General features: G+C 32.4%; 2 protein-coding genes and 1 long non-coding RNA gene across 3 annotated transcripts; all 3 read left to right on the top strand.

The window, feature by feature from the left end:
• The first annotated feature begins 18053 nt into the window (after positions 1 to 18053).
• Positions 18054 to 19933, top strand: LOC107891414 (phospholipase A1-Igamma3, chloroplastic). Its single transcript, XM_016816217.2, has one exon. The coding sequence runs from the start codon at positions 18324 to 18326 to the stop codon at positions 19809 to 19811; it is 1488 nt and encodes a 495-aa protein (XP_016671706.2). The 5' UTR covers positions 18054 to 18323; the 3' UTR covers positions 19812 to 19933.
• Positions 19934 to 42007: 22074 nt separating this feature from the next.
• Positions 42008 to 42782, top strand: LOC121220886 (uncharacterized). The gene is made up of 2 exons (XR_005918108.1): positions 42008 to 42093; positions 42342 to 42782. It is a non-coding gene; the product is annotated as an uncharacterized lncRNA (long non-coding RNA).
• Positions 42783 to 44983: 2201 nt separating this feature from the next.
• LOC107891415 (protein RETICULATA-RELATED 4, chloroplastic) lies at positions 44984 to 49769 on the top strand. The gene is made up of 8 exons (XM_016816219.2): positions 44984 to 45675; positions 45904 to 45972; positions 46306 to 46437; positions 46521 to 46574; positions 46674 to 46718; positions 46904 to 47043; positions 49096 to 49221; positions 49304 to 49769. The coding sequence occupies exons 1-8, from the start codon at positions 45130 to 45132 to the stop codon at positions 49371 to 49373; spliced, it is 1182 nt and encodes a 393-aa protein (XP_016671708.1). The 5' UTR covers positions 44984 to 45129; the 3' UTR covers positions 49374 to 49769.
• Positions 49770 to 53742: the final 3973 nt, after the last annotated feature.

Below are 53742 nucleotides of genomic sequence, written 5' to 3'. Positions count from 1 at the left end.
CATACTTCAAGGCAAATGAAGAGCAACGTAGCCAAAAGTGTGATCCGATCTCTTTAAAAATTTATCGCAGCATTAGTTGTTAGAATAAGAATCAAATCTTGAATTTAGTTTGCAAGATAAGAGGAGGAAAATAAGTAAAGCCTTTCTGCTATTATACATCAAAAAATAAAAAGAAATCCTAAAATATGATACCAAATAGGGCCACAGTTTCCACTCAGTATCCTATCAATCTACAATTCCTTGAAAACAAAGTAGTTCTTATGAGAATATACCTACAACTTCAGATTCATGAAGGATAAGTCAGAGGATTAGATTGGCATGTTGGACAACATTTAGCGGTCAAATTCGGATATCTCATACTGGAAATCTATAGAAATAATGGGACAGGCGCGCATTCTTCAATCCCTAGACAATTCTTGTTTTATATATACTTCGTAAGTTGCATGTAAAATGCAACAGCTCTGATGTCAATATGGCATGAGAGGAGGTAGCAGAGATACACACTAGAGGTGCTCATGGGCCGGGCGGCCCGGCCCAGCCCGACGGCCCGTCCGAAATATGGGAGGGTTTGGATAAAAATATAGGCCCAAAATATGGGCTTGGACAAAAAAAATGAGGCCCGATTAAAAAACGGGCCCGGCCTCGGGCACCACTTTTTTGGCCCGGGCCCGGGCCCGGCCCGAATATAATAAATATTTTTATTTTTTTTATTTTAAAATACTTTTTTAAAATTTTTTTAATTTTAAAATATGTTTAAAATTTTTTTAAAATTTTTTTTAAAATTTTTTTAATTTTAAAATATTTTTAAAATAATTTTTTTAATTTTTAAAATAAATTTTTGGTATTTATTTAAAAAACGGGCCGGGCCGGGCCGGGCTTATGAATTTATTCCCGGGCCAGGCCTGGGCAAAATTCTAGGCCCATATTTCGGGCCGGGCCGGGCCCGGGCCTAGGACCCGGGCCAAAATTTGTTCTGGGCCCGGCCCATGAGCAGCTCTAATACACACACCTTTAAGCCCCTACGGTAATCAAGATCAGTAAACCAAGATTCATCAACATCAGGAGTTCGACGTTTCCCATTGTACGTAGGTGACTGCGGCAATAATAGATGTCAAGACCACACGTTTTATGGAAGAGGAGTTAGCACATGAGTTAAGCACATTCAATGTTCCCTTCACAGCCGGATCAAGTAATTCTGCCTGATAAAAGAAAGGATGAGTTAAAACACTTAATAATCATCAAAGACAGATATAAAAGATCACTCCGTTAATGCAAAAGCCAAATGGTCCGAGTCTTTTAAATGTGAAGCACTAAATAAGTTGCTTCCTTTCCACTTAGTATCCATATGGCTCAGATCAAGACCACTAGTAGTAGGTAAAGACAATGTTTAAGAACTTTAAATGTCAAAATGATGATCTAATGAAATCCCCTTACTATTTAGCCCGCAAAAACCGCTTCGACAGTGGAATTTGTCATCGAATTGATGACTTGTTATCATCATCAAAAGCATGTTCAAAAGATTCAAAAATAAAGAAAGCAGTTCATTCCTCATCAAGAATGCCTGAAGAAAGTAACATAAAAATAATAATAATAATAATAATAAAAGGAACACGGATCTCTTAGAACCAAGTTGTTTCATTTATGTTGTCCAAACACAGGATGCATTTTAAGGGTTCCTTTGCATTTTCCTTTTTCTTTTTAAATGAAAAAAATCCAACAAAAGTGACAAGTTCTCACTGTGGTCTATGAAAACAAAAGTGGAAACAAAAAGAGTTATGTTAGATAAATAATGCAAGATCAACCTCGGGATCTTTGACATCATGATTAAAGGGAGATGCTGTGTGAAAAACACCTTCACAACCTTCAACAGCGGAATCATAGGAACCTTCTTCCAATAGGTTTGCTTTAAACAACTTCAGCCTGTCCTCAGCTCCCTCAAGAGCAAGTAAGTGTTGTGTCTTTCTTGGATCATTATTGAGGAATAATAACTAATTGCAATTATCGTAGTTTAGGCAACATCTAGGTAACACTTAGAAGGACAAGAGTAATGCAAAAAAAAATAAAAGCTCCATGATCACGCATGCAATGCCGAAAACAAGGGGACGTTTAAATCCAAATTAATGGCTTCGATCATGAAACAAGGACAAGAATGAATTGATATATATATATATATAAAGAACTGACCAGGGTCACGAACGGAGGCTTTGACAGTGTAACCACGAAGGAGAAGCTGCTTAACAAGGCATGACGCAATGTAACCAGAGGCACCTGTTACACACACAATTTTCCCTTCCCCACTGCCCATTTCTTTTTTTATTTGTTTTGTGTGTGTGTGGCTGAGGTTTGCACTTGCAATTTTCTTATTTCTCTGTTTCCGTTCTTCTCTTCGACAGTTACCTTTTCGTTGTGTTTCTCTATATTTAACAAGGCATAACTCATATCATTCATATACCTTAGCCCATTTATCACTGCAAGAGGCCTGGTTCAAGCAATAATTAAACTGTAATGAAGAATAAATTAGTGGATTTTTTTAGATTGGCCCTGCTTATTCTTTTTCAATATTTTACACGTACAAAATGAAAGTAACCTTTATGCCGACTTTTGTACACTAATTTGGTTTGACAAACTCATTAAGTTAATTTGGTCTTACAAACACAAAATAAATGTCATATAACTCGCTTATGCAAACTTCAGTCACTTCCCCCTTGTACAATTTTACATCTATAACTTCACCAAAGCGATAATTCGTCAAAACTTGAGCTTCTCGAACATAAATACACACAACATTAAAATTCTTACGATCTATTTCATCAAGTACAGGTGTTGGGTCATTCTTCGCATGACTCAAACATGTAATCTCAACTAATCATCTTCATTCCACTATCGCCTATTTGGGTAACTACGCGGTGCTCCCCAAATATCCAACTAAGATGTGACTTGTGCCATACACCCATAACTAAGAGAGGGTACTATAAATACTCATCCTAGCCATAGGAAGATTTTGTCTCTCTATTATACCTTTTCCATTACAAGAACAAGATACCTCTACATACAATTCTCCGCACATCCCCCACCTTGTGAACTATCGTCATATCCTCCTCCCTTATTTGTCATCAACAATTGGTGTTGCCAATGTGGACCAGCATGACTTTTCCCAGTGACAATATCTCTACAACCTCCGCCCATGAGCAAGATATCCTTTCAGCATGTTTTACGTTGATGTTTATGAGGGTTTGTTCCCTCAACAACTGTTGAAACCACTTTTTGTTGAAATTTGAAAAATAGGGATCGACTTTTAAAATGAAAACGGGAATCGTCACCGATCTTTTATTATAGTGCGATCGGATCACCTTGAAAATAATTTTAGGTCTGCGAATTCTGAGAAAACAGGTTCAGGAGTCGGTTACGCACGAGGAAGGGTTAGCACCCTCGTGACGCCCAAAATTGGTACCGAATTGATCGTTTAATATCTTAATGTCGAAATTTTGAAAAGATTTTAAAATACGATCTTTGAAGTTTTAAATTTGAGTAAATAAAAATGAATAATAAGATGGACTCATTTTGGAGAAATAAATTGCCACACCCAGTGAGTTAGGGCGCAACAATTCGACCTTTGGAATTAAATGTGTACCCCTTTTTAGAAAATCATGTGATTTAAAAAGGAGAATCAATTATTTAAGCCAATCGGGAAATTCGAACCCAGTGAGTTAGGGCTTGATCTCTCGAAGTTCCTAAACAACCGATATTACCCCTATTTGAAAACGAGATAACAAAATGTTGTATCCAGTAAGTTAGGATCAAGCATTTTGAAACCTTAAGAATTTTATTCAAATAATTGGATGGTTTCAATAAAATAAGCACATAGCTTTTTAAAATCATTGAAAGAAATTGTGACCCACTGAGTTAGGGTACAAATTCCCCAAAATTAAGAATGCTAGGCCTTTTTTAGGTAAAATTGAAAAGTTTTAAATGAAATGTATGATGTACATGATATAATAATTGAAACTTAAACTACAAGAATAGCCAATTAAACAATAAATTAACATAAATAAAGTGAAAACCATAACCATTCTCACATGACACATAAACTTAAAACAAACTTTACATGGAACAAACAACAATATTGCAAAACAATGTTTTGAAAATGAATCTACATCCAACAATAAACATTCATTCATTCTACCTAAATAACACCACATGAACATAATATACAAAGAAAAAATAAGTGTTATGCGAATAAGAAGATAGAGAAATGAACGAAGAAAAACTACATGATAATAGCACAAATTCGAAATACGTATGTAAATCCATTAAATGGGCTTGAAGATGGTGATTTGTTTTCCTTCTAAAAGAATACTTGGTAATCTATATACGTAAGAAAATATCATTATTATAAAAAGGGGTATTACCACATAATATTTGATATACCAAAGATTTAGAAGGTAAATACAAAACATTAAAATATGTAAATTATATCCAATCTATAAATATATATTGATAAGTGGTAAATCAAATATAAACATACTAAAATTTAAAGAACACATGGCGAGTACAAAGCTAAGGTATGATAGCTTTAAATAATATAATATAATTTAATTAATAATATTATGTTTAAAATTTATAATAATAATAAGTCTAAGAACATAACTATGCCGAAAATAATATTTGAATATGTTAAAAAAATAAAAAATCAACCGAAATAAGAATGAACTAAATCGTTAATCGACTCCACTTTAAGGGACCAAAACGGCAAATACACGCAGAGATAAATAATCCAAGCCAAATTTGGGAAACGACGCCGTTTATATATGGGTCAAAATGAAAACAAGACCAAACATGCAGTTTAAAATAAAAAGATTACACAAAATCCAGTTGAAACGACACGAAAAGAAGGGGGATTGTGTGCGCAAATAGACCAAACGCCCATAGTGCGCGGATCCTTCCCTGGATCGGGTCACCGCACGGGTCGCTGGCCATTAAACGGCACCATTTGGGTGAATGATATAAATAAAAAAAACTAAGCAAAGTTCATTCGGTCTGAAAAGCAAAGAAAAAAAGAAAACCAGAAGGGCATAAACCCTAAACAATATCCTTCCCATTCCGCCGCTTTGAAAGCCAGAACACTCCCCCCTCTCGTTCCGATTCGGATAAAGTAGGGGATGGCTCCAATGGTGCGCAAAGGTAAGGTTCTTCTTAGAACTGTCCATGGGCCGGGCCGGGCCGGGCCCGAAAATTTTTTTCGACCCGACTCTTAGGCCCGGGCCCGGCCCGGCCCGAAATATGGGCCTAAAATTTTGCCCAGGCCCGGCCCGAGAAAAAAAGAGTAAGCCCGAGTCCGGCCCGGCCCTGCTCGATTTTTAATAAACACAAAAATATATTTTAAAAATAAAAAATACAAATAAAAATATTTTTAAAGTATTTTAAAATTAAAAAATAAAAATAAAAAATATATATTTATTATATTCGGGCCGGGCCGGGCTCGGGCCAAAAAAGTTGAGCCCGATCCCGGCCCATTTTTTAAACGGGCCTCGCTTTTTTGCCCAAGCCCATATTTCGGGCCTATATTTTTACCCGAACCCTCCCATATTTCGGGCCGGGGCCGTACCTGCTTGGAGAAGGTGCGCATGGACCTGGTGCGGAGGCGCAGCACTCGCGGCTGAGGGGCGTGGTGGTGCACGCGCGAAAAGGGGCCGACTTGCTTGCGGCGCAAATTGTTCCAGAAACCCTAGATGTTTCAAACAAATGGGCCACTAGAGTTTGGGCCTGTTGTATTGGGTTAGGGTTTAGGCTAGTATTTGGGTTTATACTGGGTCTTAAAACTTTAGGCTAATTGGATCTGTTTGGATTTGGGCTTATTGATGTAAAGGACTGGACTTTTACTTTTAATTTGGTTTTATTTTATTTGTTTATTTAGTTTATTTCACTAATGGGCCAGGCAAATTGGGCCTATTACAGCTGCCCCTCTTTGCTCATTGTCGGGTAACGAGAATAGGGCTAAGACTAAAGAGGAACAATTTTGCCCGGTCGTACTGGACCTTGGTGCTCCTCTTCTTCCATCTTGTAATATGCCTACATCTTGCTAAACTACCCTATCAGGTCAACACCTCTAACTAATGGAGACTAAAAGGGAGCGTAAGGGATACCTTACCAAGCAACATACCTCTCTAATAAAAAAAAAATTAATTACATAAATGATCCTGATTCAAAAACAATTACCTAAATAACCTGAAATAAACAGTAAAATTAGGTTATGGGGATTAGATGACCAACACCCATGTATCTTTTTTCAAACCGTACCGTACTAATATATATTTATACCAATATTAAAAAAAATTGAGTTGCTAGCACATTAATGGCCGGTACCCCTTTATCTGATTAAAAAAATTATTTTTTTGGTGTTAGGTGCCGGCCAACAAAGTCCCAAACTCACCCAATAAAAGGGGATGGGAATATTGCAACATTAATCCCTCCTTGTTTTCTCATTTTTTTTATTTCCCAAGTTTGATTACATATTTTATATTTTAAAATAATATTAGACTACTTATCATGGTGTTAATTACTATTGCATCACTCACATTATTATTAAATTTAAAAATTAATTTAAATTTAATACCTACAATTAAACTAGATTTTTTTTTGAAAAAATTATAACCTGCTTTAATGATTTTCATCTTTTATAATAATTCAAATAAACCTCGCTAAATTATTTTTTCTTTTATTTAAAAAAATAACGTGTAATATATTTAAAAATTTTAATTTTAAATAGATTTAAAAATTTTAAATTTAGAAACAATGTGTAATATATTTATAAAATTAATTTAATCTATAAGGCGTTATTTTTATATTTTAAAATTTAATTTTATAAATTAGTTTAATCTATAAGGTAAGTTTTTTATAAATATATTATATATTGTGCATATTAAATTTAATCTAATAATAATGTGCATATTAATTTAATTGTGCATATTAAATTTAAATTAATTTTTAAATTTAATAATTATGTGAGTGATGCAATAATAATTAACAATATGATAAATAGTCCAACATTATTTTAAAAATATAAAATATGTAATTAAACTTGAGAAATAAAAAAAAGATGGGAAAATAAGGAGGGGTTAATGTTGCAATATTCTCATCCCCTTTGGTTGGGTGAGTTTGAGACTTTGTTGACCGGGCACTTGATACCTCAAAAAAGTAATTTTTTAATCAGATAAAAGGGTGCCGACCATCAATGTGCTAACACTCCAAAATTTTTTTTAAAATATTGATATAAATATATGCCAGTGTGATACAGTTTGAAAAAAATAAGAATATCTAGTGTTCAAAACCCAAAAAATTATTTTTTTAATAGAAAAATAATAATACCAACCTTCTAATTTTCATAATCTAATTTTACTAGTGATTTCATTTAAGCGAATGTTTTGAATTAAAATCATTTAGATAATTAATTATTATTTTAAAGTTATTTGGGTAAAATAGCCACCAACAAAAATACCTTACCCTTCATCAAGTCACATCACAACTTACCTAAAAATACTTGAGGTTGAGAGGCTTGAATGAATATCCACCAATACTTAAGGGACACCTAACTCCTTGGGATTACGTGGAAGCTCCCATTAAATACATTTAGATCACTCAACCTTACAACTCTTGGTTGACTTGGTCAACCATCCACTGCCTTCAAGCCCACTTCTTTGTATCAACACATGACTTCAACTTCGACTTTTAAACATAAAGAATAAGATTTTCAATCATTCGTGGAGGTATTTGAGCTTAATAACTTACACCTATTTACTATCTAAACCTTATAAGCTAAGTTGGTACTTCTTATTCTACTTCACTCATATCTTTAGATTTTGAGATGACAACCAATAGAAGGTTGACATGTATCACAAAAAGGTCAAAATATTTTTTCGGAAATTAAATAATTAGGTAATTTATTTTTTAATTTTCTATTTTGCATGGACAATCTTTTGTCTAGATTCATTTTGAATCTTTGTAGTATTTTTATATTTTTATAATTCAATAACAACTATATTTTTTTAAAAAAAATAAAATCTTGTATTTTATAATTTTTTATGTTCTTATATTTTTTTTCTTATACTTTAGGATTTTTATTTTTTTATTTCACGTGCACAAAGATCCTGAACAAATAGTTATTCAAGTTCATTCTGAACGTGTATTTCTCTAGTAATTTTTTATTTTTTATAATTTCAAACAATAATGATATAATTTTAAAAAAAATAAATTTAGAGTTAAAATAAAATTTTATTTCATTACTTAAGTAATAAATTTAAAATACTCTAGATTTTAAAATTATTATAAATAATTTAAGTGATAAAGTTGGAACTTATTTTTAAAAATATTTTATATTATTATTTTTTAAGTTAAAAAATATATAAAATTACTAGAAAAATTCACGTTGATAAAGAAATTGGTTCATATTCATTGTACCCTTTGAAATAAATAAAAAAATCTTAAAATTAAAGAGAAATGCTAAAAATATATATATAAAAAAATAAGATACACAAAATTTACAAAATACAAGAGTTTACTTTTTTTTAATGTTGTTATTTTTAAAATTATAAAAATATAAAAAAATATTAAAAAACATTCCTAACGAACCTGGATAATTGATTGTCCAAGCGGAAATGAATATGGATAATTATAAGCCTAAGTTCATTATGCTTGCAAAATAAATAAAAATCTTAATTTTTAATTTTAAAATTTTTGAGAAAATATTTCGTTATTAACTTTTTTTTCGCACACATCCCATTATGATGATATGATTGTCGATTCATTACATTAAAACTATTCGATATGGGACTTCTCACTTCTCCTATATAAGTAATTTCTAGGACAGTGAGAAAGGAATCGACTCTCCAACATAATTACCTACACTATGCGAAATTACTCTTAATTTCAACATTCACTAGCTTCAATCTTTGGATTCTCCGACCATCACTTTCTCTTCGGGATCTCCTCCTTATTCTTCCCACGCATCAACACTTGTATATATATTAACCTAACAAATATAGCGTGAAATTCACGTGTTTTGAAAAAAAAAGGACGCTGTGAGTCAAACCACGTGAAAGTAAGAGAAATGCAAATTCTTTTTCTTATGATCACATCGGCCTCCACTTGTTTTTAAAATAATAAAGAAAGAAAACGAAAACATTGCAGAAAAATTAATCGTTTTCATTGAAGGAGCGGATGAGGGGAGATCCACATATATTGCGCTCTACCTTTTTGATTTCAACCATGTCTTTTGTATTACTTATATTCGTTTGATGTTCCCTCGCTCTCACCCTCCCAGTCCCTCTCCGCCTCTTTTCATTTCCACCTCAATAATTAATTCCTCCACTAGACTTGTTCATAAGTCGAGTTATTCGTTTAAGTTCGAAAGCTTGTCCGAAATTTAAAAAAGTTTGAGTAAAAATATTAGGCTCAAAAAATGGACTTAAGCAAAAAAAAAAAATTAAGCCCGTTTAAAATATGATTTAGGCTTGGACTTGAACATTCAAGGCTCAAGCCCGTTTTTAAGTTCACAATGTTTTATGAGATATGTTATTTTATATACTATGTAATTTATAACACATAAAAATTAAATTTATAGTAGCATATAATACTACTACTATGATGTAAATATTAAAAATTATTAAGGTGACTATATATAAAATTTTAATAAATAAAATTATATAAAATTGTTAAATACTAAATTAAAAATAATATAAATATATATTTTTAAAATTTTTAATAAATAATATGGTCGGGTGTAAAATGGGCTTGCGTTAGCCATTTACAAATATGGACAGGCTTGGGCAAAGTTTTAGGCCCATATTTCGGGCCAAGTCGAGTTTAGATAAACATAAAAAGTATTAATATCATGCATAGGCTAGACTCAAACCCGACACATGAACACCTTTAATTGTGAGTACCGCACTGGGATAATATAATTTTTGCCACTCAATTTGGTATCTAGGTTTATTTTGGTATTTAAACTTTTTTGTTTACTCTAGTCCTTGAACGTGGTAACTAGATCATTTTGATCATTATATTTGGATTCTATCAAGATTTGATGATATGACTAATGTTACTCGAATAGAACTAGATCAAACTGATCGATATAATGGTTCGAACAAAAATATTGAACCAATCAACTAGAAAACTGCTTGAAATTGATAAAAATAGAAAACCAAGACAAAAACCGGCAGTTGAACCGGTATAATAAAGTTTCTTATTATTATTTTTAGACTTTTATGATTTTTTAATCATTTATCTAATTGTTGTTGGTCCGACGATTGAATCGGTTGAACTAATTGAATCAAGAATCGGTGATTAGACCTGTTCAACCATTAGTTCGGTTATTAAAACATTGAATGTGACACTATAAGCTAAGCTTATACCACATCATCACCAAAAAATCATATAAATTTTTAAATTTTCAAGTAATAATGTGGCACAATATTAGATACCACATCATCTAACTTTTATAATATTCAAGTTCAAGGGCTAAAAAGTATATTATCCCTTTTATAAATTATTAAAAATTCTATCACACACGTATGCTTGTAGAAACCATGTAATTAGAAAACAAATATGTGTTTAAAAATAATATACAATAAATAATGGAATGTATGATTTGAAACTAATTGACAATAAAACATGAAATATTTCAATCTTAGAATGCAAAAAAATTAGATTAACTTGTGAGTAAAACGAAATTTAAACACATAAATGTATCAGATTAAGTATACTAAATGAATACAACACATGAAATTTGTATGATATTAAAATGAAAAAAATAGATTAAATTGTGAATAAAATGAAATTTAAACAGACAAATACATCAAATTAAGAATACTAAATGAATAAAACACGTGAAATATGTACAATATTAAAATGAAAAAAGAGATTAAATTGTGAGCAAAATAAAATTTAGACACATAAAAGCATAAGACTAATAATATTAAATGAATATAACTATTTATCATGTTGCTGTTACATAATTTAATTTTTTTAAATATATTAATTATTATAAAAATTATTGATTATACTTAGAAAAATTTTCTAAACAAGTAACAAAATTTAAAAAAAAATTATCAACAATAAGATTACTAACAAATAAGAAGAAGAAAATTGAAGCTTCTTCTCCTTTTTTCTACTGTTTTGGAAATTTTCCTTTCATTGGCAGTTTTTTTTCTGCCTTTTTTTAACTCTGTTTTTTATTGTGGACTGTTTTTGCCTACTTAAATAAAATATTTATTTTTCCTATTGAGAAAAAAATAAGAAGAAGAAAATTAAATAATATATACAATTTTATCTAGTTGCATTAATATTCTAAATTTGTTAGGTTATTCCTTCTAAAACATTTAATGTATACTTCTTATTACCATCTGTTAGAGTTGAGCAAGAAAAATCGAAAATTGACCCGAACTGAGGTGTTTGGGCGATTTATAGGATGCAAGTTTAAAAACCGCAATTACCTGAAACTGAACCAAATTATATTTTTAATTTAATATTTAATTAATCTTAGTTTTTATGATATAAAAATATTTGATATTTAAATTAATAAAAATAATTTAAAAGTTCTTGAAAATTTATTGTTTTTTTACAACTATTATGAAAAGGACTTTGAAAAATTATCAAATAATATTCAAACGCCATGAAACAAAGCTCATTTTGTTAAAATAAGTCTAAAAATCCAAAACCAAAAATTAATATGCAAATACCGAAAATTGAACCAACCCGAACTAAATTATGGTGGACAATTAGAAAAAAATCAGTTGAATCGAACCGATATCACCCCTATCATCTCTTAGTCTTTGATCAGTTTCTTCATTATCTAAATTGTAATCTGAATGTCTCATTAAGATTATTATGATATTTTTCTTATTCCATGTAAAGTATGAATCATCCAAATTCCACCTACAAATGAAGTTATGAAGTATGCAACATTCTAGCATAGTTTATCCTTGTTTTTTTAGACTACACTGATCAAGCGGTGTAGTTAATATGACAAATTTTTTTTAAATGCAGCTGTACTTTCAACCACATTTCAAAGCTTTGAGTATTTCAAATAAAAAAGTTAATGAGTCTTCTTTGGTGCTTATGTCTAATTTCATTCTCTCATATGATATCGTACTCCACAATATAGTGCAAGAAAATATTTTGCAATTGCATAACTAGCATCTACTACATAATGTTTTATTGCAAAAATAACATGTAAGAATTTGAATAATTTGTAAGAAAAATAAAATAAATAACAACAAGGTGATGATTAAAAGATTAGTGAATTATCAAATGTGAATTTTAACCTATTTTGTGATCTCCCCCAAACAACATCTCTTAAGAGTCTAAAATTTGAGTTACAAATCAACTTCGTAATCCCTCTATCATAATAACTTTTATAAACCTAATTTATAGTTAACTTATGTTAGGGTGTTCAATAACAAATCAACTTTATAGCCCTTTTTATAGTCTTTTGATTACTATTATTCCACAAAAATTAGGTAAAAAATAACACAGGATTAAATATAGTCTTTATAAAAAAAGTTTTATAAAACGTTTAATAATTTTTATAACACTTATGCTAAAATATTATAGTTTTTATAAACTTAATTTGCTATTAGGTTAAAATTATGTGAAATATTTGGACTTATGTGTCGACTAGTAAATATTTTTATTCAATAATAAATATATAATTATATTTTAAAAATTACATCCTTAATTATACTCAACTCGATAGGATTTACTAATTACAATGGTTATTTGAGAGAGTTGTGTGAAAGCGTGCTTTCCTCCAACAGTCATTTTCCCAACAGTTTTTTTAAATGTTGGCAACAATAAAAATCTTTAAAGGCCAACGGTAATTTTTTTATATAAATACCAGGCAATTTTTCATTCTTTTCACTCAAATCTAACTCTCTCAATTCTCTCTAAACTCTTAATTCTCTCAACTCTCTCAATTCTCTCAATTTTCTCAAGTTTTGTTCGAAATTTTTCAATACACTTGTTTAAAAGTACTGTAGTTTTATTTAATTATTTTGTACATTCATTTCAATTAAATTTCACGAATGAAAAACTCTCTGATTTGTTTCAATGATAAGCATATTTCCACCGCTCAAGCGATAATTGTAAGGAGAAATTTTAAATTTTGTTACTTTCAATTAAGTTAAATTTAAAGTTTTTTTAATTTTTAAAATATTTTATTTTATCGATATAGATAGGTGGATGATCATGTTTTGGAGGGATTCATACATAATTTGTCAAAGAGCCCAGACACTAAAATTCGTGTTTATTTGCAAGACACGAGATTCTTACGTGCATCTCGTATGCTCGGAGGCTGCAAATTGGATCCTACATTTATCAGCGCGTTGGTGGAAAGATGGAGACTCGAGACACATTCCATCTTCCATGCGATAAGTGTACAATTACACTCGAGGACATTGCTTTACAACTCGATTTACCAGTGAATGGACCAGTCGTTACGGGGTTAACAGTTGTTCCTGGTAAAGAAGGCCTTTGCGAGTCATTTTTGGGGAATGTGTCGAAAAAGTTTCAAGGTGGCTGAATAGATATGAAGTGGTTGGAAAATAATTTCAAAAAACTTCTTAAGGACGAGACCAACGTCGTCAAAGAGCAATACACCTGAGCATTCATCCTGAAGTTAATCGAGGGCATTCTAATGCCCGATAAATCTTAACATTTGTACACATAAGGTGGCTATTACACCTAATCGACTTCAAAAAATACGGACGACTAAGTTAGGGATTAACCGTGTTGGTCATGTTGTATCGAGAATTGTGTCGGGCGACGAAATGGGATTGGATGTCAATTGGCGGTTGCCTATTCCTGTTATAGTCATGGGCATAATGGTGGCTACCATTTCTACATCCCCGAGCGAATGACCGTTATACGTTCCCATTGGTGATAAGTTAAAATTCATTTGATAATAATATGTAGCTAATATAGTAAATGTTGTTTATTTATTATATGTTTAAATTAACATTTTGCTTGAATAGGTGGAATCATGGGCCAAGTTATGTAGGGCTACCGGAGCAGCTTGAAGATGGCTACTATTAGATCAATGCACGGAAGTCGAGGTTAGTTATTGATTTTTTTCAAACCTATAAAAATTACGCAATGATTTGAAATTTAAAATTTTGTACATAACAAAATTTATAATTACGCACTACAGTTTGAATTAATGTCAAAGACCAATACAGATATCATAGAATGCGTCATACCCAAATTTTTTATCATTCAAAGTATGTGGGACACGAAGGTGTCATTGATAGCTAAGGCGACGGTGGAGATGCACAAACTAGATCGAGAGATGCGGCAATTTGGGTGGAGGCAAAAAATTCTTTTGCCACCGCAAGACATAAAAGCACTCCACAAGCTTGATCTTTGGGGGAAGACTAACAAAAATTGGTGAGATTACCACAAGGAGTACATCGACATTTTGGATCGTAAGATGAAATTCTTACCTATTTGCGAACCCTTTTTCTTATTGGACACGTCGACCTGTTTAGAGTACATGCCATATCTACTGTCGGAGGAGGTAACTTCGTTCGAAAAGGCCACAACGACCGCCCTAACAAATGTCACTGATGTTCGTACCACATCCCGATCGATTCCCTTCATATATTCTTATTCCTTTCACTAACCCCATATTTTATTCACAAGCACCACACTATGCACCACCGCAACACCCTACATCTACACCTCCTATAGGTACATATTTTGGGGCACCTCCATCTCCAGCATATTACACCCCGATGCGAGCGTCAATGCAGACACATGTACCAACACCAATGGCGACACCAATGTCACCATCAATTTCAGTATCAATGCTGACATATCTAGGTTTTGCGACATCATACGGTTATTCTCCATTAGTGTCACAAACATCAATTGAGCCATTATTTTATCGAGGTGGGTCATCGTCGCAACCACATTCTAGTGGAATGGAGGACACACGTTGAGAAGCTAGCATGACACCACACTCAAGCACAGAGGAAGACGATGGAGACAAAAACGAAGACAGGGGTGGAGATAAAGATAAAGATGAGGGTCGAGATGAAGATGAGTACGAGGGTCGAGGTGAAGATGAAGAAGATGAGGACAATAATCATTACCAAGAGGAGGAGCTAGTACCCTAACTTATACGTAGAAATCCTACTCGCAACTGTTTGCCACTGCCTTGTGGCACATATTCAGCTCGACAACACCGATGATATATTTCTTATTTACTTTTTATGATGTAAATATAAATTATATCAATAAAAAAGGATCATTTTTTTTATATTTCTATTGCAACTCATAACTGTCTTTGTTAAGTTCTAATTTAATTTGGACGTAATTTTCCATATATAATATTTGATATGAAATATGCAACGGTTTGAAAGTCAGTGGTGTCGAAAAATGATGTTTTAAGACCTCGTTTTTGTAAATCAGAGCTGTAAAAGTTTTTACTCAATAATTACATAGTTATATAGTAGGCGACTTGAACTTTGGGTAGGTACTTTTATCGAATTAGTGATTAATTAAGGTATAGAGACTAAATAGTAAAAATAGTAAAAGTTCAATCTCTAGAGAAATTGTAATTGATACTTGAAGTAACACTTAAAGTAGCAAATTTTCTATTATATGAATGTTAGCAAATAGTGACAAATACAAATGAAATACAAAAAAAAATGAATGAACCTATTTTGTAGAAAAAAATAGAAGCATTGTAATCAATTTCTGTACAAAACAATATGTTAGCGACGTTGATGCCTCAATGTATCCTTCAATATCGAACATGTTGCCTTCATTTTCCCTGAGTTTCTTACCATTTACACTAAAATTCTGCCAAAAGTGCTTTGACCTCGAGAATCCTGGATAAGATTTGAAGCACGTTTTGAATATATTTGATGAAAATGTTGGTCGTATGACACATTTTCGACCATGGGGATATTTTCCTTTGTAATATCACCCCTCCCTCTTGCCTATAAAAGGGGGCTCCCCTTCCATACTCCATGATCCCTAAAACATCATCTCTCCAAGCCTCTATCCCTCCACTTTATAATATTTCTCTCTCAATTTTCTTCCCCACTTGAGTGTTAAAAATTTCATCGCTAATAAAATTTTCAGTTTGAGGTATTCTTGAGTCATTGGTGATGCGATATCCCTCCGAAGTGCACACATTTCATATATCCTGCTGAAATGAGACCATTACCTCCAAAACCTATCTGTGGAAGTTGAGTTTCGAGGTTATTTTATTTTATATGGTCACGGGTGAAAGTCTATGTAAAGGTCTCAATCGATGACCGTTACGCAGTCATGGATCGGAGTATTACAAGGGAGCCAGTTGACGGTTGTTACGCGGGCACGAGGTCAAACATTTCAAATACCCAGAGATATTGCCTTATAAATACCATACAAAAGTTTGAGATAAATTTATCCATTTCCATGCGATCAGTATCTTTAACCTTCTTTTTTATCTAAAGATCAGCACCGCTGTAGACACAAGAGGACTCTTAGACGGGCAGTGGCTATGACGTTGGAGTAAAGGTGATACTCTTTTTGGGGCGACAACGGTTGTCGTTATTAAACAACCCATTAATAACTACAACCGCTGCTGTGCCGACCTGAGTTTGACCTCTACGTCGATAGAACATTCGCTTTCCGCCTAAGAGCCCTCTTATGTCCACCTCGATGTCAGCCTTCGAATAAAAATGAAATGTTAAAGATACCAACTGCCTAGAAATAGAGAAAAAAATTATGTTGATTATACCGAAAATCCCTCCATATTTTTCCTATGATTATAGCCTCAATCTTATGTATGATATATATAAGGCATCATTTGTTGGTATCCAAAAAGCTTGAACTCGTGACCGCATAATGATTGTCAATTAGTCCCCAATTATAGTCAAACCCGTGATCGCATCAGGGTTGCCGACTGAGACCTCTACTTAGACTTCGACCTGTGACCGTATCAAGTATTGCCACCTTGAAACCTGACTTTCATAGGATGAGTTCTGAGGCAATGATCCTATCCTGGCATGACATATGAAATGTATGTGTTCTGAGACGAGTTATCGCATTCCCAGCCTTTCAAATCTACCTATAAACTTTCATCCTAACCCTAACAAAATTTAAAAAAAAAAACCGAAGAGAGTGTGAAGTTAGATGCACTTTGTACACAGTTAACAAAAAAAACGCATCCAACTAAATATACTTTCCTACCATTTTTACAGAAAATGTGAAAATGCGTCTAGCTCTGATTAAAAAAAGTACATATACATCTAAATTAAGCCTAAAACTAATTCTAGTTAATTATAGAAATGAGGGAACAAAAGAGGCTTGTGGGGTTTGGCTGTGGGTGCGATTTTTCCCACAATGATAAACCTTTTCAATTTTAACGCAACCATGATTATTACAATTTGGGGCCATACGGAAAAGTGGAAAGGACATCTACACTGCCACTAAGGGGACTTTTTGCTCATGTTATTATGGTTTTCTAATAATTATAAAACTTTTCTATTTAATTATAAAAATATAATATCATTTTTAATATTAAATAAATAATAAAATATAAGCTGGGATGGTTATTTATTTTATCTTGTTGAAGTTGAAAGTTGAATCTTAGCTCTCAAAAATAGAATATATTTTATAACAAGTCTTATCTAAGAGAACCTAAAATACTTATTAATATGATGTCTTTATATTAAAATATTATTATCTGATAATGCTTTGCCTTTGGGTTCACAGCTTCCTTTTACCTGTCTGTCTAAACATGTGGAATACATGATATATAAAACCTTAGCATTAACGCTCTATCCTTGAGCATTAGCCCCATCTGTTCAGTGTGAAGAACATGAAATTTTATTTATTTGCGCGGCTAAACATCAATTAACATTTCTCATTAATAAGAAGCGCCATACTGGTAGTGGTAAGTGCATGTTGGGTGGAGACTGGTGGCATGCTTCAGCTAGTGGAATCGTGCATCGATTTCACATCAAACACGATTTTAATTCTTCTCTTTTTAAGATTTGTATTGCCCTTATACTATAGTCATCCCTTATCTTCTCCTTGAAAGTTGAGATTTTTCATCACCAATAATTTTCCTAGACAGCCACCCAGGGCTACATAAATATCGGTGAACACATCCTTTTCTCCTTTAGACATGTCACCCTCTACGGCCCCCGCCCTGGCACACAAAATACTCATACACCAACCCCATTTTCTCTTGCAGAGTCTCCCAACTGAATATATTCCACCACTTTTGGTAGCACTCATATAATTTTCACCCCAAAAGAGAAGAATCTAGTCTCATGGCTTCCCTGCATCTCCTCTCTCTAAACCACCCCAAATTCACCCTACATACTGCTTCTTTTCAATTAGGTCCCTTAAGAAAATACAAGTTGAATCAGAAAAGCAACAATCTTAGCTTCCAAAAGAGCATCAAATGTTCAACATCCTTATCAAGTTTAAGCCCAGAGGTAGAGGAGGAATGTTTGGTTTTAGAAGAAGAGGACAAGCGGCCACTTTCCGAAATCTGGAAGGAAATTCAAGGGTGCCACGACTGGGATGGGCTGCTGGACCCCATGAACTCCCATCTCCGCCGCGAAATCATCCGCTACGGTGAATTTGCTCAAGCATGCTACGACTCTTTCGACTTCGATCCTCACTCCAAGTACTGCGGTTCATGCAAATATCAAGGAGCCCGTTTCTTCGAAAAGCTTGGGATGGCCGACCGTGGCTACCAAATCAGCAGGTACCTTTACGCCACCTCCGACATTAACCTCCCAAACTTCTACCAGAAATCAAAGCTAAGCAGTGTGTGGAGCACCCATGCAAACTGGATGGGATACGTCGCCGTATGCACCGATGAAGACGAGATCAAACGGCTAGGAAGACGCGATATTGTTGTTTCTTGGAGAGGAACTGTTACGTATCTTGAATGGATTTATGATCTCAAGGACATCCTTCACTCACCAAATTTCACCAACGACCCTTCCATTAAAATGGAGTTAGGGTTTTATGACTTGTACACCAAGAAAGAGGACACTTGCAACTTTTGCTCCTTCTCGGCTCGTGAACAAGTTTTAGCTGAAATTAAAAGGCTTCTCGACTACTACGATGGTGAAGAGATTAGTATTACAATTACAGGGCATAGTCTTGGGGCAGCTTTGGCTATAATAACAGCTTATGATATTGCAGAGTTGGGAGTTAACATTGTAAATGATGGAAGGGTTACCCATAAAATACCGATTACAGTGTACTCTTTTGGCGGCCCTCGAGTGGGCAATCTTAAGTTCAAGGAACGGTGTGAAAAGCTAGGAGTTAAGGTACTTAGAGTGATAAATATTCACGATAAAGTACCGACAGTTCCGGGGATATTCGCCAATGAAAAGCTTCAATTTCAAAAGTATTTGGAAGAGACGGTATCTTTTCCATGGAGTTACGCACATGTCGGCGTTGAACTGACATTGGATCACACCCATAGCCCGTTTCTGAAACCCGCAAGCGACCTCGGTTGTGCACACAATCTCGAGGCTCATTTACACTTGCTTGACGGATACCATGGCAAGAGGGACATTGCGCTTGTTAACAAGGACAGCAACTTCTTGAAGAAAGAGTACGGGGTGCCACCGCACTGGCGCCAGGACGAGAACAAAGGGATGGTAAAAAACAACGACGGCCGTTGGGTTTTGCCGGAGCGGGCGAGAGTGGAGGCTGATCCACATGACATCTCCTACCACCTTAACAAAATACTAAAGATTGCTACCGGTTCTTCTCAACTCAAACAAGCACAATAATAAAGCTATCTTAACTAGTAATTAAATACCTAATTACCTTTCTCATTGTTAGTTGTTTTTCGTTTTTCTTTCTTTCTATAACTAATTTTTAATCTTATATGAATTACACCCAAGTTTACGTATTTAATTGATTGTAAACTAATACACATTATTTAAATTGTTAAACATAATTATAATTTATTAATTTATTTAAGAATTCAAATGCTATAATAATAAATTCAGTAATATACACATTAATATGCATATTAATTTATTAATATAAACATAATATAAAGTAATTTTTTATCTAATAAATATATATAAATCATAGAATAAGAGTTATTATAAATAATAAAAAAAGTTAAAATGGTAATATAACGAATAAAAAATAATATATATATATATATATATATTATGAGTTTAAAAGTTTATCAAGACTTCACATGCATTACATATTTCACTAATTATATATATATTTAATGATATCTTTTTATTCCATGAAATATAAAAGAATTAAAATATTTTATGATAAGATATTACTTGTCTTAATCTAATTGGTCAGTGTTAGTTTATCTAATCTATTTTTTATATTTATAACATTAGTTGATATAATTTTTAGTTGTTATTAATAATTAAGTAATATTACAGGAATATTATATAAAAAAATAATATATATAATCTATTCTAATTCAACTCAGTTGTATAATTTAAATGAATATCTTTTTATTTCATGAAATATAAAATAATTCAAATGCTTCATTATAATATATTTAATCGGTAAGTGATGATTTATCTAATCTATTTTTTTATATTTGTTAGATTAATTTATATGATTTTTAGTTGTTATTAGTAATTAATTAATTAACTAATATTAGAATAATGCTTTGAATAGGGTTTTTTTAGGGGCCGAAATAAATTTTTAATTTTTAATAATCTATATTTTATAATTTTTAAAGGATTAAAATTAAATTTTCATAATTTTAGGCGGCCAAAGTGCAAGTTTACTTGTATTAATTTAAAATTTTAAAATTTTCTAAATGGTCAAAATAATAATTTTTCATTTTAGAGGGGGTCAGGGCCCCTGCCAGCCCCTTAGATTCGCCTCTGCTTTGAATCCAATACTCTATTGTATAAAAATAAAAAATTATAATTGTTATAATTTTATTTGTTAACATTCAACTCAATTATATAGTTTGAATGAATAAAATATTTGTTATATGTCGAATCCTTTTTATTGAAATTGACTTTTTTATTTTAGAAAATGAAAATGGAGTCGCCACCAATCTTTTTTAGTTAGGTGTGATCAGATCACCTCAAGGCTTTGTCATTTTAATAAAATGTTAGATTTATTAAAATCATTTTCGGTCTACAAAAATCCAGGAAATGGGTTCGGGAGTCGGTTACGTACGAGGAAGGACTAGCACCCTCATAATGCTCAAAGTTGGTACCAATTTGATTACTTGATGTCTTAGTGTCGAGAGTTGAAAATTTGAAGAGAAATTGAAATACAATCCCTCTTTGCACGATGTTCTTTTTAATTAAAATCACTTAGTTAAATTAAAACTTATGTAAAAGGCCTTCTTATTTCGAGATAACCAAAACGAAAAGGTCATGTCCCGTAAGTTAGGGCACGACATCTCGAATCCTCGAAAATAAAATTGCTCATTATTTAATTATTATTTAAATCTCATGTGTTTTTAGTTTTAAAAAGGATGTTTGGTTATTTAGGTTCAAAGAGAAAATCAAACCCCATAAGTTACTTTTCGAATCTCTAAATAAAGAACGTTGCCTCGGTTTTAAAATTTCCCCTTTTATGCATCGAGTAAAAATGAATGCAACATTTAAAGCGATGTGCATTTAATTTATTTGGGCATAGTATGAAAATGGACGAATATATTTAAACATGATACATGACATAGGGATAGCAAAATAATTTAAACTAGCCATGTGGGTAAAACATCTATATTAGAATGATAAATAATAAATAAATACCATAATAATAATGTAACTATAATAATAAAAATATTAATAGCAATAGTATCACTATCATAATATCAAAGTAAATAAATAAATGAAAATATGTAATAACCACCTAAAAATGCACAAAAAGGAATATAAACAACATAAATTTTAAGTGCTAAAATAAAAAAAGTAATTAAAGGGGTAAAATTAAATAAATGAATGATTAAATTGAAATTTAAAGTAATAGGGACCAAATGGGTGATTATCCCAAACCCAGTACATGTGCTGTTTCCAGGAGTAACTAATGGTCAGAGGACCAAAATGAAAATAAAATAAAATTAAATGGTAAATTTAAAAGAGAAAAGAAAAATTAAATCAAGACTATATCAAACATGCTCAAAAGCGGGAGGACCTGGGCAACAATTATCCCACCCCTTTAAGGACCTTTCGATTCTCGGTCCTCCTCTGACGTGGCCCTTCGGCGAATTCCCAAGGATTCGACGGCCTTTCAAGCCAGAGGGGACATCGACAAGGGCGACAAAGGTAAAAAAAGTGATTCGTATTTTATTTATTATTTTTTTATATGTATACGCTAAAAAAATACCTTTTTAAGACCTAAAATTTTTTATATCTTTTTGCTCTTCTCTTCTCTTTATTACAATTTGTTTATTCGCCTTTTATAGCTGATTGATTACAAATATTTGTTTTTGTTTTTATTTTTCTGGTTCTGGTTCTGTTTTTTGTTTTTGTGTTTTTCTTTCTTCTTTGCAAGTTGCGATGGTAGTCAACAACGATAGGAGTCACACTCCTGCCATTTTGGTGAAACGATGGCAAGGGAGAAAGTCCTCGGGCGACGCATCCGCTGACGTGGCCAGGAGCAGTGGCTTATAGGGGATCTAGGGTTTTTTTATTTTCTGAAAAAAGTTTAGGTTGTGGGCTTGAGCTTGTGTAATATTGGGTTTGGGTTTGTAATATGAGTTAAGGTAAATTGGGCTTTATTTATTTTGTTTTTGTTAGGGTTTATTTATATGTATTGGGCCGGGCAAAATTGGGCTATTACATTATATTTATCGTATCATTTGATATGATGTCCAAGCTATAAGGTGTCTTATTCGTTACTAGAGCAACTACGATTAATCTACAACCAATTTATACCATTAAATGATTAATTCCAATTAATACATACATACATACCATTAATGTTAACCCGATATCAAATTAGGACTAAATTGTAACATTTACAAAATTTTAAGTTGACGTCACGACGACAAGGGTTTCCTCATCACAACGTATCATACTGACTAGGTCTCGTCTCAATGACCCATGCTCGATGTCGCGTCGTGGCATGGTGACCTGATCTCGTCGCGACGACATACGCTTAACGTTGCGACGTGACAAGCTATTTCTACAAAATGTTAATGAATAGTAACCTGCAATTTCCAACCAATCGCAATACATACGCTTCATAATTTCAGGAAAAATATGCAATCCTCAAGGCTCAATTCAAGAACTACAACACCTTTCTCAACAATGTACCAATGCTATATCACCCATAAGTTAACCAACTAGTATAATTCATTCAAAACCTTACATACATACCTATTCACCAAAGTCATTGACAATTGCAGCATATCATACCATTTTATACCATATTTTGAATCCATTTACATATTATATTAACCAAGTTTATACATCAACCTTCTAAATCAAAAGTGTAGATAGACATAGTTTTGTACCAAAATTTGACTCAACCTAGGTACATGCCATACTTAAAACAAAATGGGATTTATACAAGTTTTACTGAGGTGAGGATTGCTTTTGAGATGCTACTTTACCTGCGCACTGACCGTTATCGTGCATGCACGTAAAAACAAACAATTTTAAAGGTATGGTTTTAACTGTAAGTAGACAGTGTCAGTTGCAATATTTGTAGTGTCCAATGAAACACCGAAGTATACCAAAGGGTCAAACCAAAAGGAGTCGATGATTAAGCAATTCCTAAACTATAAACATACAAGTAAAGGAGTCTAGCTAATGTAGGTACTATATTTCGTCAAGCCATTCACTAGTTGAATTACACTAATTAATTACCTAAAACTATAACGAAAGGCTAAATTGTAAATAAAACAAAATGTAAAAACTAGCTAATGTGAAGTGTGTTGTGCCCCCTCTCTTTCCAGCCAAACTTTGGCCTTTTTTTAGCAGGCATCAAACCATATATTTGTTGACCAAAATACCCCTCAACGTGTGTTTTTAATCGGTATTGAAGTTGGACAATGATTGCCCCTGTAATCATTTTTTGTCTCCTCTCATCAAGGGTATCGCGATACCCACATCAGTCTTGACTTGGGGGAATCCTTAGGAGTTGGGTATTGCAATACCCATAGTTAGTATCGCGATACCACTATAGTTGGTCTCGATCCTCTTCAATTCAGCACTGCTAAGGTATCACAACTTTCAGGCTTTGATATTGCGATACCCCCTTCTAGGTGATGTTTTCACTCACGTTCGGGCCTCCGATGACTCTCTACAACACTCAATCAATTGTTAGGTCTCCTATGCCACATTTGGCCATTTCGAGTATCAAAAGTGGCACAAAACGCACTATTTCACTTATTGAGGAAAAGAATGAAAACGAAGTAAAAACACGACAAAAACATATAAATTTCTAAGAAAAAAGCTCTTTAAGCGTAACGGGAAGCCTAATTTGACATATCAAATTACAAAGGATCACGCATAGAGAAAACAAATCATACGCTGAGCAATTACACTCAATGGTATTTCTATGATTCAAGCCAAAGTAAGAAAATGAAAGCTAATGCATACATTCCATACAATCTCAATTTATAACCTAATCTCATGCAATTTCATACTAAAACACTTTTATTAATGTATAGACAAGTATATCATCAACTTGCAACCAAATCATATACATAATCATACTAAAATTTCATGAATACATAACTTGCATATATCAATCTTCATAACAATTCACTATATATGTACCTAATTTACCTTATCACATTTATATCACATAGTACCAATACATTTCATATTGTCTTATATAGGCATATGTATATTCAATTTCATAACAGTAATTAACCATTTTTAAGCCTATTATCTCATTCATATTCAATCGGCCCCCAAGGCTCGTTCTCAAATTGTCTGTACAATCATTCGTATGCTATCATATTTCACAACTCAATATAATTTCATTTTATATATCATTTAACCAATTCAAGTCTTTATAACCCTATTAATCAGACACAGACTTGGAACAAATACACGGATTTGTAACCCTGGGTTGCCCGACAATGATGACACCATACATGTACATACTACCATCCCGGGTTGCCTGAAAACGATGACTCTATGTGTACAATATACAACCCGTTGTTGCTTAGTGACGATGGTTCTCAATCAACAATCTGACCCTATGTCATGCCAACTATATCCAACTCGGTCCAAATAGCTAATAGGGTAACCAAATTTCTAATTCAATATAAACAGTTCAAATTATACTTTATCGTATCCAATTAATCATCAATTAATCATATAATTTAGCATGCTACATCTTAATTTCATACCAATTACCATATATCAATCAAATCATACAATTTTATATTCTATTTAATTTAGTCTCTGTCTCGATAATCAATCTCAACCAAAGCAATTCAATTTAAAAAGACAATAAAAACTCACTTCAATAATATGAAATGCAAAACAACATGAATATCCAATACTTAAATCGGTCTTGAATCATAGAAATACAAACTGGATTTCTAAGTTACTTGTCGATGACTTTCGATTTTCTTTTCCCTCTCGATGGTTCCGTATCAACATTAGCTAAATAAAATAAAAAAAACATATAATACTATTAAATTATATTCAAATCAAAACCAATTAAATACCAAACATATTTTACAATTTATTCAAATTAGTCCCTAAACTGGAGACAACATATCTTTCAATCTAAAGCTTTGAATTGAAATCTAATTTCACAATTAATCATTAAGGAGCTCCTATTTTCTATTCCTACTAGAAATTCATGATAGTTTTACATTTTATTCAATTTGGTCCCTAATATATAAAACTAACAATTAAGCTTTACAATTTAGTCCTTTTCTTAATCTAAGCTTAACTTCTAGCAATTTTACATCAATTCCATCTAATTCTCAACAATGATATCTTTCTAAAACTCTAATATTTTTGCAAATAACTACACGAGCTAGCTAAATCAAACTCTCATGATTCAATTTTCATAAAAATCAAAGTAAAATCGGTTAAGGACCTGCTTGAATTAAGGGTCGAATACTTAAAAAAAAAACTAGCTATGGCATCCTCCTCCTTGGTTTCTTTGTTTCGGCCAGTTGTAGAAGATGATTTTTCATCTCTCCTTCCACTAATTTTCCTTTTATACTAAGGTTAATTTGCTAATTAACTTAATTAATCATGTCTTCACCTTAATTAATCACAATTTTCTTAATTAATTAATTAATTAATTAACATCATTATCATCCACTAATTCTCACTTAGGCATGGTCTAATTGTTGTTTTGAACCTTTGGCTAACTGCAATTTAAGTCCCCAAGGCAATTCCTAAATAAAAATCTATGGCGATTTGAGTTTACAATTTAATTGACTATCTAAAATTTAATTCATCTATATAATAACTCCGTAAATATCCTTATTTAATATTTACAGACTCTGTTTGCAGAAATGGGATCCCAAAACTGTAATTTTTGACACCACTAAAAATCAGGTTGTTACATTATCGACTAATATTGCAATTAAATAAAATTATTATTTTTAGTTATAAAATAAATTATTCACATTTGTCCTTGTAAACCTCTTTTTATACTAATTTTTTTGTGTTTTTGTCATGTAATAATAGAATTAATATTGGTTTAAATAAAAAATAGTTTAAAATAATAAGATAATATTGATTATTGATTAAATTGAATAATTTGGATCATAATGAAAGTGTAATTGAAGATAGATTACTTGGACACTTATTATGAGTTTGAACAAAGGCAAAAGAACAACTATGTATTCAAAATGTATATAAAAAGATTAAATTCCAAAAAAAAAAAAAGTTTAAAATTTTTTTGAGAATTGAAAGTATAGTTTAATTTAATTTGTATGTGTAACTAATAATAGATAACTAAATTAAACTTTTAAATCTTATTCAAAACTTATGTAATTTGATGATAATATTTTTCTAATTTGATAATAGCTTAGTTTCACTATTGAAATGAAATCATCTAATCATTCAAGAATCATTTACGTTTTGTCCTTCAACAATGCTCACTTGCTAGAATTAGAGACTGTTTTAGTACATGTTTACAAATAAATCATCTTTCAAATAACGATAAATAAATTGAGAATCATCATTTAGTTACTGAAGATTACTTCTTTTTTCAAGTAAAAATGAATTATCTCCAGCAGTCTATTCATATGTAAGTAATGATAAGAGCAAATTAATTTGATTAATAAACAAATAAGTATTTAGTTGAATAAAAAAATTGGATAAATTAAGATTTGAAATTGAGATTCATGATTTTTCCTTATCTCTTAGTCAAGATTTTTTCCATTCAAATACAGTTTAAATATTTCACCATCTACCACTTCTCTTTTTTCCTTTTTACTCTAGTTTGGTGGGTGCATACTCTAAATTCTCAAGTCCTTCTGATTACAACATCACACAATGGTCACTCACTCATTCAGCCATTTTATGATGATAATGCATGAAAGGGAAAGTAGGACCTAATTTTAGTGTAGGCGTGAGAAGTGACTGTAATAAGCTTTTCATGTACAATGCTCCACCAATCAATATATACTTTGTTGCTCTGGTCCTTACCTTCATTTGTTGTTTTCTATCGCTAGGTAGCTCGTAATGTGCCAAAATTTTAATTCTTGGTGTCTTTCATAAAGGCGCATCATCTATGCGTGGTAGTCTCCATCGGCATAATTAGACTGTACCTTATATTCGAGCATGCTTTTGCCCCTATTGCTGAATTTTAATGAATGAGTAGAGCTTTGAAAGGGAATATGCTTTTGCGTATCTGTTTTAACTACGTATCCTTAAATTTCAATAAATCGGTACCATATTATAAAATAAAAAAAATTCTTTCGTGATATTTTTTTGGCTCTATTTTAAGTATTAAATTGTTAACTTACAGACATATGAAAAGAAAGCACGACAATCATAAACTTAAATAAAACCCAAAAAACTTAATAATAAATAATTTATGAAAGAGCTGTTGTAATCCACAAGTGATCTGAAAGTTGAATGTTGGGACGACTTTTAACTAAAGAAAACTCTTCAAATATAAACTCTTGTTTGTGTTCCTCCCAACTCTCTCCTTTCCTTCTAAACTTTATACAAGGCTTTCTTAGGCCAAAACCATGAGCTAGAGTGAAACGACCAAAAATGCCCTCGCTGAAAACAAATTACAAAACAATATAAAATGCTGATTAGGAGAAGGTTGCGTCACAAGAAAGCTAAGTTGCGCTCTTTCTGGCTTGCCTCATGTTTCTTCAATTTTTCATCTTTTCTTTGTTGTGGTCTTCTGAGTCCACTTTTCTTCTCTCGACTCAATATAATTTCCTACGAAAGTGTGACAGCTCATACTCGACCCGATCGTCCGGTCTAAATTATAAGGTGTCACGTTCATTGTCCGAGCAACTACAATTAACAATCCGGTTCACCACATTAAACATTTAATTATAAGTAAAACAAGTATATAAAATGATACATAATCATTTTCGGGTCTTATACGAGCTTACAAAAGCTCTTTTGCTAACCCGAGGTCAAAATAGGACCAAATTGTAAGGATTTCAAAGTTTTGAGTTTACGTCGCGACATAGGCAAGCCTAACCTTGAGGGTTGTTTGAGAGTGCAGCCGTCCAAGGCCCAGGGTTGGAAGGGGCCCAAAAAAATATTTTTTTCAACTTTTAATGTGGGAAAAAATTTCAGACTAAAATAAATTAATTAAATGCCTAGGACTTTTAACTTTTCACCATAAATGCTTCATCTCATAGGGCCCCAAAAATTTTTCAGTTTTTATTGTATTATATTTTATATTTTTAAAAGAGACCCAATTTATTGTTTTGTCTAAGGCCCTAAAAATGTCAAGAACGGGCCTGGACATAGGGAGTTTCTTGTCACAACACAACTCTCTATCTTGTGCTCATCGTGACCTCGAATAAACATTGTCGTGACATGATTCTTTGGTGTTAAGTTAGCTTTATTTGATATTTTTATGTAACAAATAAAAATGTTTTTAAATTAAAGTTTGTTTTTAGAACAAAGAATTAATAAAGTTCAAAGTATAAATATTATTTCAAGACTTCTAAACATCTTAGAAAATGTTTTGAACACTTAGAATATTTTGGACAAAGTTCAAAATCAATTTTAAATACTTGAACTTGATTGAAACAATCTTAAATCAATTGAAAAACTGCTCCTACAAAAAAGTACCGGTATTTTTCAAAATGTATCGGTACCAATATGATTTTTATCGATACCAAAATTGCTCTCTAACTTGAATAAAAAAAATTGAACAAAAACAATAAGTATCGATACTTTTAAAATTATATTGATACCACTTTTGCATTATGTTTTTATGATCTTTCAAAAATTTACAAAAAGTATTGATACTCATTAAAAATATACCAATACCTTCTATCAAGTATCGATAAATCATCTTTGATATCGTTGGAAACTAACTTTAACTGTAATTGAATCAGGAATTAAATGCTACTAGTATCGATACTCGTAGAAAAAGCATCAATACTTTTTGTTGTAAGTGAATTTAATGATCGGTATTTTATCCCCAACGGCTCTATTTATTTTCTTAACAACTACAACACCTGGAAATGAATTGGAGGGTATAAATATCAACTTCTAAAGGTCCTACAACAATAAGAGAGAATATTCAAGCTTAAAGATCAATCAAAACAACATTTGTGCCAAATATTTCAATACTTTTCTTTCATACACTTGTGAGCTTTATTTCCATTCTATTTCCTCAAGTATTTTTCATTGTAATTGAGCTTAATTTACAAGCACGCCAATCTTGTAAGGATTATTTCTTTGCTTGTTTCTTTGTATTTCTTTAAGAGAGTTTGTGTCTTAAGATTTGGGTAGAAACCTTAAGAAAGTTTGTAAGGTCAAACTTGGTCTACAAAGGTTATCAAATTAGTGAATTTGGGAAAATCCTTAGTAGTGGAAAACTAAGGTAGTGAAGTAGGCAATTGGGGTCGAACCACTCTAATTTTTTGTGTCAAAGTTTTCTATCCTCTCTCTCTAGCTTTCACAAATTTTTTAAAAACCAATTCACCCCCTCTTGGCAATTTCGGTTTGATTATTTGAGCTAACATTTGGTTACACCTCATCGCAATGTTGAGAGTAGGTCATCGCGACGTGACTCACTATTTTCGGAAAGGATCAGTTTGAAACAAGTTTAAAAGACTTGTAATAACATATAGCACTACAATTCACAACCAAAACTCATTTGTGTAAACTTGTACAGTCACTTTATAACACTCCTTCAACAAGGAAAAAACAAATTATTATAACAGGCTCGCCAAGCATATGCTGGTGTTAACCCGTTGGATACCCAATATAGCTGGCCATATCCGATACTTAATACAGCTTACGAGCTCTCTGTTAGTAGTATCAACTCGCGTCAAAGAAAATTAAAGGTAGTTTATTGTTGTTGTCTTTTATTATCGCTTTTTATTCTAATCTAACATTCATTTCTTCTTTCTATTCGTAAATTCCACCCCTGGAATTGAAAGTTACAAAAACTATTTCAAAACTTACTTATCAATTTTTATTTTTTATTTTTTATTTTATTTCAGTATGATTAGCATCTTCCCAGATCTCAATTTGATGGCTATTAAAACATAAAACATTATCCCACATTGCGGGATTATATCAGCATACAAGCATTCATTCATCCGCCATAGGTCATTTAACTATAAAATTTTTTAAATTGATCACCCAATCAATCGAGATTCGTTTTTGAGTTCATTTCCGTTAATTGTACTAATGATGTGGAAGCTGACAACTGGTATAATAATAAATTGAGCCTTCGACTTTTACATATTATATCGATTAATTAGTCATAATTTTAAAAAATTAAATCTTAAAATTTAAAAATGGTCTCAATTTGATCTTAATTATAAAAAAATAAAAAAAGTAATAAATTTAATATATAAATAATGACCTACGGTGTACTTTACTCTTATAAAATATCAATCAAATATTAATGCATGAAAGAAAATTATGCAATATGAAATGAAGCCACTTTTAGGGTGAAGTTTGATTTATGGTTGTTTTCCCCCTAAATGGGTGTAACATGTTTTCTATGGGTTGGTTCAAAAATGTGTTCTCTACATGTGGCGTGGAACTACGAAAAGCAACTCTCTTTGTTTTTTTTTTATTAGGAAAAACTAGCTTGCTTTTTTTTTTTTTGTTGTTAATCTCATATGTAATATAATAATCATGTTGTAGCATATAAAGGGTTTTTTCTTAAAATATTATTTACTAAAATAGTATGAAAGGTACAATTATTTGGGGTGTTACATGCCATGTGTGACACTACTCTAAAACACATCAAAGAGAAGAAAAAAGTTGGTGTGGCACAAACAGTGGACAAACCCAACTGCATTGGGATATTTGTTAGTTAGGTCCCTCAGTTTTTGAAACTTTGATTTAATTTAGTTTACATCTTATATGGTTTTGTTCATTATTAATGACTTTGAATGTATATGGTCAAGATTCAATTTATTCTAAAATAATTTTATGTGTCCATTTACACGTCTCTTAATTTTACAATAATTTTCTAAAATTCCATCTTCCATAATTAAAATTCATATTAACATACAAATTGAAAATTAATTAAAATTACTAAGTGAATGAAATTTTTAATAGAAGTATTAGATTATTTTATCCAAAATATTCGGACTAATTATTTTATTTTTAAATGGAAAAAACAAAATACTAATTTTTACTAAAATGGGTGAAAATTAGTATACAGTGGAAGCTGCAATTCAATAATTTTAGTAACAATTGCGACTTCATGATTATCTATCTATAACTTAACACCTCAAATATTTGCAATCCATAAATATATTTATAAACTCATCACCTGAAATATGCAGAAATCAGTCTACCCGTACAAAAACCGTGGTTTATTTTCAGAAATCTTTGCTCATTCAAACTGTGGAATTAAGGAAGATTATTCCTTGCCCTTGTTGCCCTCTTTCTAGAATTTCCAACTTACACTTTGAACTCCTTGAATTCAACGGAATGAATGTCTGTTTTGCGTAAAAGAAATTTTGTTTTTGTTTTTTTAATCTCACTCCCAACCAAAACACCTCTTTCAATTCTTATATTTTAATTCAAAATCAAAACGGTGTACACCAAACACCTGGTGTGTGTGTGTGTTTTTTTTTTATTTAAAATAAGTGGGTAGAAAATAGAACGAAGAGTGTTTGACCCCTTGGGTTGTACGAAGTTACCCAATATGCAAATCGTAAATGAATTCCATTTCCATGCTTTTATCTTATTAAACTAATCACCCTTTACGTATATTACTAACAACTTTGAATATGTAAAACCTTCTTTCTTATTCTCATTTGCATTCTTCAAACTGATCAAAAAACACTAAAGAAAGCAGTGCTTTGGGTCACATGTTTCCTTCACACCTTCGTTTGAAAATTCTTGCAGTATGGCCAGGTCAACACACACACCAACGGCTGCCCAAGTCAAATAAAACAACAATATTATATATATACACATATATAAGCAAGCAGAACTGATACGAGTCACAAAAGCCCAAATTTTTGAAGGCGAGGCTCAATAAGCAAATTCCCAGCCCAATCAAGAAATCCATCCATACTTAGTTGAAAATCGGCCAAATTGTCAAAGTGGCCCAAGTTGTAAAGTTTTATTTTTATTTATTTATTTATTTATTTTACTTAGTTTAAATTTTTATATTCAGTCCAAGAGTCCCAAATAAAAGACCCTTGGCCGAATTTCCATATTAAAATAATTAGGAGTTTTTTTTTAGTTTTAGTTTTAGTGTTCTAATTAAATTAGGAAAACATTTGAAAGGCCTATTTATATGGCTTGGCCAGCCACCCTACATTACATTACAATTACATTGAAAATTTCAGATTTGATTTGAGTGAAAATTCTCTTTGAGTTCTTCAAGGATTTTCTCTTGAGTTTTCTTTAGAAGTTGTTTTAACAATCTTTTTGATTGTGGGAGCCATCTTCAACCTTCTTCTTGCCATTGATATTCTTTGGAGGGGAGATTAGAGCCGTTTGAAGGGAGTTATGAGATCTTTCGAGATTTCAAGGCTTCTTAGGACTTATCTTTTAATTTCTTACTGTCAATTCTTTCTTTATTTCTACTTGTGCTGAATCATTATCTAATCTATTTTCTGTTCTTATTGTGTTTTCAGCCTTTTTCTATCTTAAGGAATCAGCCCAAAAATCCCCAATTTCTAGGGTTTTTCCATACTCTTTTTGGGTGAAATTAGATTGTCGAAATTTGGGGAAAACTATCTTGGTGTTCAATTGGGCAGAATCACAATCTCCTTGAGGGTTTCAAGAACCCTAACACTTATTTCTATTGTCAATTTGATTCTTTGCTGATTTGGAGATTTTATTTCAGATCTGAAAATTCAAAAATCTAATCTTTTAATTTTCTGTTTCGTTTCAGATCTAATTGTTTAGGGTTTTCGTAGGAGTTTCTCGTGATTTGGCAACTCGATCTTGGTCCGCGCGCAACCCCGTATCATTTGGTATCAGATTTTGGGCGTTTTGGGTGTTCTTGGTTGATTTCTAAACTGATCTCAATATTTTAAAGCAAAAACAGCAGTTTTACCCAGAAAAATCTTTCAAAAAAATTTTATTTGAGTGGGTAAACGTTGTCAAATTGATCTGAAATTTTACATACATATTTGTGGCACTGTGATTGAATATAAAAAATTTATTCCTGCAAAAAAATCAGTCAAAAAAGTCAAAAAATTGAAAAAAAGACGAAATCCAATAAAAATTTAAAAAAAATTCAGCGGGTTGAGTTTGGTGCCCAAACTTTCCAGATCAAAAATTAAATATTTAAGGACATTCGAGATTTAATTTTGTGATTTTTTGAGATCGGGAACACCTCAAACGAAGTTGTCAAGTTACTCCACAGTTTTTCGGGTTTTCTGTTTTCAGCAATTTTTATTGATTCTTAGCTGTAGGTTTTCATTTGTTTGCTTTTTATTATCCTTTTAAAATATCTAACACCTTCTTGTTTCTTGTGTTAGTAGGATTTAAACGTGTGCACAATCCTTCCTCGGTGCAACACGAATCACTTGGTGTCTCGTCAGTTTTTGGCATCCTAGTGCAAATTAGGATTCTTTGGTAGTTTGGTTCACACTCTCTAATTGGTTGATATAAACTCTGATAAAGAACTCACAAGATTGAATTCGACCTCATTGAGAATTTGATTTTTCTTTTTGAGTGATTAATGGTGAGGTTTGCTAACTTTTATTTTTGAGTGTTGAGTGTTTATTTTTTACAGGTTTTGAAGATGTCTAAAGGTGATAATAATGATGCACTTATGAAAGTCCAACAACAGTTAGACAGACATACTGCTGCAATCACACAAATAAATGCTACACTTCAAGCATTGAATACTCCTTTGAATGAGGTACGAGTGAATCAAAAACATCAATATCGAGATCCAATTAAGGAAGATAGGGATAACCAGCCCCATAGGTGCAACCCTCAACGTGTCCCTAGAATGGATGATGATTGTCATGATCATGGACAATCATCTTTGGCAAAACCAAAGAGCGAGCAGCAACGAGAACATCTCTTTCATACTCGCTGCCACGTACAAGGTAAGCTTTGTAGAGTTATTATTGATGGTGAAAGTTGCTCGAACATAGCCAGCACGACGATGGTGGAAAAGCTTTGCTTAACCACTACCAAGCATCCACAACCTTATCAACTACAAGAGCTTAGCAACGAAGGCCAATTTAGGGTCACTCAACAAGTGCGCATCGCCTTTTCTATCGGTAAGTATCAAGACGAAGTTGTGTGCGACGTAATGCCTATTCAAGCCTGCCATTTGTTGCTAGGAGAACCGTGGCAACTGGATCGAAAAGTCACTCACGATGGTCGTACCAATAGGTATTCTTTCAAGCATCAAGGAAAGAAACTCACCTTAGTGCCGCTCACTCTGGAACAAGTCCATGAGGACCAAATCAAACTGAAAAATTCTGTTAAAACAAGTGAGAAAAAAGAAAAAGAGAATGAAAAAGAGCAAAAAGAGATTGAGAGTGAAAAGGAATGTGAAACAGAAAAGAAAATTGAAAAAGAAGTTGAAGAAAGAAGAGAAAATGAGTTAGAAAAAGAAACAAAAGAAAAAGACGAGGAAAGGCTAGTGAGGAATGTTTCCACTAACCAAGATATGAATTTTCTTGTGTTGCTACTTTTCAGGTTCCCGAAAGATCGAAAGATAACTTTCAACTTCAATACCTCTCAAATGAAATACGCTTTCATACGATCAACTTAGGCAAAGATGAAATCACACTACATGATCCCGAAGGTAAGCGAGGTAAGGAAATTTTAGAAACCGAGTCCAGTGCAGATTTGAAAATTATTAATAAAACTTTTGGTGACTTAGTTCTTAAAAGATCCCCTCATTTTGATCCGATTAATTGTTACTCTTCGATTGTGGTTGATAAAGTCATTACAAAAAGAAGCGTGATTTGTTATTCTCTTGATTTACCTTGTGTAAAATCCTCAAATTTGTCCAAATCTGTTTTGGAGAATAAGGTAACGAAATTTTCCAAATTTGTTTTCAATTTATATTCGTGCCTTAAACAGTTTATGTGGTTGTACATGAAGTTTGAGTTCCATTTGACAAAGGTTAACTCAACAACGGAGATTCGACTACACTATGCCCCCGATGAGCGAAGGTTTGTTTTAAATGAAAAAGGTAAAATCGACCCTTATTCTTCTGCTTATCGAGGTAAGATGCTTGAAACCTTTGAAACACTTTTGTACTCCTCGGATAGTGATAAAGATCGTGTTGATGAACACTTAGATCGAAACGTGCTTGACTGTCCTATTTTATTTATTGATGATCTATCTGTTTTGATGGTTGATAAAAAGATTCTTGTTTTTGATAATGCATGTGTGAGTGAATCTATAGACCGTCGATTAATGCATGGTATGATTATGCAACTCTGTGAACCATGTGAATCTTTTCAAATACCTACTTGTGACGATTATGTTTACCATTTGATTTATTACTCGCAATTTATTCATGGTTTGTGGGAACAATGTGAGACGACTGAATGCCTTAAAACATGTCCATCTTTGTTTCAAATATTTGACGAGGCAGTGGTGAGTAAATTAGATTGTTTGCATGGTAATCTGAATCTGTCCATTCACATGCGTTATACCTGTTCTATTATGCTTATAATTGGACTACAAGCTTGTTTGTGTTGCTATTTACTATTTCATGGCTATTCTTTTCAGTGGACTCAATTGCCATTACTCCCGTTCGATAGAGGAAAGTCGAGTTCATTTGATTTTTCAGATTCGAGGACGAATCTTTTTGAGGAATGGGGGAATGATACGAGTCACAAAAGCCCAAATTCTTGAAGGCGAGGCCCAATAAGCAAATTCCCAGCCCAATCAAGAAATCCATCCATACTTAGTTGAAAATCAGGCCAAATTGTCAAAGTGGCCCAAGTTGTAAAGTTTTATTTTTATTTATTTATTTATTTATTTTACTTAGTTTAAATTTTTATATTCAGTCCAAGAGTCCCAAATAAAAGACCCTTGGCCGAATTTCCATATTAAAATAATTAGGAGTTTTTTTTTTTTAGTTTTAGTTTTAGTGTTCTAATTAAATTAGGAAAACATTTGAAAGGCCTATTTATATGGCTTGGCCAGCCACCCTACATTACATTACAATTACATTGAAAATTTCAGATTTGATTTGAGTGAAAATTCTCTTTGAGTTCTTCAAGGATTTTCTCTTGAGTTTTCTTTAGAAGTTGTTTTAACAATCTTTTTGATTGTGGGAGCCATCTTCAACCTTCTTGCCATTGATATTCTTTGGAGGGGAGATTAGAGCCGTTTGAAGGGAGTTGTGAGATCTTTCGAGATTTCAAGGCTTCTTAGGACTTATCTTTTAATTTCTTACTGTCAATTCTTTCTTTATTTCTACTTGTGCTGAATCATTATCTAATCTATTTTCTGTTCTTATGTGTTTTCAGCCTTTTTCTATCTTAAGGAATCAGCCCAAAAATCCCCAATTTCTAGGGTTTTTCCATACTCTTTTTGGGTGAAATTAGATTGTCGAAATTTGGGGAAAACTATCTTGGTGTTCAATTGGGCAGAATCACAATCTCCTTGAGGGTTTCAAGAACCCTAACACTTATTTCTATTCTCAATTTGATTCTTTGCTGATTTGGGGATTTTATTTCAGATCTGAAAATTCAAAAATCTAATCTTTTAATTTTCTGTTTCGTTTCAGATCTAATTGTTTAGGGTTTTCGTAGGAGTTTCCCGTGACTTGGCAACTCGATCTTGGTCCGCGCGCAACCCCGTATCAAGAACACAACATTCAAATCCAAACCAATTACTCCTAATCGGACGAGTAAGTAGCCAAAGTTGTTCATACAAATGGGGTTCCTCAAACAAACAAGTGTCTTCAACATTTCACTTTTATTCATCCTTTTCTTCATTTCATCTACTGCTGCCATAAGACCTACGCAGTGGCAAGGAGAGCAACTATTCAGGAAAATCGTGCCTGATCATTTTGAGACACTGCAGAGGGGACCGGTGCCACCATCTGGTGGTTCTCCTTGCACTAACATCCCTGGTGGATCGGGCACTTGCCTTGTTAATGAAATCAACGTTGCCGCCATCTCCTTCATTCACCGCCCGTGTTTCCTGCCGTCCATGTTATAAAAGCTACGGGTACTACTTCCATGGGAGAATAATCATGTCACCAACTAGACTATAAAGAAAAACAAAGCAACATTCATCCATTTTTTCATTTTTATTCTGTGAAGCAGCAGAGTTTCATACGCTAAAATTACCCGAAACTGTAACTAAACTAGTGTACCATGATGTCTTAAATCTTCTCTTTCTCTTTTTGCAGTGCATCTTGTGAGCTTTACAATCAATTTTTTTTAAGAGAAATGATGGTATAAAACTATGATTCTACGTCATTTTATCTCTTTTCAATAATAGAATGACAAGTTAAATTTTTACTCCTGATTTTTAGCATTTTTAGTTAGATTTAAATTTTGTTAAGAGGAAAGAGCTGAAAATTATGAGAAAAAATCTGATTTGTTATTATCTTATTTAAAAATAATAAAGATAATGTGGAATCACATTTTTATACCATTACTTCTCATTTTTTAATTGCTTGCTACTCTGCAAATTATAAGCATACTTTTCATTATCGATTAAGAAAAGCAACATTCTTATTCTTAAGCAAAGAAAAATCTTTCCTCTTTAGTTTCTTTTCTATTAATTGGGTTAATTGTGTTTATTAATGAAGATAGATTTAATTAATTACGTCAATTGAACTCAAGTTGTGATTTATTGGTCGGTGTTCACATTCTCCAAAAATAATAATTTATAATATAAAAATATTTGAAAAACTACTTTATTCAATAATCATCCATATAATAATTATACAACATACAAAATATTATAATTACTTAAATTTTGTAATTTTGTAAAATAAAATTTCCGTTTGAATCTTTAACCACTTCAATAAATCTTCATCCCTGCATTAAAAAAATATCAAACATTATTTTTGTATTAAATCATTTTAACAATTAATTTGGTAACAATGTTTAAGAATTACTTAGAATATATATTTTAATTTAATTAAAATATTTGAATAAATAAATATATAAATAAAACTATTTTCAGAAAATGGAATACAAGTTTTTCTATTAAAATATAAAATATTTATATAAAAATATCTATATTATTATTTAAATCTCTAATTGAATTGGTGTCATAACTTGACCAAACACCAACTCGATTAGAAAAATTACTTTAATGTCATTTCGTATTTAAAAGAAGTTATATTATTCGAGGGTGATGGCAATTGAATCCATGCCAGTTGCATTAGTAAAACTTTAAATTTATTATTCAACTAAAATTTTGTTTTTATATTTTTTTACATTTCAATTTTATTAGGCACAGTTTACTACTTCCATCAATTATATATATCTATACTATTACTTAAGCCCCTAATTGAGTTGATGTTATGAGTCAATTGGGCACTAACTCGATTACGAAAATTACTAAAATGTCCTTTCATATTTAAAATAAATTATTTTATTTAAGAATAATTTTACCTTTTTTATTTAAATAATTAAAAAAACATGCATATGATGGGATTTGAACCCATACCAGTTGGGTTAGTAAAACCTTAATAGCGTGTTTGGTTTAGGGTAATAACTTGCGTTAAATCATCGATTTAGTGGAATCCACTAACTCCTTTGCTTGGTTCAAAATATTCACAGATTATGATATTATTCGTTGAAAGCTATTCATTAGCCTTTCCACTGAATGCACAATTCAAAGTAGCTGAGAATAGCTTTTTTCCTTTTTCAATCAAAAGTATCTTTCTTCCCAAATCAAATTTGCATGCATCGGTTCTCCTCCATGGCTCATTTTCCCTTTTCATTTTTTAGGGTCTGAGTAAAAGAGTGAAGGTGATCGTTACTTATTTTCTTGTCGTCTTGGGAGGGAACTTTTCCCCTTCCGCGAATGATTTGAAGGATATTCTTGGATCTATTATAGTTGAGGTTGATGATGATAAGTTAGAGTTGCTATTCTTCCAAGTCAAAGGCAAATATGCCGTCAAGATAATTACATCTGGATAGAAGAAGTTGGCTTCAATTCCTTCAAACGGCAATGTTGTTCACTACACCAAGAACGACTTTTTGTGACAATTTAAAAACGTTACAAAAACAAGAGAAAAACGTCACAAAAAGTTGTTTTTGACATTTGTGACATTGAGTGTAACTAAAAATCATGACCCTTAAAAAAGTAAAGGTAAGGTATCTTTTCGGTGACACTTTCAAAACGTCACAAAAATTATTATTCCATTACACCCCGATTACGCGCATATTACATTACCGACCTATTCTGGTGTTTGGTTCGTTGTAATCGGTATTACGCGCCTATTACATTACCGGCCTATTCCCTAAATTCTCTGCTTTTTTATTCCCTTCCCAAATCGCCGATTAGCCCTATTACGTCCGTCTTCCCAAATCAGTCTCTGTTTTACCCTCCCTCCCAAATCGACCTCCACCCTCTCCTTTTTCTGTCCTCGTTGATTTCTCCTCCCATTTCTTTACCTATTCTCTCTCTCGGTCTCTTTTTTCATTTTTTCCCTGTCATTTGTTGTGGTTTTTGATCTCTCTCGGTCTCTTTTTTCATTTTTTCCCTGTCATTTTGTTGTTGTTTTTGAAATTCACTGCTTCATTAGAGACTGATTTTGAGGTATGAATCTTGAACTTTTCATTTCTTTGTCTGTCTTTGCCTTGGATTGTGGCTGCTTTCATTGTGCTGCTGCTGATTTTGGTACAATATGATACTGTTGTGAATTTCTTATTTTGGTTGGTTTTTAGGTGTTTGATTTGTGATAGACTGAACTGGGTTTGCCTTTATCATATCAAGTATAAGCATGTACGATAGTTTTGTATTGTAAATAACACTGCAAAACACAAAAGAAGTTGCTTGTTTAACACAGAGTATCTGATGGTTTTAATGTTTTGGTCATAAAAATATTTGCTTGCATAGACATAATTTCTACCAGAAAAAATCAGACCCTACTTTGGATTCTTTGAAAATTGAATGATATAATTTCAGTTGAAGACAAGAATTTTTTTGCCTGAATAAAACTCTATTGCTTGTTGTTTTCATTAGTTAAATAATAAGAAAGAGGAAAACAACAGCGGGACGAGAAATTAGTGCATTCCATTGTTTGAAATTGAGTTAGAATTGTCTTCTAAAGGCTAGGACTGATCTAATTTGCTTTCTGTCACCTGATCAAAAGAGCAAAATTCTCTGAGGGACAAGGTTTTAGTAACATAAAAGGAGAAAGAACGTTAAAAGTCCTGGCATGCATAATCATATATCATTTAAGTTTCATCTTAGGCCCTAAAGAATGTTAGGTCCTCTGACATGCTAAATTATTTCTATTTGATCAACTAGCATAGATGAATATGCAAAGAAGCTTTCTTCTTTTATGCTAAATTATTTCCATTTGTCACGATGTGCATGGTTTATGCTAATATCTTTTATCTTTTAAGTATAATTTAAATCTAGGCCTTAACGTAAGGTAAAGTTCCCTATTATTTGAGTAGTTTTGTTGCTGCTTCTGTTGTCATTTAAAAATATGATTTCCAAAGGCAAGTATTAATATGACCATGGTCCTCTCCTGCTCTTGAATTGAAGAAATAAAAGAAAAAGGAAAGTTTCTTGTATGATTGTTAAGCATCCAACCTAAAACCAATTGCCAATAGGTGAGGGGCTCAACTTGGATATAAGGTCACAAGAAACATGAGATTTATTAGATGTGATATAATACCAAATAACACTCCCCTTTATGTGTTTCTCAACAAGGGCCTATACACGGACAACCTCACAAGGGGTGGTTGACCCCACATAGGGTTAGGCAGGAAGAATAGATCACGTATTGGGTCTAATACCATGTTAAATAAGGTGATGATAGTCCTAAAAGCTTAAGCATATAGGAAATGGTCCAACCATTATATTTAAGTTTCAACAATGATGAACATAATTCTTAAAAAATGAAGAAAATATAGTTTTTATTGATGTGATTTCCGAATAGCAAGTCTTATTATTGCCATTGCTCTCTCTTCTTTATCCCTGAATAGGAAAGGATTGGACGTGCTAGTGATGAAAATTGTTATTCTATCAAGTCTATTTCATTTACTATTAAACTAATTAAATACTATATCAAAGGGATCTTAAATTTCATCAATCTTCAGCCTTAGCGCATGAGAGTTTTGTTACTTTAAGTCAATGACAAGGTGTCCCCATATAGACACATGAACTAATCTAGGGCAGAAAAAGAAGAAAAACAAAATGTAATTGACCATAAAACCTGTTTAGATCTCCTTCGATGTCTCCTCTTTTTAAATGCAGTTGAAATTTCTTTTCAATATTTACATCATCTTCCTCTTTTCTATTCTGCAGATAGAGCCAATCCCAAGTGGAAATCTGCCTCCTGGTTTTGATCCTGTTGAAGGTTTGCTATTTTTTTCTTGCTTGGATCGTTTCAGATTTGCAAGATTTTGTTTGCTAGTCACCCAATGAAGGAGGATGAGTGATGAACAATTAAATCATATAAATATCAAGAAAATTTTGTTTGTAATGGTGGATTGCATGGATATGCCCCTCCCACAGTTTAAAATATCAATGACAAGTATTAGTTTATGCATCTCTCTCTTTCTCCATTGGAAATGTCATTCGTTTTATTTTTTTTATCTTTTGCAGGTGCAAAAGCTAATGGGTTCAACACCATTGGATCTTGCCAAGTTTAATATGGTACAGAGTGGAGAAATGAGCCGTAATGCTCCCTGTCCATGTGGTTCCAAGAAGAGATACAAAAGGTAATTTGGCACACTATTTCCCAGCGATCTGTGTTGCTGTGAGTAGCTCATAACCTGGACGCAGTGCTTAAGAGGTTTTATGTCCTCAACCACGGAATGTTTTTCCAGTGCCAAGTGTTGTTCCCTTCAAGTAGCACAATTTGTTTATCATCTTTCATAAGAAGTTTCGCTTTGTGAGCTAGTTTCATTTTGATACTTATATGTTGTTGGGGTCTACTTTAGCATCTAACTTTACAAGTAGGTCTATTTTGACTATGAATTTATATTCCGTCCAAATTTAATGATGTGAGACAATCTTAAAGTTTTATGTCAATAAAATTTTATACATTTCAAGTTCAAAGATTAAAATATATCTAATTGTCAAGTTCAATTATTAAAGAGTTATGTCAATAAAATTTTATATATTTCAAGTTCAAAGATTAAAATATATCTAATTGTCAAGTTCAATTATTAAAGTGGACAAAAAATATACAAGTACTAAAATAAACTTAATTGTCAAGTTCAGGTCAAGAAGTACACTAAATCTTTGGGGTAAATTTTAAAATTATTCCTGAAATTTAATTTTATGTTTGTTAATATTTGAATATTATATTTATGCAAAATATAATTTTTAAGTTATTTATTACTTCTATTTTTTTAGAATAATTAAATTATTTGATTCACTAATGATGTTTTAGCACATTGTATTGCGGTTTAAAAATAATAAATGAGATTAAATATTTTTTATATTATTATATATTATGATTTTAGTAAATTAATATAAGAATAATTATATTAAGAATTTTATTAAATTATATATTTTTTATTAAATTATATTTAATAATAATTATTTTAAATTATTATTAAATTATTTATTATTTATATTAATAATCTTATTAAAATTTAATAACAATAACAATAAATCATCTACCTAAAAAAATTCTACTAAGGGTATTCTAGTCATTTTAGTTTTTTTCCTTCTGCTATTACGCCTCTATTCCATTCAACCAAACACAAGAATACTATTACGCCTCTATTCCATTACATTCAACTAAACAATTGAATTGCTATTACGCCTCTATTCCATTACGTCTCTATTCCATTACGCCTCTATTCCATTACAGTGAACCAAACGTGCCCTTAATTCCATTACTTTAAAGCGTCACGAAATGATTGCCTCATTTGTGACGGTTAAAAACGACACAAAAAATATGATCTACAACGTCATATATTGTTTGCTTAATTTGTGACATTTAAAAAGAGTCTCGTGAGGATATAAGTCCAATCTAAAAGTTGTTGTTGTAGCTCCTAAACCTAGCGGTGATGGTGGCAGTGTAGCAATGACTATCAAGGCACTTTGTAATAAAAATAAAAAATAAAAAATACAGTTTTCTCTTACTAAAAAAAATGCGTACGTTTCAAAATAAAAGTTATATCGCAATACACAGTATCTATAAAGGAACTTTGTGTATAATTTAAGATATATAGATACTTATATTGACAATTTTTTAATGGTAATGATAAAAAAATATTTAAAACATAATTTATATTGTAAAAGTATATTTTTGAAGTGTACAATTAATGTATAAAAATACAAATACATGCTCGAATATGACAAATATAAATTTATTACAAATAAATTATCTGATCAATTATAAAGTTAAACCAAACCATTACGCTTCCTAAGAAAGGCGTAAAGTAATGCTTTTAACCAAATTTCAAAATAATTATATCTACAAATTTTAAGCAGCACAGGGCAGGGAATGGATAAAGGTGAATACTGATGCAGTTGTGGGAGTTGGTTCGTTTGTTGTTGCAGTGGGGGGAGTGGGCGAGGACAATAGGGGATATTGACTTTGGGAGTTCTTGTGTAAGTTAGAGATTTGCCCGGTGCTAAAAGTTGAGTTATGGGGGGTGGGGGGGGGGGGCGGCTTTTGAGGGAGTTAAACTAGTATGGAAGAAGGGAGTTAAGAAGATTGCCTTAGAGATGGATTTTATAGAGGCAATTAACCTGTTGAGTGGTCAGACTCGAGATTAAAACTTATTAAGGGAAAAAGTGAGGAATTTATTGGAGCGGATAGAAGAGTTTCGCATCATACATGTATCAAGACAGAAGAACATAGTAGTGGATGGTATGACCAAACTTGCCATGAGAATGAATGTGGAATGAAAAGCCTTTGATGAATCTTGCTAGGCGATGCATAACATTGTGGTGGTTAAGACTCCTAATCTAATGAGAATAAGATAAACAAATTTCTGTTTTACTTTAAATTTTTCCTTTTAAAAGAAAAAGAGAAATTATCAATTTTAATTGAATCAAGAATGGTTTAACTTAGGCTATTCATAATATTTAAAATGCTTTTGAGATACTATATGTGGAAAAAGGGAATATGAGACGAAAATATACAACCTTCATAGTGGTAAATGAGGGAAATAAAATAACAAAAAGTTACCATTTGAAATCAACATCATCTAATTTGTTACCTTACCATTTCAACGAAAGGTACTTTGGAACAACAAAAAAGTTATAAACTTACCATATCTCCCAAATATGTTAACCAAATTTTGTAATAAAATAAATCGTAACAAGTCTTCCTTCAGACAAAAACCCTTGAGACACACAGGCTATTTGCCGGCGTTTGGAGTTTTTTCACAAGCAAAACCCAGGGGGATCACCCCCCCCCATCGCAGCAATGTCCATCGCCACCTGCTTTTCCTCCCCTTCCTTCTCTCCTCTCCATAAGCCTATCTCCATCCCCAAAATTTCCACCACTTTCCCTCTCCACCTCCGCATTTCCTCCTTCTCCACCACCAACACCACCACCACTCTCCGCTACCGCCAACCTTCTCCGTTTTTAACCTTCTCCGCCCTTCCCGGTGGCAATGGTGGAGATATCAACAACTCAGATGGTGGCGGTGGAAACGATGACAATGGAAAAGGCAATGGTGGTGGTGGTGGTGGTAGTGGTGGTGAGGATGCGGGTGATAAGAACAGGAAAGAAGCTATGGTTGTGCTGGCGGAAGCAGGTAGATCAATGGAGAGTTTACCCAAGGACTTGGCGGCGGCGATTCAATCTGGGAGGATTCCTGGGTCTGTTATAGAGAGGTTCTTGGGGCTTGAAAAGTCGGGGTTCATGCGGTGGTTGATGCAGTTTGGTGGGTTTAAAGAGAGGCTTTTGGCTGATGATCTTTTCTTAGCTAAAGTCGCCATGGAATGTGGTGTTGGGGTCTTCACCAAGGTTTGTTCCTTCACCCCTCAACTTCCATTACATTTGATGATGCTTTAACTTTTAAAAGACAAGTTGTAAGATATAATTTCATTTTAGTAAATCAGAATATTGGATACCTAAACTCCCTTATCTGAATTCAAAAGATCCACTTCTTGTCATCCTAGTTATACATAATTCTATTTTTTTTCACTCTTTAACTGTCAGTAGCTGTGCCTATGTTCATGGCCTGTTTTGTAGACTGCTGCAGAATATGAACGTCGCAGAGAAAACTTTTTCAAGGAGCTGGAAATAGTTTTTGCAGATGTGGTATGCCTGTTATTGCCTCATAAACCATTTCTTTTAAACACTTACCTTTTCACCCCTCTTTTGCTCTGAATAGCAGGGATGACTTGTTTTCTAATTTCAAACTATGTATTTGAGGATATTGATTGATTTCATGGCTGAATTTGTATTATGAGGAAGCAGTGAGACTTTCCTTTGCAAAATTTGTATTTATTTTTAACTTTATATATTTTGCCTCTATAATGTATTTTTTCCTTGATCCTGAGAGTTACATTAGCACATAATGCATGGATTGTTATGAAATAAATATCCAACCCTGTTATTTCAATCACTTGAAACTCCTATTCGTTTTTCTAGGTAATGGCCATAATTGCAGATTTCATGCTTGTTTATCTTCCTGCTCCAACTGTCTCTCTCCGGCCTCCTCTTGCTGTCAATGCTGGAGCCATTTCCAAGTTCTTCTATAGCTGCCCTGATAATGCTTTTCAGGTTTTTTTGTTGTTGTTGTTGTTGTTATTGTTTTTTTTTTATGGATATTTTGTTGTTTTATAGTAATGAAATTCTGTCTGCAGGTTGCTCTCCCGGGGACCTCATATTCACTTTTGCAAAGATTAGGTGCCGTAATGGTAAGATCTTTTGTATCTTGTAAACTTTAAAGAATAAGATTTCTGAATATCTGAGCTATGAATGACAAACCACCATTTCATGTTTTATGTGCTTTGCAGCGCAACGGGGCCAAGCTTTTTGCAGTAGGCACAACTTCTTCACTGGTAAGTGTTTGGTCGGAAATTGTTTGCAATCTAATTTTTACAGTTATAATGCTTGTTTTTAGTTTTCGGTATTTGTCCAATCTTATTATCTTTTCTGTTTCTAGAAAGAATATCATTGCTTTTTTGGAAATTGAATTATGAAACCAGATTTGGGTGGCACTTAATGGAATTTCATTTTGTTGTAGGTTGGGACAGCGGTCACAAATGTTTTGATTAATGCAAGAAAGGCTGTTGATAAGTCTTCCGGAGCAGAAGTTGAAAATGTTCCCATACTATCCACCAGTGTTGCCTACGGTGTATACATGGCAGTTTCTAGCAACCTCAGGTGTGTAAAATTTAGGCATTAAGTTCTGTAATTTATTAAATTATATAATCTTTCCAATTAAGCCTTAGTTCTGTTGGCCCTGTTGATATTGCAACAACCAAGAGAAAGTGGGTTCAAATGTGCTTAATGGGATTTTCCCTTCAATTTAAAAGTCAGAAGTTATAGGTAGAAGTAGGCATTGCATATAAAATATATATAATTGTTCTTCATGTAATTTATGTAAAAATTATTCAAGATAATAATAACTCAAGCATGATTCAAATATATCAATTAGTTTGATAATTTTTACAATTCTAGCATAACTAATATATTGTAAATCGATATTCTACTCTGTTCAATTTTTTATTTTTTTCTTCTTTTATTAATAATATAATTAATAAATCAATCATAATAGTTCGTTAATGATATATAAATTAATATATAATATATTATGTTGGATTTATAAATTTATTGTTTATAAATTTATAAAGTTATCTATTAAATAAATAATTAATATTTTATATTCAAAATGAAAGTAATATATATATTTTTTGTTTTTTGGGTCAATGAAAAATAATAATTTAATGATTAAGTAATTCAATATAAATTTTAATCTTTTCATTTATTATTATATAAATTCATTCAACAAAATCTTTTTAATATAATTAGAATTCTAATATTTAAGTGTGATAAATTTTATAAATAATAAAAAATTAAATTGACAAAATAAGCAATATAATGAATAACAAAGGACTATTTAAAAGTTTTTCCAAATTCATGTTTATATATATATTATAATTAGATGTTAAGACTTCAAAAGTTACATTGTTCACAGAAATGCTTTACAGTTTTACCATTACAATTAGCAACGATACATTCTGATAATGTGACATAATACTGAGCTATACAAACGGGAAGGTTGCTCTCTCATCCCCTAATGCCAAATTCTCCCATCCTAAGATTCAATATTGTAGATCTCTAAGTTGGAATCTCAACCAAGGTTACCGGTTGTATCGGCCAAATCACTCCATTCCAGTAGTGAACCGGAGCAATAACTTTAAGTTTGCTATTGTGTTGGTAACAACTATATTGTGCATACTGGTTGATTTCGCCCGTGCCTGTTGGAGTACAGTGTATCAATCGGTACTATCTTTTTTATATTTACGTTGGATTTATTGAATAATGAATTGTTATATTCTTAGTATTGGATGATTTTCTTTTGTTTAATATATGGAATAATCTCTTTTTTGCTTGTTTATTTTAGATTCATTTAATGATAGATTGTTTTTGTGAAATTTATTGAAGAATATTTTTATATAAATTAATGATTTATTTAATCTAATTATTTGATATTTGTAAATACTTTTTATATACATATCAGATTTTTTTTTAAATAGTAATGTGTCTGAAACGGTACCTCAAAATAGACTGATATCAATACGTACCAATGCCAGTGGAGAAACAGTATGTTCATTAGTCCTGTGCTGTCTTGGTCTCAACTCCCAATGAACTAGGGTGTCATTTTTGGTAGCAAATGGTGAACGTCTGATTTATTTCATAAAAACCATTGAAATGTAAAGTGTAATATTTAAGTCTAAGGTTTTGTTGGAGCATTAGCTATTGCTGACAGGTAGCTCAAAATGGGATGCGTTCATTGCTTGTTTTGGTGTTGGTAAACATTACGATAATGTAGCTATTTGTATTGTAGGTAGGAGGAAGGAAAACCTGCTCTTCTGTTAGTTACCTTTAGAGTATTTGTCTAGCTAAATATCTGGCTACTATATTGACAAAAAATTTAGCTTATGATGCTCTAAATTTTCATTTTCTTGAAGAGTTCATATGTTTGACATGCATGTCCACACATTTTCAGGCATAGGTATGAGATATTCATGTATGAGATATCTAACACTCACAGTCAAGTCAAAGTAACATAGAATTTAGGTATTAGATGAGAAGTTTTGTTGTTTGAAGTTCTGTTTAATTCCAGATGTGTACCCATGAAACAAGCATGTCTTGACATACCTATTCCATGATGCATAAATGCTGGGAACTGATTGTGTTTTGTTCCAATAGGTACCAAGTGCTGGCCAGTGTAATTGAACAGCGTATTTTGGAGCCTTTGCTACACCAGCACAAGCTCATGTTGAGTGCAATATGCTTTGCCGTTCGAACAGGCAACACATTCTTGGGTTCCCTATTGTAAGTTTCAACATCAATCTTCTACTAGGATAGTCAATTTGCTGCTTACAGCTTCTCAATTTTCACGATTTCACTTTCATAGGTGGGTAGATTACGCTCGTTTGGTCGGCATTCAAAAGGCTCATGAAGAAGAAAACACCGCATTGGAGTGACTAATGTGGGTTAAACTCACCATGAAAGCAGCTTCGCTGGTCTCATAGTTGAGGGATGGGAAACCTTAGTTGTAGACCGTAGGTTTTCATTGAATACAAGTTTCATGGATAAGCTGACATTTCAATAGTTTGAATTTTCCTTTTGCTTCTCATCCCAATTACAGAATATAAGTTTTAAGGTTTAGAAAAGAGAAACACCCATTTTCAAGTTTCATTACCTTTCAAACCTGACAATTGTTGGGTTGGTATCATGTTTGTGTAGTTCTCATGTCAAGTTATTTTATGATTATATAACTTTTGGCATTTTAATAATTTATGTTTATATAGATTTGGCATATTTTTGTAGTTGAGCAGTGTTTGTATTTGTATTTCATATTGCGATTTCAAGTTTTTTTTTTTCCTTGTATTGTATTCATGTCTAGTACAAAGACTTTCTGCAACTCTCCAAGCTAATAGAATAACTATCCTTTTTTTTTCTTCTACAAATGATAAATACTATTTGAGTGTATTTTTATCTTCTTCTTCTTTTACATTAAAATCTAAAAAATTAAATGATTTGAATACAAGTGATTATAATTTTTAAATTTTCAATTGTTACATAATATATCGAAAATTATCACAATGATCAATTGTTTCATGCATAAAATATTGAGTTCGTCAGCTAGACCTGAAATTTTTAAGTTATAATTCATAAAATATTGATATCAATATATAAAAGTTAAGCTGAATGAAGAAGAAAATGCGGATACAGAGGTTTGCGAAAGAAAACAAAGGGCAGAATGTTGATCTTAGCAAGCATTCAATTAAATCGCAGATCTAATATGGTAAATCATATAAGAGAAAGAAATGGCAGGCGACTCACATTAAGGGCTTCTCCGATGGCTGGCGCTGCCGTCCAAAAAGAAGGGCGAGGGAGAAGTAGAATTTGGAGATTTAACAATATGGTTATTCCCATATCCTCAAAAGAATCTCTTTTTCAACATTTCTTTCCTTAATATATTATTCTAAAATCATATAATTCAAATTCAGACAACTCGGGTGCCACCCAATTTTGTAGAAACTAAAAACCAACCGGAGGTGGAACGGATTAGACTTCGAATTTCTGTTAAACCACTTTTAAAAATAATGAAAATTCCAATAATAATAATAATTTGATTTCTGTTTTTTGTTTTTATTTCTAAACAATTCTAATTATTTTCATTTGGGATAAAGCAATGTTTTACCCTTAAAATTGACAATCTTTTTGAACTTAATCCTTAAATTTGGATTCTGACAGTACCTAAAATTTTTTAAAATATATAATTTAAAAATTCAAAAAATTATATACATATTTTTAAAATTTTAATTTGAGGAGGACCCATCATTTCGGTTTATATGTCAGCAATTGAGACATATGATTGATGGTCGAAGAGATGGAATTGGTGGGATGATAAAGCATTCGAAAATGAGTGGAAGAGAGTGAGATTTTAGACCAATTAAAACCTGAACCGATGCAACTGATGTTTGAAACCATTGCTCCTTTCTGCTTCGATCCTGAATTTAGGGGCAAAACGTAAAGGAAGGGAGTAAGTTCTCCTTTTGAAACGCTCTTCATTGAGATGAAAGCATATGAGAGATGATGGGTTCCATCACCAATCTCTCCCTCATTTTGGACCATATCTACTGCCACCCATCCTCCCTCAACATGCAACCGACCAACACAAATACACCAGTTTCCCTTGTTTTTATTACCATTCCACAAATAGACAAAACTAATGAACTAATCTTTTTTTTGTATCGAAAACAGTGAAACACCTTCCTTCCTTTTCTTTTCTTTTTCCTTTTGCACTTTCTCTTTTCCATTCGGTTCATTTTGGCTCTTTCTTACTCAATTTTAATCTAAACGAAGTCAACATTTTCATTCATTGCAGTTACGGTAAATCCTGATTATAAACCAACCCCCTGAAACCCACATTTCATAGATTTGCACTTGCATGCAGCAGAAATTTCCGATTTCTGTTGAGTTCATTCATTTCCTTTGATTCTGCAAATGAAACACAGGTTTAGGAGCCGTTCTTTCTTTGCTTTAGGCAAATTGCTAGCTATTTTAGGTCCACTTCTTTTGATTTTCTACACATTCTTGTATAACCCTCCCTGTAATGAGCCTTCTTCAGATATGTTGTCACCAATAGTGGTGAAACTCTCCAACTCAACTGAAACTGTGAATTACCCACAAACATTAGCCACATTAAGTTCGTTTTGGTCGGCTGCACTAAACATGGCTGACCAGAAGACCCTACACTGAAGCCTGGTGGAGACCAAACCAAACCAGGGGAAACATCTTCATGGACTCACCTCCCCCTAAAGAATTCCTCCCTTGGCCTAAAACTTCTCCACCCTTTCAGCTGAATACAGATGCCACTAAGTTACCGGTATACCCGAAGCTGGCCAACCCGATCGAGGCTCGGATTTTCCGATCCGTATTGGACTCATTTAGTCTAGGGGATAACCAAGGTGTGAGATGGTTCGTAATGGCGGATGATGACACGGTGTTTTTCATCGACAATTTGGTACAAGTGTTGGCCAAGTATGACCACACAAAGCAATATTATGTTGGCATGCATTCGGAGTCAGTGATTTCCAACTTCCTATTCGCCTTTGATATGGCGTACGGTGGTGCCGGATATGCTTTGAGCTATTCACTAGTGGAACAACTGGCGCCATTGATGAATGATTGCCTTGAAAGATACCCATTCATGCATACCAGTGACCATTTAACATCCTCTTGTTTATTTGATTTGGGGTTGCTCTAACCCTTGAAAGGGGTATTCATCAGGTAATCCCACTTTTACACACTACTCCCTTCGATTATCAATTTGGTTGTGTGAGGTGCCGCAGTAAATCTACAATCCCTTTCATTTTTCCTATAATAATATTTCCTTTGTATCAACTTGGGACTGGGATCTGGGTGATCTAAGATTGGAAAATTTGTTAATTAAATGATTATTATTCATAAGTACAGATTGATCTTCAACTGTGACATTAAACTGCAGATTGATCTTCTTGAGATATATCAGGCATGATATCAGCTCATCCACAGGTACCGATTGTTACACTTCACCATTTCGACAATATAGACCCAATCTTCCCTAACAGGAACCGAACCGAAGCAGTAAAGCATCTGATGAAAGCCGCCGAAATCGACCAATCACGGCTGGCACGCAAACGATATGCTACGAGAAGCCAATGAATTGGTCTGTGTCAGTCTCATGGGGTTACTCAGTTCATATATATGAAAGTATTATTCCTCGGAGTATCCTAAAGAAACCCTTGAGACATTTAAACCCTGGAAGAATGGTCCGCCTCCATGTACATGTTCATACCAGGTTGCTTACCAACGATCCATGTCATACGCCCATGTATTCTTCATGGAACACATTAGGAAATTGCAAGGAAATCCGTAGTTCTTACAACCTATAGACGAAAAGCTCCGCGTCGGCAACAACCTTGTTTCGTCCCGGAATTATTCGGCGGATAATATCCTCAGAGTTCGAGTTTTCTCGAATGCAACAGTGCGGAAGGAGGTATTGTCTTACCATCCGAGTAACATAAATTAGGTTTACATTTCATTCTGATTTATTATGTGTTGTTTTCGGCGGGAAAATTGATTGCTGCATGTGCGCATATGGTGGCAATGAATGTCATGAACATCAAGTTAGGAATTGTAGGAAGGGTGAAGTCATTGCATAGTTGGGATCATCGTCGGTTGTCTTGATCTTAAAATGGTATATGTATCAAATATACGTGCAGGGATATGTCTTACATATAAAAAATATGTTATCCATAGGCTGTGTCAACTTTTTTTAATATCATAAAGCTAATTTGACAACTACCACCCTAGCCTATCCATATTTTCATATTCCGTACTAAAAATATTTAAAAAATAAAAAATTAAATTGTTTTTTGTATAATTTTTTAAATTTATTTTATATTTATTTTAAGTACAATATAAAAATTTATCAAAACTTTTAAAAATTTTAGAAATTTGAAATAATATTTAAAATAATTCTACAAGTTTTTAATGTTTAATATATTGTTATAATTTTTCCTAATAAAAGGTTTAAAAATATCAAATTTGAATAAATTACATAATTTTAAAGCAATTTTTTACGACACTATTAAATATTTTTATTTAAATAATAACATTTCTATAAAATACACTAACACATGGCTTAAAAAATTAGTATATGTATAATCACAATAATTAAAAATAATTATATTGTTTTTTCAACCACATAACTATTGGTATTTCTTTATCTTTTGATTATTATAAAAACATGGAGTGCAAATGTTGGAGAGGTTCTCCTCTGCGAGCTTCTTTAAAAAGTTT

Source organism: Gossypium hirsutum, chromosome D09, assembly GCF_007990345.1.
Source record: "Gossypium hirsutum isolate 1008001.06 chromosome D09, Gossypium_hirsutum_v2.1, whole genome shotgun sequence".
NCBI classification, from domain to species: Eukaryota; Viridiplantae; Streptophyta; class Magnoliopsida; order Malvales; family Malvaceae; genus Gossypium; species Gossypium hirsutum.
The sequence above is the reverse complement of the archived record's forward strand: the minus strand, read 5'-3'. Positions and strand labels throughout refer to the sequence as shown.

Excerpts from the sequence above, each read along its gene's own strand:
- LOC107891414 (XM_016816217.2), top strand. The coding sequence starts at position 18,324 with ATGGCTTCCCTGCATCTCCTCTCTCTAAACCACCCCAAATTCACCCTA.
- LOC107891415 (XM_016816219.2), top strand. The coding sequence starts at position 45,130 with ATGTCCATCGCCACCTGCTTTTCCTCCCCTTCCTTCTCTCCTCTCCAT. Across the intron at positions 45,676-45,903 it reads GTGTTGGGGTCTTCACCAAG|ACTGCTGCAGAATATGAACG; the intron begins GTTTGTTCCTTC and ends CCTGTTTTGTAG. Across the intron at positions 45,973-46,305 it reads AAATAGTTTTTGCAGATGTG|GTAATGGCCATAATTGCAGA; the intron begins GTATGCCTGTTA and ends TCGTTTTTCTAG.